General features: G+C 45.0%; 1 protein-coding gene and 1 long non-coding RNA gene across 3 annotated transcripts; one reads left to right on the forward strand and one right to left on the reverse strand.

The window, feature by feature from the left end:
* Positions 1 to 6458: 6458 nt before the first annotated feature.
* On the forward strand, positions 6459 to 45392 carry LOC109768060 (uncharacterized). Its single transcript, XM_020326796.4, has 3 exons — positions 6459 to 6763; positions 6844 to 7064; positions 44895 to 45392. Exons 1-3 carry the CDS (start codon positions 6674 to 6676, stop codon positions 45154 to 45156), a joined length of 573 nt encoding a protein of 190 aa, XP_020182385.1. The 5' UTR covers positions 6459 to 6673; the 3' UTR covers positions 45157 to 45392.
* Positions 45393 to 45843: 451 nt separating this feature from the next.
* On the reverse strand, positions 45844 to 49182 carry LOC109768059 (uncharacterized). 2 transcript variants are annotated; one of them, XR_002233987.4, is made up of 4 exons: positions 48618 to 49182; positions 46675 to 48497; positions 46396 to 46579; positions 45844 to 46318 (listed from the first exon to the last, which is right to left on the reverse strand). It is a non-coding gene; the product is annotated as an uncharacterized lncRNA (long non-coding RNA). The 2 variants fall into 2 exon arrangements; XR_002233986.4 differs by having other exon boundaries at positions 46675 to 49182.
* Positions 49183 to 72089: the final 22907 nt, after the last annotated feature.

The following is a 72089-nucleotide window of genomic DNA, read 5'->3' on the forward strand; positions in this document are numbered from 1 at the left end:
TTTCGAGAGCCGTGCCCGCGGTTATGTGGCAGGTGGGAATTTGCTAATATCCGGTTGTAGAGAACTTGACACTTGACTTAATTAAAATGCATCAACCGCGTGTGTAGCCGTGATGGTCTCTTTTCGGGGGAGTCCGGGAAGTGAACACGGTTCTTGAGTTATGTTTGAATGTAAGTAGTTTCAGGATCACTTCTTGATCACTTCTAGCTTCTCGACCGTTACGTTGCTTCTCTTCTCGCTCTTAATTGCGTATGTTAGCCACCATATTTTCTTAGTGCTTGCTGCAGCTCCACCTCATTACCCCTTTCCTACCCATAAGCTTAAATAGTCTTGATCTCGCGGGTGTGAGATTGCTGAGTCCTCGTGACTCACAGATTCTACCAAAACAGTTGCAGGTGACGTTGATACCAGTGCAGGTGACGCAACCGAGCTCAAGTGGGAGTTTGACGAGGACCTTGGTCGTTACTATGTTTCGTTTCCTGATAATCAGTAGTGGAGCCCAGTTGGGACGATCGGGGAGCTAGCATTTGGGGTTATCTTCTTTTCATTTGGATTTGACCGTAGTCGGTGTATGTGTGTATTTGAATGATGTATGATTTATTTAAGTATTGTGTGAAGTGGCGATTGTAAGCCAACCCTCTTTATCCCATTCTTGTTCATTACATGGGATTGTGTTGAAGATGACCCTTCTTGCGACAAAACCTACAATGCGGTTATGCCTCTAAGTCGTGTCGCGACACGTGAGAGATATAGCCGCATCGTGGGTGTTACATATCCATCGCGTGTAGACTTGAGTTCCTCTTCTAGCTCTGTGATCCTAGTCATCGCCTTCTTCAAATCTATCATGCTTGCGCACATCTGATTCTCCTGACGACGGATGTGCTGGTTTAGCTCCTGGATGAAAGCTGCAATGGACCTGTCCCTCCTGGTGCTGACTATCTCCCATTGCTCATCTCGGCGCCCACATATTTGGTAGATAGTATCCTTCAGCTCCTGTTTGTAGACTTCTCCAATACGTCCCATAGCAATGTGGGCTGCCATGCTCTTGCCTAGACTCCAGGTTGGTGCATCAAAGGAAAACTCTGTGGGCTCAGTGACTGGCGTGAATGTCCTTCCTGGAACTTGAACTTGGATCATCCAATGCTCCTCTTCTGGTAAAGTGGCGGTGTAGGTCCCGGTGAAGATTGGTATTCCGATGTTCAGGTACCTAGTGACTTCCTTCAAGTGTCGTCCAAAGGGTGTGTTTTCATCCGGTTGTGCAAACTTGTTCCTTGAGTCTGCCATCCTAAAGAGTAGAAAATGGAGAGGAGTCAGAAATGAGTAGAGAAGAGTGACCTATGGCTCATCTTAGTGGTCATGTCCTACATTCAGCGTGTACTCTGATACCATCTTGTAGCGACCCGACCTCAGACGGTCAAGTCTCTGTGCTTCAGTGTCATCCCTGGATCGGTAATGCTGACACACATAGTACTCGAATGGATTTATAATACAGTAGCAATCACACACTTATTACATCGAATGTCTCAAAAGAGAACCTATTACAATAAATATGGCTAAGGCCATCTAAATAAGATAACAATGGAAGGCTTGGAAGATAAAGCGAGTCCATCAACTCCAACGGCATAGCTGAGTGCATGACAAACGTCCTATGGCACCTTACTCGTCGTCTGAAAAGTCTGCAACATGATATGTTGCAGCCCGAAAATGGGTCAACACATGGAATATGCTGGCAATATAACACAGTAGAGCAATGAACAGATGAATGCTATCACTACATGCATATATGGCTGGTGGAGGCTCTAAGGTTATCTTGTTTTGCGAAAAGCCAATTTTTCCCTACATCAAAGGAATAAGTTTTATTTAACTATCATGGTGGTTGAAACATCATTGAGAAGGTTCCTCCAACTCAATCCCAATTAAAGTAATCATTAACAACCCAACAAATTAATTTAGAGTGATCAGATAGAATCAATAATTCAAGTACCAGATACTCAAAATGTCCATAACCGGGGACACGGCTAACCATGATTAGTTCATACACTCTACAGAGGTTTGCGCACTTTTCCCCACAAGACTCGATCTCCTCCGTTGGATTTCTCGCACTACATGGTGTTTGAGAAACGGATGACAGAGACACAGTCTTTCAGAAGATTAACTCTAACCCCGGATAGACAGTGCCAACCTACATCCCCTACATCTGCTAGCCTACCACTGGGAGAGGTCATGCAACATACTCGACTATGCTAGAGCCCATAATAGCTTCTGGCTGCACACGGAAGTTTCTAGGATGAATAATCTTATGATGCCTTTGAGCCTGGGTGGCGGACCGTAGGATGATCACACGGGTCCTTTGGATATCCTAGGACAACACTGGATTCTCCAGGTGCCCACAAGCAATCCACCCAGATGTGTATTAAAGTTGCCACCTTAAGTTGAACCATTAATTAACAACTCCCATCTATTATGGATTCACTCAACCCCAATCCACGTCTACGAGCATAGCATGGCGATATAAGCATAACGTATAAGTAACTCCCAGGGGTTTGATAATAAACAGGGCAATAGGTTCTACCTCATCATCTACTTCCCAAATACCCACATGTTAAGAGATCCTACTCATGCAATGTGTGAGGGTTGAACTAATGCATAAAAACTGGGTATGAAAAGGGTATGATCAAAGTGTTACTTGCCTTGCTGACGATCCGCAAAACCTAGTGACTCGTAGTAGCACGCTTCGCACTCCGGAAATTTTATCGCAAACAAACAATAACATACATAAGCAATCAAACAAAGATGCACGGGTAAACTCAAATAAGAAGATCTAACCAGAAAGTTCAACTGAAGAACTCCGGTTTGCAAAAAGAATCAAATCAAACGGAGCAACGAAACTAAAACTACGAAATAAACAAGATCCGATTAGTAATCTGGACTAGAGTCAATTTTTACAGTACCAAAATCTTGTTCAAGTTGGTTAAACAGAAAAAGAACTTCGAGACGAAGATCTAGGCGATTGTTTCACCTGATTTGGATAAACGAGCGAAAAGTTATACTAGATCGAAGATTAGGGCAGAAATCGCGATCGGAAATAATCGCGAAAAAACCCTGGGTAAAGAAAAACTGACGAATAGGCTAACGAACGAACGTTCGCTGTCTGTGGCTAACGGATGAACAGCATTCGTTAAAACGAACGTACGGGCGAACGTCCGCTATTTAACTAAACCGCAGAAAACAAAAACCGATCTAAATAAAAAATGATCTAGGGTTTCGAAAAAAAACCACACGGTTTTTCTCGCGAAAACCGCCGGCGGCGGCGGTTACTACCTCGGCGGCGGGGTCGGGTTCGGCGGGTCGGCGGCGAGGCGAGGCGGTGGACAGAGGCGGTGGCGGCGCGATGCTGCGGCGGCGGCGGGTCGGATCGGGCGGGCGGGGCTAAGGTGATGGCAGGCGGCGGCGCGACTTGGGCCTCGAGGGATCGCGGGCCTCGGCTTATAAACCCAGCCGGGCTAGGAGTCCTAGTCGGACACGGCCCGGTTAGGTCGGTTCACTTTAAAAAAAACGTGACGCAGAAAAACTAACGAAAGAAATACTAAACGGACTCCAAAAATCCTGAAATAAATTTTCACGGTCCTCTAATAATATTACGGACAAAGTGAACATTTATTTGGGCCTCTAATGCAATTTTGAAAAATGCACATTTTTCCTAATTCAAATAAAATTGCAATAAAATCCAAATAAAATTTATTTATTTGATTTTAATATTTTCCCTCCAATATTTCATTTATTTTGGAGAAGTCATATTATCTCCTCTCATATGTTTTAATATGAAATATTTTCGGAGAGAAAAATAATTAAAACCAAAGTGATCCTTGTTTCGATATTTGATAAAATTCAAATATGAAGAACGTGAAATCCCCAACTCTCTCCATGGGTCCTTGAGTTGCTTAGAATTTCAAGGATCGCAAAACGAAATGCAATAAAAATATGATATGCATGAATGACCTATGTATAACATTTCAAATTAAAAATTTGGGATGTTACAGAGTGTTAGTTTCGCCCCGGGCCCCCCAAATCCCAGGACCGACCCTGTGTTTAGTGCATCTTGGCTTTATTAATATAAAGTTAGACATATGCCTTTTATCTAAAAAAATAGAGATGCAGTATGAATATAATTATTTGCAACACTTCAAATAGTTCGCTCGACCTTCATTTTGTGCTTTAATTTATTCACTTATTTTTAAGGCTGCAGTCGGTCTTTGCGTCAGTTCGCGTGACGAGGGTAAAAAATGATTTGTAAATAGTCAAGATGGGAATGGGCCGGCCCGGACCTGGCCTCGTGGCCTCAAGGCCAATTTCATGGGCAATGGGTTGACCCATTCTGACAAAATCCTATGCCCTCGCTGGCCCATTAGGTACCCCAGGGCCGACCCAAAATTCAGCTAGAATTCCAGTATTTTAGCTATATGTATACCTTGAACAGAAATGGGGTAATTTGTTGTTGTCTACTAATTCCAGAGTCATTACCCTCGCTGGGTAATTGGAGACTAGGATCAGTCACTAATTTACTATATCAACAAAAACTGAAGCAGTCCACAACCAAGAACCAAGTACCAGGCCACAACCAAGAAGCGGAGCCTGTGGGGACATGTTTCACCTGTGCTTGGAGCGGCTTGAGGAAGGGTAAGTGGACCAGAGCAGCACAAGCAGGAGAAGCAGCTGGACGGTGAGGGGCTCAAGAGCTGGACGACAAGCGGGACGACGAGCTAGAAGGCGAGCAGGACGCCGAGCTAGATGCTGAGAGGGACGGTGAGCAGGATGCCGAGCGGGAGGAGCCAAAGACAGCGTCGCCGCCGCGGTAGAGATGGATGGGGGTAAGGGCGACGATTGCCTTGGGTCGACCCAGCCGATCCAATGGGTCAATCAGTGCCGGCTCTACTGGACCAATTCCTACACGTGGCCGACCCGTTGAAATCTGGAATAATGGAGCGCACCAGGTATCGAACACAGGTCCCCAGCGTGATAACCTGCACCACTAACCAGTCCACCCGCAAGTAGTTAGTGGCTTGAATTAGGATCGCGGCCCACTAGATGCGACTGGAGGAGGTCTTCTCTGGTTTTCTTTGTTTTTTTCTCTCCAATTTTTTCATTCTTTTCTTTTTTATTCTCCATTTTGTTTCATTTTTTGTATCATTTTTTTATTCTACACTTTCATATACATGTTCAACATTTTTGAATACCTGTTCAACATTTTTATATACATGATCAACATTTTTTAAATACTTTTTCAACATTTTCCTTTCTTTTTGTTTTTCATTCTACATTTTTCTTATATGTCAATAACATTTTCTTAATAAGTGCAACATTTTTGTATACATGTTCAACATTGTCCCAACGCTTATTCAACATTTTACAAATATTTGTTCAACATTTAATAATTATGTCAACATTTTTCAAATACATGTTCACATTTTTCAAATACTTGTGCAACATTTTTCAAATACTCGTTCAATATTTTTTAATACTTATCCAACATTTTTCAAATACTTGTCCAACATTTTCAAAAACACATTTGAAAAATGTTTAACGAGTATTTAAAAAAAGTTGAATAAGTATTAAAAATGTGAACAAGTATTTGAAAAATGTTGAATAAGTATTAAAAAATGTTGAATGAGTTATTGAAAAAATGTTGAATAAGTATATGAAAAATGTTGAATAAGTATTTAAAATGCTGAATAAGTATTTAAAAAATATTGAATAAGCGCTCAAACAATTTTAATGTGTATACAATAAATGCTGATCACTTATTAAGATTTTATTTTCACATATACAAAAATATAGAGTGAAAACAAAAACATACATAAGAAAAAAAATAAAATGGAGAAGAAAAAAGAAAACCAAACAAAAACTGAGAAGAAAAAATAAAGCCAAACAAAAAGCAAAAGAAAAGGGGAAAAATAAAAAACCCAAAGAAAATCGAGTAAAAATGAAGAAAAAGAAAGAAGAGAAAAAAAAAGTAAAAACAGGAAAAGAAAGTGAACAGGGTAAAGCTCGTCTCCCTTCTAGTAGGCCGCGCTCTACATTGTGTACAACAGGTCGAATGTGGCGTGGTGGTTGACATGGCAAACCCTATTTAGGGCTGCAGGCGCCCGTTACAGGTGCGCAGTGAGAATTCGAACCTGCAACCAGAACCATGGTAGCGACACAACAACCACTTGGGACAACACACCTTATGTGACTGGTTCCTCATTTTTACATTTCTATTCTTTCTCCAAAACGCGACTGGTTTTCTTTTTCTTTCTTATATTTTTTCTGTTTCTTTTTATTTTTCCAATGCGTGAACTTTTCTCAATTTTTGAAAAATAAATTAATGAACTCTTTTTCTAGATTTGTGAATTTTTTTTCAAAATCGATGAATTTTTTCAAATTTGATGAACTTTCCACTCGCCTACCCATCCAACAACCCACCGTTAGGCAGGCAGTCCACTTCCACTCGCCAACCCACCAGATCTGCGTCTGTATTACGTCGCACCCACCTGCCCCACGCCGGCGGCATCACCGACACGAAACAGCGGCCATTTTTAGCTTTGCCAAGAGGAGCTTCTGGCTTATAGCCCCCACCCCACTCCACTTCTCAGTTTGCACAGCAGAGCAACCGGAGAGAGAGAGAGAGAGAGCAATGTCGTCCATCATCGTGCAGGTGTCCGCCTTCGTCCTTAACCTCATCGCCTTCGGCCTCGCCGTCGCCGCCGAGCAGCGCCGCAACAAGGTAAGCCCATCACGCCCAGAAGCTCGCTCGCTCGATCTCGTAGCTGTCCTGCTAATTAATTCACGCAAAATGGTGTGCAGGCCACGGTGACGCCGGACCTGGCCAAGGAGTACGACTACTACGTCTACGACTCCGACGTCGCCACCGGCTACGGCGTCGGCGCGCTCCTCCTCACCGCCGCGCAGGTCGTCGTCATGCTCGCCACTCGATGCTTCTGTTGCGGACGCGGGCTCAAGCCGGGGGGGGGGGGGGGGGGGGGGGGCTCGCGCGCCTGCGCCCTCATGCTCTTCCTCTTCTCATGGTAAGCTATTATGTTTAATTTATGTGCCTCGTTAGCATGACATAGCTCATAATCAGCCAACAAGTTGCTCCTTCGTCTTCTCCACTCGTTTGTCTTCTGACATTCGGGGCCATTAGTTCAGTTTGCTGCTTTTACAGCAATTTGGAATTAATTAGATCTAGCCCTGTAGTCTTAATTCACTGATGGCGCTCCACCTTCACTTTAGATCTGCTTGCTGTTGAGAGGTTGAGGTTCAGATCTTAGTCCCAGATTTTATGGTTTCACCTCTTCCCGTGCAGCAGAGGTTACACTTGTGTGTGTGTGTGTGTGTGTTGGAGTACTTTACTAGAGTCGACTGCCTTCTGAACTGGGTGCCAACTGGCGGCCTAATTTAGTTGGCCTGGAAGGATGACAAGATCATAATTTACCTTGCTCGTTACTATTTGGCAAGGCTGGACAGTTGAGGGTTCTGTGTTTGTGCTGAATTTAGTAGTTCTTCACATCTCTGTTATGGAGATGCCGAATTGTGCAGGTTCCTTAGATCTGTTAAGTTGGGTTAAGAATCTCTTGATTGTACCAAATTTTGGCACACAACTGGTACTTTGTTATAGTGTCTCGGACTGAACTGGTCAGGTTGAGTTGTGGCACACTCAAAGCGGTAATTACTTATTCCAGCGGAAGGATATTAGTAGCAGGTTCCCACAATAGTGTTGCACCTTTGATGTCGCTGTTTCATAACAGATTTATTTTTAGTCTTTTTCGATAAAGGGCGATTTTATTATCTCAGAATGTAGCATCAAGGGATACAAAACATTATGAGTAACACCCGGCCTCTGCATAACTGAGATGCACACAACCAAATCCAAAAGTCTGACAAAAAACATGAAATATAAACCGACATATCGGCAACAGTAAAGTCCTATAGACCGACACTATGCCTATGTCGAAGGTGGTGGTGGATCGATCCGGAGGTTATGCTGCCACCCATGTTGGGAAAAAACCTCCGTAGCCACCTGCTTCAACCGCGTACATACCGCCTTGAACAGCGATTGGTGCTCCGATCGTTGTAGCATAGACCATGTATGAAGCGATTGCGTACAACGGAAAATAACCTGCAGAGGAGAAGCATTTTTCCATTAAAAACCAAATCGTTTCTACATAGCCAGAGCGACCAAATTAAGGCGTACGCCCCCACCCTTATAAGCGCTTTAAACATATTTGGAATACCGTCCAACCAGTGACCAAATATATTGGCAACACTTGTGGGCGGATATAAATTTGACGCTATTTGGATGATTGACCACGTAGAACGTGCAAACTTGCATTGGAAAAAGAGGTGTTTGATTGTCTCGTCATGAGTACAAAAACAACACTTCTTACTCCCTGGACAGTTGCGTCGTGTGAGGTTGTTTTTGGTCAACACAACTCCCTTACGAAGATTTATTTTTAGTCTAAGGTGTAACGATCAACTCATAAGTGATACAAGAGGTGCTGTTCACTTTTGTCATTGCCTTGTTTTGATTTTTCATCAGGTTTGTTTCGTACAAGGAACTGCCCACTTTTGTGACATTTGAAGCTATTCCTAAATAAACACCTTGATTTATTTTAGGTAGGACTCGTTCACTTTGGCACACATGATAGATATGCTAGATAACTTTTATTGGTGATTATAAATGCAAAAAAAGGGCAGTCCGGTGCACGTAGCTCCCGCTTGCGCAGGGTCTAGGGAAGGGGAGCCTTGGCGATTATAAATGTCAAACTAACACAAATGTACTTTTACTGCAAAGTGCATTTCTTTTGATGAAGGAGTTTTTATTGACTCATAATGCTGCATTAGGAGAATACAAGTATCATGAATACACACCTGGCTGTGCACGACTAGGATGCACACACACGAACAAACATGCGGCCATAAAGTTGTTGGTGCCGCCATGAACCCACATGGGGCTATCCGGCAGCTTTGCCCCGTCTTTACTGAAGTCCACCGGGGGTGGCTCAGGAGACGACGCCGTGCATCTAGGTAGGTGAACTAGCAAGGAGGCCACGTCTAGGTTTGATCACCCGTCGTCCGACGTTGTAAGGACGCGCTTGCGTCATCCAACCATTGTCGCATGCTTCATGTCCACAACATCACGCACGAAACCGATCTTCCATGTGCTACACTCATGTCGATCCACCACTGCCATACACCTTGTGTTTGCCAGCAACATTCCACGCTCGCCACCTCCCCAAATCTTTAGGCCGACGCCGCCACCATAGGGCTGGTCAGACGAGGCTGCCACCACCATCGACCTTTCAATATGGCGCACGACGCAAATGTCGCCGCTGCCCACCGCGAACGTCACGGCCATTCCCATCGCTGTCCATAGCCGGTGGATGATGCTGACCACCTACAGCTGCAAACGACATGAGAGCCGATGCGAGCCGTCCTAGAGGCGCCGCCCCGGCATCCAGGCCACAACTGCTGCCCTGCCACGCAGCCACTAGCACCGACACGCATCACCTGAACCAGCAGGGAGGGTGCCATCAGGCAGAACCCACACTACCTGCCGCCTCCACAACTCCGGTGCTAAAAGCCGGGGCACCCAACCATCGCAGCCGCGCAGCCATGGAGGACGAGCCAGATTGGGTCAGCAGCCGCGCGACTGACGGGGCAAGCTATAACCGGCCAAAGCAAGCCAGATCTGACAACCACTGGAGGGACTCATGGGCGAGCCAAAGCTGACCGTGCCAAGGCTCGTCGGAGAGAGGCTGCTCCCCATCGGAGACGTCATCAGGGAAGTCGTCGACCGTTGTGCCGTGCAACAAAGAGAGGGGCCGCCGGGCGTGAAGAAAGTGCCATCGTTGGTGGAGGCGCAGGGCGGAGCGCCCTGTCGCCACTATCCTAGGCACCTGCGCATGCTTCGCGAAGGTTTGCCTTTGGTGGCGGCGAGACGGGAGGGAGGAAGATGGGTTGGAGTTGGCGGCACAAGATTCCCCGAGTCGCCGGACATAGGCGATGTAGGGGTCAAGTATGATTTAACTTGAAAGAGTACTTAGAGCATCTCCAACACCAGCTCTATTTTAGGGCACCAAATAGCTGTTGCAATAAAATTTGAGGCACCAAAACATGATTTTAAGGGCGCCAATAGCTGCCCTAAAATAGGGCACTTCAAATATGCAAATAATTTATTTTGAACATACAGACATTGCATAGTTCACTTCAAACATTCTAATTTTGAGCATTCAAACATTGCATAGATTAAATGAACATCCAAATTACTAGATCACCCTAACATTACTACGATCGACTCCTACGGACGCCCTACAGGTTGTCCCAGCCAAGGTCGTCGGACTCGTCACTCTCGTCATCAAACTCAACCTCGTCGTTGGACTCAAGCTGACCACGCCGGAGGGGCCAGCCTCGTCCTCCGTCTTCTCCTCCGCCTTTGCGCTGGTCCCTCTCCTAGAACCACTTGGCATCTGCCTGCATGAGGTGCAGATTTTCCACAACAATCCTCACATTGTCGTCTCATCGCTCTCCCGAGTGACGATGTGGGTCTCCCTCTTCGTCGGGCGGGACTTAATGGTCACTTGAGGTCCGATGAACTCCGCGTCCGCCCGCGTCTCGATCTCCAGGAAGTTTAGCTAGTGCAGTGGCTGGCCGAGCCCCCACATGGTGGTGGTGGTGCGGTCGATTGGAAGAAGTGAACGGCTGATCCGAGCGTCGGGGTGGTTCGGCTGTGGTGGGAGTGGCCGGATTCAATGGTGTGGCGGCAGTGTGGGAGGGGAATCTGCTGCGGGCGGCTGTGGTGGGCTGCAGGAAGTTCCAGACAGGGACAGTTGGGCTGCGCACGCTGCGGCTTTGCTTTTGCATCAGCCGTGCGCGTGCCGCAAATACGTAGTTGGCGGTGCCTTCTTTTTGTATGCCCAAAAAACTTTTTGCAGAAATTTCCAACAAGGGCAGCAGTGGGGTTTTTTGGGATCCAAATGCCCAGTAAAACGGTTATGCCCTAAAACAGGGCTGCTGTTGGAGATGCTCATATGTAGCATTTGCCCTTGATATTTTGTATTATTTCCTCTGATGTTAATGAAATCTTTACGGTGCATGTTTTGTACTCCCGCCGTTCCTAAATATTTATCTTTTAGAGATTTCAAATGGACTACCATATACGGATGTATATAGACATATTTTAGAGTGTAGGTTCACTCATTTTGCTCCGTATGTAGTCACTTGTTGAAATCTCTAGAAAGACAAATATTTCGGAACGGAGGGAGTAGTATCCTCTTATTTTCATACTCCCTCCGGAAATACTTATTAAAGGAATGGATGTATCTAGATGTATTTTAGTTTTATATACATCCATTTTTGTAACAAGTAATTTCGGACGGAGGCAGTACGTCTATTGTTGTGCTAACCACTAGCAACAGCTGTATTGTTACAATAAATTAATGATAACATGTTTATATGCTCCGTACTCCCGATCCATATTACTTGTCGCTCAAACGGGTGTATCTAGCACTGAAATACGTCTAGGTACATCCATTCGAGAGACAAGTAATATGGATCGGAGGGATTATCTCTTTTGACCAGAGGTGTGTGAGTACATGCTTATGTTAAGTTTTTCAATGAACTGTCGAACTACTTTAGTTTTTTGAGCACTGTGTGACTGAATTGTTTATCTTATCTTCCTTGCAGTCATGCGTTCGGATTTTCTAAACAGTTCTAAAGTCAGCGCCAATAAATGGCTTCACTTCCCTAGTGACCTTAGCTAGCCCAACCTTGAATAATTTAGACCTGCCATAGTCTGACCATTCTCACCAGTTTGGAACCGGTTTCACTTCTACTAGGATTGTGAAGCTCGTTGAAGACGATGGCCACGTGCTGCAGGTGCTCCGCCCACGACGAGCTGTAGATAAGAATGTCATCAAAGAAAACGAGCACAAACCGTCGCAAGTAGGGGCAGAGGACGTCGTTCATCAAGGCTTGAAATGTCGTCGGGGCATTGGAGAGGCCGAAGGGCATCAACAAGAACTCGAAGTGGCCGTGATAAGTGCGAAAGGCCGTCTTCGCGACATCGTCCGGGTGCATCCGCACCTGGTGGTAGCCCGAATGGAGGTCGAGCTTGGTGAAGAAGCGAGCCCCGCGTAGCTCGTCCAGGAGTTCATCAACGACGGGGATAGGAAATTTGTCCTTGGACGTCTTGGCGTTGAGAGCACGGTAGTCGATGCAGAAACGCCACGAGTCGTCGGACTTGCAAACAAGGTGAAGGAAATATGCCCTAGAGGCAATAATAAAGTTATTATTTATTTCCTTATATCATGATAAATGTTTATTATTCATGCTAGAATTGTATTAACCGGAAACATAATACATGTGTGAATACATAGACAAACAGAGTGTCACTAGTATGCCTCTACTTGACTAGCTCGTTAATCAAAGATGGTTATGTTTCCTAGCCATAGACATGAGTTGTCATTTGATTAACGGGATCACCTCATTAGGAGAATGACGTGATTGACTTGACCCATTCCGTTAGCTTAGCACCCGATCGTTTAGTATGTTGCTATTGCTTTCTTCATGACTTATACATGTTCCTATGACTATGAGATTATGCAACTCCCGTTTACCGGAGGAACACTTTGTGTGCTACCAAACGTCACAACGTAAATGGGTGATTATAAAGGTGCTCTACAGGTGTCTCCAAAGGTACTTGTTGGGTTGGCGTATTTCGAGATTAGGATTTGTCACTCCGATTGTCGGAGAGGTATCTCTGGGCCCACTCGGTAATGCACATCACTATAAGCCTTGCAAGCATTGTGACTAATAAGTTAGTTGCGGGATGATGTGTTACGGAACGAGTAAAGAGACTTGCCGGTAACGAGATTGAACTAGGTATCGAGATACCGACGATCGAATCTCGGGCAAGTAACATACCGATGACAAAGGAAACAACGTATGTTGTTATGCGGTCTGACCGATAAAGATCTTCGTAGAATATGTGGGAGCCAATATGGGCATCCAGGTCCCGCTATTGGTTATTGACCGGAGACGTGTCTCGGTCATGTCTACATAGTTCTCGAACCCGTAGGGTCCGCACGCTTAAAGTTACGATGACAGTTTTATTATGAGTTTATGTATGTTGATGTACCGAAGGAGTTCGGAGTCCCGGATGAGATCGGGGACATGACGAGGAGTCTCGAAATGGTCGAGACGTAAAGATCGATATATTGGACGACTATATTCGGACTTCGGAAAGGTTCCGAGTGATTCGGGTATTTTTCGGAGTACCGGAGAGTTACGGGAATACGTATTGGGCCTTATTGGGCCATACGGGAAAGAAGGAAAAGGGCCTCAAGGGTGGCCGCACCCCTCCCCTTGGTCTGGTCCGAATTGGACTAGGGAAGGGGGGCGCCCCCTTCCTTCCTTCTCTTTTTCCCTTCCTCTTTTCCTATTCCATATGGGAGGTGGAATCCTACTAGGACTAGGGAGTCCTAGTAGGACTCCACACTTGGTGCGCCCCCTCCTAGGGCCGGCCTCCTCCTCCCTTGCTCCTTTATATACGGGGGCAGGGGGCACCCCATAGACACAACAATTGATCCTTGAGATCTCTTAGCCGTGTGCGGTGCCCCCCTCCACCATATTACACCTCGATAATACCGTTGCGGAGCTTAGGCGAAGCCCTGCGTCGGTGGAACATCGTCATCGTCACCACGCCGTCGTGCTGACGAAACTCTCCCTCAACACTCGGCTGGATCGGAGTTCGAGGGACGTCATCGAGCTGAACGTGTGTAGAACTCGGAGGTGCCGTGCGTTCGGTACTTGATCGGTCGGATCGTGAAGACGTACGACTACATCAACCGCGTTGTGATAACGCTTCCGCTTTCGGTCTACGAGGGTACGTGGACAACACTCTCCCCTCTCGTTGCTATGCATCACCATGATCTTGCGTGTGCGTAGGAAATTTTTTGAAATTACTACGTTCCCCAACAGTGGCATCCGAGCCTGGTTTTATGCGTTGATGCTATGCACGAGTAGAACACAAGTGAGTTGTGGGCGATATAAGTCATACTGCTTACCAGCATGTCATACTTTGGTTCAGCGGTATTGTGAGATGAAGCGGCCCGGACCGACATTACGCGTACGCTTACGCGAGACTGGTTTCACCGTTCGGAGCACTCGTTGCTTAAAGGTGACTGGCGGGTGTCTGTCTCTCTCACTTTAGTTGAACCGAGTGTGGCTACGCCCGGTCCTTGCGAAGGTTAAAACAGCACCAACTTGACAAACTATCGTTGTGGTTTTGATGCGTAGGTAAGAACGGTTCTTGCTAAGCCCGTAGCAGCCACGTAAAACTTGCAACAACAAAGTAGAGGACGTCTAACTTGTTTTTGCAGGGCATGTTGTGATGTGATATGGTCAAGACATGATGTGATATAATGTGTTGTATGAGATGATCATGTTTTGTAACCGAGTTATCGGCAACTGGCAGGAGCCATATGGTTGTCGCTTTATTGTATGAGATGCAATCGCCATGTAATAGTTTTACTTTATCACTAAGCGGTAGCGATAGTCGTAAAAGCAATAAGTTGGCGAGACGACAACGATGCTACGATGGAGATCAAGGTGTCGCGCCGGTGACGATGGTGATCATGACGATGCTTCGGAGATGGAGATCACAAGCACGGTGCTTCGGAGATGGAGATCACAAGCACAAGATGATGATGGCCATATCATATCACTTATATTGATTGCATGTGATGTTAATCCTTTATGCATCTTATCTTGGTTTGATTGACGGTAGCATTATAAGATGATCTCTCACTAAAATTTCAAGATAAAAGTGTTCTCCCTGAGTATGCACCGTTGTAAAAGTTCTTCGTGCTGAGACACCACGTGTTAATCGGGTGTGATAGGCTCTACGTTCAAATACAACGGGTGCAAAACAGTTGCACACGCGGAATACTCAGGTTAAACTTGACGAGCCTAGCATATACAGATATGGCCTCGGAACACAGAGACCGAAAGGTCGAGCGTGAATCATATAGTAGATATGATCAACATAGTGATGTTCACCATTGAAACTACTCCATCTCACGTGTTAATCGGACATGGTTTAGTTGCTTTGGATCACGTAATCACTTAGATGATTAGAGGGATGTCTATCTAAGTGGGAGTTCTTAAGTAATATGATTAATTGAACTTAAATTTATCATGAACTTAGTCCTGATAGTATTTTGCAAATTATGTTGTAGATCAATAGCTCGCGTTGTTGCTTCCCTGTGTTTATTTTTTGATATGTTCCTAGAGAAAAATTATGTTGAAAGATGTTAGTAGCAAAGATGTGGATTGGATCCGTGATCTGAGGATTATCCTCATTGCTGCACAGAAAAATTATGTCCTTGATGCACCGCTAGGTGACAGACCTATTGCAGGAGCAGATGCAGACGTTATGAACGTTTGGCTAGCTCAATATGATGACTACTTGATAGTTTAGTGCACCATGCTTAACGGCTTAGAATCGGGACTTCAAAGACGTTTTGAACGTCATGGACCATATGAGATGTTCCAGGAGTTGAAGTTAATATTTCAAGCAAATACCCGAGTTGAGAGATATGAAATCTCCAACAAGTTCTATAGCAAAAAGATGGAGGGGAATCGCTCAACTAGTGAGCATGTGCTCAGATTGTCTGGGTACTACAATCGCTTGAATCAAGTGGGAGTTTATCTTCCAGATAAAATAGTGATTGACAGAATTCTCTAGTCACCATCACCAAGTTAGTAGAACTTCGTGATGATCTATAGTATGCAAGGGATGACGAAAGTAATTCCCGAGCTCTTCGTGATGCTGAAATCGACAAAGGTAGAAATCAAGAAAAACATCAAGTGTTGATGGTTGACGAGACCACTAGTTTCAAGAAAAGGGCAAAGGGAGAAAGGGGAACTTCAAGAAGAACGGCAAGCAAGTTGCTGCTCAAGTGAAGAAGCCTAAGTCTGGTCCTAAGCCTGAGACTAAGTGCTTCTACTGCAAAGGGACTGGTCACTGGAAGCGGAACTACCCCAACTATTTGGTGGATAAGAAGGATGGCAAAGTGAACAAAGGTATATTTGATATACAGATTATTGATGTGTACTTTACTAGTGTTTATAGCAACCCCTCGGTAATTGATACTGGTTCAGTTGCTAAGAGTAGTAACTCGAAACGGGAGTTGCAGAATAAACAGAGACTAGTAAAAGTGAACAAAGGTATATTTGATATACAGATTATTGATGTGTACTTTACTAGTGTTTATAGCAACCCCTCGGTAATTGATACTGGTTCAGTTGCTAAAGAGTAGTAACTCGAAAACGGGAGTTGCAGAATAAACAGAGACTAGTAAAAGGCGAGGTGACGATGTGTGTTGGAAGTAGTTCGAAGATTGATATGATCATCATCGCACACTCCCTGTACTTCCGGGATTAGTGTTGAAACTAAATAAGTGTTATTTGGTGTTTGCGTTGAGCATGAATATGATTTGATCATGTTTATTGCAATACGGTTATTCATTTAAATTAGAGAACAATTGTTGTTCTGTTTACATGAATAAAACCTTCTATGGTCATACACACCAACGAAAATGGTTTGTTGGATCTCGATCGTAGTGATACACATATTCATAATATTGAAGCCAAAAGATGCAAAGTTAATAATGATAGTGCAACTTATTTGTGGCACTGCCGTTTAGGTCATATTGGTGTCAAGCGCATGAAGAAACTCCATACTGATGGGATTTTGGAATCACTTGATTACGAATCACTTGATGCTTGCGAACCGTGCCTCATGGGCAAGATGACTAAAACGCCGCTCTCCGGAACTATGGAGAGAGCAACAGATTTGTTGGAAATCATACATACAGATGTATGTGGTCCGATGAATATTGAGGATCGTAGCAGGTATCATTATTTTCTGACCTTCACAGATGATTTGAGCAGATATGGGTATATCTACTTAATGAAACAAGAGCCTGAAACATTTGAAAAGTTCATATAATTTCAGAGTGAAGCAGAAAATCATCGTAACAAGAAAATAAAGTTTCTACGATCTGATCGTGGAGAAGAGTATTTAAGTTACGAGTTTGGCCTTCAGATAAAACAATGTGGAATAGTTTCACAAATTCATGCCACCTGGAACACCACATCATAATGGTGTGCCCGAACGTCATAACCGTACTTTATTGGATATAGTGCAATCTATGATGTCTCTTACCAATTTACCACTAATCGTTTTGGGGGTTATGCATTAGAGACAGCTACATTCACGTTAAATAGGGCACCATCAAAATCCGTTGAGACGACGCCTTATGAACTGAGGTTTAGCAAGAAACCAAAGTTGTCGTTTCTTAAAATTTTGGGGTTGCGGTGCTTATGTGAAAAGGTTTCATCCTGATAAGCTCAAACCCAAATCGGAGAAATGTGTCTTCATAGGATACCCAAAGGAGACAGTTGGGTACACCTTCTATCATAGATCCGAAGGCAAGACATTCGTTGCTTAGTATGGATCCTTTCTAGAGAAGGAGTTTCTCTCGAAAGAAGTGAGTGGGAGGAAAGTAGAACTTGATGAGGTAACTGTACCTGCTCCCTTATTGGAAAGTAGTTCATCACAGAAATCTGTTCCTGTGACTTCTACACCAATTAGTGAGGAAGTTAATGATGATGATCATGTAACTTCAGATCAAGTTACTACCAAACCTCGTAGGTAAACCAGAGTAAGATCCGCACCAGAGTGGTACGGTAATCCTGTTCTGGAGGTTATGTTACTAGACCATAACGAACCTACGAACTATGAAGAAGCGATGGTGAGCCCAGATTCCGCAAAATGGCTTGAGGCCATGAAATCTGAGATGAGATCCATGTATGAGAACAAAGTGTGGACTTTGGTTGACTTGCCCGATGATCGGCAAGCAATAGAAAATAAATGGATCTTCAAGAGGAAGACGGACGCTGATAGTAGTGTTACTATCTACAAAGCTAGAATTGTCGCAAAAGGTTTTCGACAAGTTCAAAGTGTTGACTACGATAGAGTTTCTCACTCGTATCTATGCTTAAGTCTGTCCGAATCATGTTAGCAATTGCCGCATTTTATGAAATATGGCAAATGGATAAACAAAACTGCATTCCTTAATGGATTTATTAAAGAAGAGTTGTATATGATGCAACCAGAAGGTTTTGTCAATCCTAAAGGTGCTAACAAAATATGCAAGCTCCAGCGATCCATCTATGGACTGGTGCAAGTATCTCGGAGTTGGAATATACGCTTTGATAAGTTGATCAAAGGATATAGTTTTATACAGACTTGCGGTGAAGCCTGTATTTACAAGAAAGTGAGTGGGAGCACTACAACATTTCTGATAAGTATATGTGAATGACATATTGTTGATCGGAAATAATGTAGAAATATTCTACAAAGCATAAATGAGTGTTTGAAAGGAGTTTTCAAAGAAAGACTTCGGTGAAGCTGCTTACATATTGAGCATCAAGATCTATAGAGATAGATCAAGACGCTTGATAAAGTTTTCAATGAGTACATACCTTAACAAGATTTTGAAGTAGTTCAAAATAGAACAGTCAAAGAAAAAGTTCTTGGCTGTGTTACAAGGTGTGAAATTGAGTAAGACTCAAAACCCGACCACGGCAGAAGATAGAAAAAGAATGAAAGTCATTCCCTATGCCTCGGCCATAGGTTCTATAAAGTATGCCATGCTGTGTACCAGATCTATTGTATACCCTACACTGATTTTGGCAAGGGAGTACAATAGTGATCTAGGAGTAGATCACTAGACAGCGGTCAAAATTATCCTTACTGGAATAAGGATATGTTTCTCGATTATGGAAGTGCCAAAAGGCTCGTCGTAAAAGGTTACGTCAATGCAAGTTTTGACACTAATCTAGATAACTCTAAGTCTCGGTCTAGATACATATTGAAAGTGGGAGCAATTAGCTAGAGTAGCTCCATGCAGAGCATTGTAGACATAGAAATTTGCAAAATACTTACGGATCTGAATATGACAGACCCGTTGACTAAAATTATCTCACAAGCAAAACATGATCACACCTTAGTACTCTTTGGGTGTTAATCACATAGCAATGTGAACTAGATTACTGACTCTAGTAAACCTCTTGGGTGATGGTCACATGACGATGTGAACTATGGGTGTTAATCACATGGTGATGTGAACTATTCATGTTAAATCACATGGCGATGTGAACTAGATTATTGACTCTAGTGCAAGTGGGAGAATGAAGGAAATATGCCCTAGAGGCAATAATAAAGTTATTATTTATTTCCTTATATCATGATAAATGTTTATTATTCATGCTAGAATTGTATTAACCGGAAACATAATACATGTGTGAATACATAGACAAACAGAGTGTCACTAGTATGCCTCTACTTGACTAGCTCGTTAATCAAAGATGGTTATGTTTCCTAGCCATAGACATGAGTTGTCATTTGATTAACGGGATCACCTCATTAGGAGAATGACGTGATTGACTTGACCCATTCCGTTAGCTTAGCACCCGATCGTTTAGTATGTTGCTATTGCTTTCTTCATGACTTATACATGTTCCTATGACTATGAGATTATGCAACTCCCGTTTACCGGAGGAACACTTTGTGTGCTACCAAACGTCACAACGTAAATGGGTGATTATAAAGGTGCTCTACAGGTGTCTCCAAAGGTACTTGTTGGGTTGGCGTATTTCGAGATTAGGATTTGTCACTCCGATTGTCGGAGAGGTATCTCTGGGCCCACTCGGTAATGCACATCACTATAAGCCTTGCAAGCATTGTGACTAATAAGTTAGTTGCGGGATGATGTGTTACGGAACGAGTAAAGAGACTTGCCGGTAACGAGATTGAACTAGGTATCGAGATACCGACGATCGAATCTCGGGCAAGTAACATACCGATGACAAAGGGAACAACGTATGTTGTTATGCGGTCTGACCGATAAAGATCTTCGTAGAATATGTGGGAGCCAATATGGGCATCCAGGTCCCGCTATTGGTTATTGACCGGAGACGTGTCTCGGTCATGTCTACATAGTTCTCGAACCCGTAGGGTCCGCACGCTTAAAGTTACGATGACAGTTTTATTATGAGTTTATGTATGTTGATGTACCGAAGGAGTTCGGAGTCCCGGATGAGATCGGGGACATGACGAGGAGTCTCGAAATGGTCGAGACGTAAAGATCGATATATTGGACGACTATATTCGGACTTCGGAAAGGTTCCGAGTGATTCGGGTATTTTTCGGAGTACCGGAGAGTTACGGGAATACGTATTGGGCCTTATTGGGCCATACGGGAAAGAAGGAAAAGGGCCTCAAGGGTGGCCGCACCCCTCCCCTTGGTCTGGTCCGAATTGGACTAGGGAAGGGGGGCGCCCCCTTCCTTCCTTCTCTTTTTCCCTTCCTCTTTTCCTATTCCATATGGGAGGTGGAATCCTACTAGGACTAGGGAGTCCTAGTAGGACTCCACACTTGGTGCGCCCCCTCCTAGGGCCGGCCTCCTCCTCCCTTGCTCCTTTATATACGGGGGCAGGGGGCACCCCATAGACACAACAATTGATCCTTGAGATCTCTTAGCCGTGTGCGGTGCCCCCCTCCACCATATTACACCTCGATAATACCGTTGCGGAGCTTAGGCGAAGCCCTGCGTCGGTGGAACATCGTCATCGTCACCACGCCGTCGTGCTGACGAAACTCTCCCTCAACACTCGGCTGGATCGGAGTTCGAGGGACGTCATCGAGCTGAACGTGTGTAGAACTCGGAGGTGCCGTGCGTTCGGTACTTGATCGGTCGGATCGTGAAGACGTACGACTACATCAACCGCGTTGTGATAACGCTTCCGCTTTCGGTCTACGAGGGTACGTGGACAACACTCTCCCCTCTCGTTGCTATGCATCACCATGATCTTGCGTGTGCGTAGGAAATTTTTTGAAATTACTACGTTCCCCAACAGTGGCATCCGAGCCTGGTTTTATGCGTTGATGCTATGCACGAGTAGAACACAAGTGAGTTGTGGGCGATATAAGTCATACTGCTTACCAGCATGTCATACTTTGGTTCAGCGGTATTGTGAGATGAAGCGGCCCGGACCGACATTACGCGTACGCTTACGCGAGACTGGTTTCACCGTTCGGAGCACTCGTTGCTTAAAGGTGACTGGCGGGTGTCTGTCTCTCTCACTTTAGTTGAACCGAGTGTGGCTACGCCCGGTCCTTGCGAAGGTTAAAACAGCACCAACTTGACAAACTATCGTTGTGGTTTTGATGCGTAGGTAAGAACGGTTCTTGCTAAGCCCGTAGCAGCCACGTAAAACTTGCAACAACAAAGTAGAGGACGTCTAACTTGTTTTTGCAGGGCATGTTGTGATGTGATATGGTCAAGACATGATGTGATATAATGTGTTGTATGAGATGATCATGTTTTGTAACCGAGTTATCGGCAACTGGCAGGAGCCATATGGTTGTCGCTTTATTGTATGAGATGCAATCGCCATGTAATAGTTTTACTTTATCACTAAGCGGTAGCGATAGTCGTAAAAGCAATAAGTTGGCGAGACGACAACGATGCTACGATGGAGATCAAGGTGTCGCGCCGGTGACGATGGTGATCATGACGATGCTTCGGAGATGGAGATCACAAGCACGGTGCTTCGGAGATGGAGATCACAAGCACAAGATGATGATGGCCATATCATATCACTTATATTGATTGCATGTGATGTTAATCCTTTATGCATCTTATCTTGGTTTGATTGACGGTAGCATTATAAGATGATCTCTCACTAAAATTTCAAGATAAAAGTGTTCTCCCTGAGTATGCACCGTTGTAAAAGTTCTTCGTGCTGAGACACCACGTGTTAATCGGGTGTGATAGGCTCTACGTTCAAATACAACGGGTGCAAAACAGTTGCACACGCGGAATACTCAGGTTAAACTTGACGAGCCTAGCATATACAGATATGGCCTCGGAACACAGAGACCGAAAGGTCGAGCGTGAATCATATAGTAGATATGATCAACATAGTGATGTTCACCATTGAAACTACTCCATCTCACGTGTTAATCGGACATGGTTTAGTTGCTTTGGATCACGTAATCACTTAGATGATTAGAGGGATGTCTATCTAAGTGGGAGTTCTTAAGTAATATGATTAATTGAACTTAAATTTATCATGAACTTAGTCCTGATAGTATTTTGCAAATTATGTTGTAGATCAATAGCTCGCGTTGTTGCTTCCCTGTGTTTATTTTTTGATATGTTCCTAGAGAAAAATTATGTTGAAAGATGTTAGTAGCAAAGATGCGGATTGGATCCGTGATCTGAGGATTATCCTCATTGCTGCACAGAAAAATTATGTCCTTGATGCACCGCTAGGTGACAGACCTATTGCAGGAGCAGATGCAGACGTTATGAACGTTTGGCTAGCTCAATATGATGACTACTTGATAGTTTAGTGCACCATGCTTAACGGCTTAGAATCGGGACTTCAAAGACGTTTTGAACGTCATGGACCATATGAGATGTTCCAGGAGTTGAAGTTAATATTTCAAGCAAATACCCGAGTTGAGAGATATGAAATCTCCAACAAGTTCTATAGCAAAAAGATGGAGGGGAATCGCTCAACTAGTGAGCATGTGCTCAGATTGTCTGGGTACTACAATCGCTTGAATCAAGTGGGAGTTTATCTTCCAGATAAAATAGTGATTGACAGAATTCTCTAGTCACCATCACCAAGTTAGTAGAACTTCGTGATGATCTATAGTATGCAAGGGATGACGAAAGTAATTCCCGAGCTCTTCGTGATGCTGAAATCGACAAAGGTAGAAATCAAGAAAAACATCAAGTGTTGATGGTTGACGAGACCACTAGTTTCAAGAAAAGGGCAAAGGGAGAAAGGGGAACTTCAAGAAGAACGGCAAGCAAGTTGCTGCTCAAGTGAAGAAGCCTAAGTCTGGTCCTAAGCCTGAGACTAAGTGCTTCTACTGCAAAGGGACTGGTCACTGGAAGCGGAACTACCTCAACTATTTGGTGGATAAGAAGGATGGCAAAGTGAACAAAGGTATATTTGATATACAGATTATTGATGTGTACTTTACTAGTGTTTATAGCAACCCCTCGGTAATTGATACTGGTTCAGTTGCTAAGAGTAGTAACTCGAAACGGGAGTTGCAGAATAAACAGAGACTAGTAAAAGTGAACAAAGGTATATTTGATATACAGATTATTGATGTGTACTTTACTAGTGTTTATAGCAACCCCTCGGTAATTGATACTGGTTCAGTTGCTAAAGAGTAGTAACTCGAAAACGGGAGTTGCAGAATAAACAGAGACTAGTAAAAGGCGAGGTGACGATGTGTGTTGGAAGTAGTTCGAAGATTGATATGATCATCATCGCACACTCCCTGTACTTCCGGGATTAGTGTTGAAACTAAATAAGTGTTATTTGGTGTTTGCGTTGAGCATGAATATGATTTGATCATGTTTATTGCAATACGGTTATTCATTTAAATTAGAGAACAATTGTTGTTCTGTTTACATGAATAAAACCTTCTATGGTCATACACACCAACGAAAATGGTTTGTTGGATCTCGATCGTAGTGATACACATATTCATAATATTGAAGCCAAAAGATGCAAAGTTAATAATGATAGTGCAACTTATTTGTGGCACTGCCGTTTAGGTCATATTGGTGTCAAGCGCATGAAGAAACTCCATACTGATGGGATTTTGGAATCACTTGATTACGAATCACTTGATGCTTGCGAACCGTGCCTCATGGGCAAGATGACTAAAACGCCGCTCTCCGGAACTATGGAGAGAGCAACAGATTTGTTGGAAATCATACATACAGATGTATGTGGTCCGATGAATATTGAGGCTCGTAGCAGGTATCATTATTTTCTGACCTTCACAGATGATTTGAGCAGATATGGGTATATCTACTTAATGAAACAAGAGCCTGAAACATTTGAAAAGTTCATATAATTTCAGAGTGAAGCAGAAAATCATCGTAACAAGAAAATAAAGTTTCTATGATCTGATCGTGGAGAAGAGTATTTAAGTTACGAGTTTGGCCTTCAGATAAAACAATGTGGAATAGTTTCACAAATTCATGCCACCTGGAACACCACATCATAATGGTGTGCCCGAACGTCATAACCGTACTTTATTGGATATAGTGCAATCTATGATGTCTCTTACCAATTTACCACTAATCGTTTTGGGGGTTATGCATTAGAGACAGCTACATTCACGTTAAATAGGGCACCATCAAAATCCGTTGAGACGACGCCTTATGAACTGAGGTTTAGCAAGAAACCAAAGTTGTCGTTTCTTAAAATTTTGGGGTTGCGGTGCTTATGTGAAAAGGTTTCATCCTGATAAGCTCAAACCCAAATCGGAGAAATGTGTCTTCATAGGATACCCAAAGGAGACAGTTGGGTACACCTTCTATCATAGATCCGAAGGCAAGACATTCGTTGCTTAGTATGGATCCTTTCTAGAGAAGGAGTTTCTCTCGAAAGAAGTGAGTGGGAGGAAAGTAGAACTTGATGAGGTAACTGTACCTGCTCCCTTATTGGAAAGTAGTTCATCACAGAAATCTGTTCCTGTGACTTCTACACCAATTAGTGAGGAAGTTAATGATGATGATCATGTAACTTCAGATCAAGTTACTACCAAACCTCTTAGGTAAACCAGAGTAAGATCCGCACCAGAGTGGTACGGTAATCCTGTTCTGGAGGTTATGTTACTAGACCATAACGAACCTACGAACTATGAAGAAGCGATGGTGAGCCCAGATTCCGCAAAATGGCTTGAGGCCATGAAATCTGAGATGAGATCCATGTATGAGAAGAAAGTGTGGACTTTGGTTGACTTGCCCGATGATCGGCAAGCAATAGAAAATAAATGGATCTTCAAGAGGAAGACGGACGCTGATAGTAGTGTTACTATCTACAAAGCTAGAATTGTCGCAAAAGGTTTTCGACAAGTTCAAAGTGTTGACTACGATGAGAGTTTCTCACTCGTATCTATGCTTAAGTCTGTCCGAATCATGTTAGCAATTGCCGCATTTTATGAAATATGGCAAATGGATAAACAAAACTGCATTCCTTAATGGATTTATTAAAGAAGAGTTGTATATGATGCAACCAGAAGGTTTTGTCAATCCTAAAGGTGCTAACAAAATATGCAAGCTCCAGCGATCCATCTATGGACTGGTGCAAGTATCTCGGAGTTGGAATATACGCTTTGATAAGTTGATCAAAGGATATAGTTTTATACAGACTTGCGGTGAAGCCTGTATTTACAAGAAAGTGAGTGGGAGCACTACAACATTTCTGATAAGTATATGTGAATGACATATTGTTGATCGGAAATAATGTAGAAATATTCTACAAAGCATAAATGAGTGTTTGAAAGGAGTTTTCAAAGAAAGACTTCGGTGAAGCTGCTTACATATTGAGCATCAAGATCTATAGAGATAGATCAAGACGCTTGATAAAGTTTTCAATGAGTACATACCTTAACAAGATTTTGAAGTAGTTCAAAATAGAACAGTCAAAGAAAAAGTTCTTGGCTGTGTTACAAGGTGTGAAATTGAGTAAGACTCAAAACCCGACCACGGCAGAAGATAGAAAAAGAATGAAAGTCATTCCCTATGCCTCGGCCATAGGTTCTATAAAGTATGCCATGCTGTGTACCAGATCTATTGTATACCCTACACTGATTTTGGCAAGGGAGTACAATAGTGATCTAGGAGTAGATCACTAGACAGCGGTCAAAATTATCCTTACTGGAATAAGGATATGTTTCTCGATTATGGAAGTGCCAAAAGGCTCGTCGTAAAAGGTTACGTCAATGCAAGTTTTGACACTAATCTAGATAACTCTAAGTCTCGGTCTAGATACATATTGAAAGTGGGAGCAATTAGCTAGAGTAGCTCCATGCAGAGCATTGTAGACATAGAAATTTGCAAAATACTTACGGATCTGAATATGACAGACCCGTTGACTAAAATTATCTCACAAGCAAAACATGATCACACCTTAGTACTCTTTGGGTGTTAATCACATAGCAATGTGAACTAGATTACTGACTCTAGTAAACCTCTTGGGTGATGGTCACATGACGATGTGAACTATGGGTGTTAATCACATGGTGATGTGAACTATTCATGTTAAATCACATGGCGATGTGAACTAGATTATTGACTCTAGTGCAAGTGGGAGAATGAAGGAAATATGCCCTAGAGGCAATAATAAAGTTATTATTTATTTCCTTATATCATGATAAATGTTTATTATTCATGCTAGAATTGTATTAACCGGAAACATAATACATGTGTGAATACATAGACAAACAGAGTGTCACTAGTATGCCTCTACTTGACTAGCTCGTTAATCAAAGATGGTTATGTTTCCTAGCCATAGACATGAGTTGTCATTTGATTAACGGGATCACCTCATTAGGAGAATGACGTGATTGACTTGACCCATTCCGTTAGCTTAGCACCCGATCGTTTAGTATGTTGCTATTGCTTTCTTCATGACTTATACATGTTCCTATGACTATGAGATTATGCAACTCCCGTTTACCGGAGGAACACTTTGTGTGCTACCAAACGTCACAACGTAAATGGGTGATTATAAAGGTGCTCTACAGGTGTCTCCAAAGGTACTTGTTGGGTTGGCGTATTTCGAGATTAGGATTTGTCACTCCGATTGTCGGAGAGGTATCTCTGGGCCCACTCGGTAATGCACATCACTATAAGCCTTGCAAGCATTGTGACTAATAAGTTAGTTGCGGGATGATGTGTTACGGAACGAGTAAAGAGACTTGCCGGTAACGAGATTGAACTAGGTATCGAGATACCGACGATCGAATCTCGGGCAAGTAACATACCGATGACAAAGGGAACAACGTATGTTGTTATGCGGTCTGACCGATAAAGATCTTCGTAGAATATGTGGGAGCCAATATGGGCATCCAGGTCCCGCTATTGGTTATTGACCGGAGACGTGTCTCGGTCATGTCTACATAGTTCTCGAACCCGTAGGGTCCGCACGCTTAAAGTTACGATGACAGTTTTATTATGAGTTTATGTATGTTGATGTACCGAAGGAGTTCGGAGTCCCGGATGAGATCTGGGACATGACGAGGAGTCTCGAAATGGTCGAGACGTAAAGATCGATATATTGGACGACTATATTCGGACTTCGGAAAGGTTCCGAGTGATTCGGGTATTTTTCGGAGTACCGGAGAGTTACGGGAATACGTATTGGGCCTTATTGGGCCATACGGGAAAGAAGGAAAAGGGCCTCAAGGGTGGCCGCACCCCTCCCCTTGGTCTGGTCCGAATTGGACTAGGGAAGGGGGCGCCCCCTTCCTTCCTTCTCTTTTTCCCTTCCTCTTTTCCTATTCCATATGGGAGGTGGAATCCTACTAGGACTAGGGAGTCCTAGTAGGACTCCACACTTGGTGCGCCCCCTCCTAGGGCCGGCCTCCTCCTCCCTTGCTCCTTTATATACGGGGGCAGGGGGCACCCCATAGACACAACAATTGATCCTTGAGATCTCTTAGCCGTGTGCGGTGCCCCCCTCCACCATATTACACCTCGATAATACCGTTGCGGAGCTTAGGCGAAGCCCTGCGTCGGTGGAACATCGTCATCGTCACCACGCCGTCGTGCTGACGAAACTCTCCCTCAACACTCGGCTGGATCGGAGTTCGAGGGGCGTCATCGAGCTGAACGTGTGTAGAACTCGGAGGTGCCGTGCGTTCGGTACTTGATCGGTCGGATCGTGAAGACGTACGACTACATCAACCGCGTTGTGATAACGCTTCCGCTTTCGGTCTACGAGGGTACGTGGACAACACTCTCCCCTCTCGTTGCTATGCATCACCATGATCTTGCGTGTGCGTAGGAAATTTTTTGAAATTACTACGTTCCCCAACAGTGGCATCCGAGCCTGGTTTTATGCGTTGATGCTATGCACGAGTAGAACACAAGTGAGTTGTGGGCGATATAAGTCATACTGCTTACCAGCATGTCATACTTTGGTTCAGCGGTATTGTGAGATGAAGCGGCCCGGACCGACATTACGCGTACGCTTACGCGAGACTGGTTTCACCGTTCGGAGCACTCGTTGCTTAAAGGTGACTGGCGGGTGTCTGTCTCTCTCACTTTAGTTGAACCGAGTGTGGCTACGCCCGGTCCTTGCGAAGGTTAAAACAGCACCAACTTGACAAACTATCGTTGTGGTTTTGATGCGTAGGTAATAACGGTTCTTGCTAAGCCCGTAGCAGCCACGTAAAACTTGCAACAACAAAGTAGAGGACGTCTAACTTGTTTTTGCAGGGCATGTTGTGATGTGATATGGTCAAGACATGATGTGATATAATGTGTTGTATGAGATGATCATGTTTTGTAACCGAGTTATCGGCAACTGGCAGGAGCCATATGGTTGTCGCTTTATTGTATGAGATGCAATCGCCATGTAATAGTTTTACTTTATCACTAAGCGGTAGCGATAGTCGTAAAAGCAATAAGTTGGCGAGACGACAACGATGCTACGATGGAGATCAAGGTGTCGCGCCGGTGACGATGGTGATCATGACGATGCTTCGGAGATGGAGATCACAAGCACGGTGCTTCGGAGATGGAGATCACAAGCACAAGATGATGATGGCCATATCATATCACTTATATTGATTGCATGTGATGTTAATCCTTTATGCATCTTATCTTGGTTTGATTGACGGTAGCATTATAAGATGATCTCTCACTAAAATTTCAAGATAAAAGTGTTCTCCCTGAGTATGCACCGTTGTAAAAGTTCTTCGTGCTAAGACACCACGTGTTAATCGGGTGTGATAGGCTCTACGTTCAAATACAACGGGTGCAAAACAGTTGCACACGCGGAATACTCAGGTTAAACTTGACGAGCCTAGCATATACAGATATGGCCTCGGAACACAGAGACCGAAAGGTCGAGCGTGAATCATATAGTAGATATGATCAACATAGTGATGTTCACCATTGAAACTACTCCATCTCACGTGTTAATCGGACATGGTTTAGTTGCTTTGGATCACGTAATCACTTAGATGATTAGAGGGATGTCTATCTAAGTGGGAGTTCTTAAGTAATATGATTAATTGAACTTAAATTTATCATGAACTTAGTCCTGATAGTATTTTGCAAATTATGTTGTAGATCAATAGCTCGCGTTGTTGCTTCCCTGTGTTTATTTTTTGATATGTTCCTAGAGAAAAATTATGTTGAAAGATGTTAGTAGCAAAGATGCGGATTGGATCCGTGATCTGAGGATTATCCTCATTGCTGCACAGAAAAATTATGTCCTTGATGCACCGCTAGGTGACAGACCTATTGCAGGAGCAGATGCAGACGTTATGAACGTTTGGCTAGCTCAATATGATGACTACTTGATAGTTTAGTGCACCATGCTTAACGGCTTAGAATCGGGACTTCAAAGACGTTTTGAACGTCATGGACCATATGAGATGTTCCAGGAGTTGAAGTTAATATTTCAAGCAAATACCCGAGTTGAGAGATATGAAATCTCCAACAAGTTCTATAGCAAAAAGATGGAGGGGAATCGCTCAACTAGTGAGCATGTGCTCAGATTGTCTGGGTACTACAATCGCTTGAATCAAGTGGGAGTTTATCTTCCAGATAAAATAGTGATTGACAGAATTCTCTAGTCACCATCACCAAGTTAGTAGAACTTCGTGATGATCTATAGTATGCAAGGGATGACGAAAGTAATTCCCGAGCTCTTCGTGATGCTGAAATCGACAAAGGTAGAAATCAAGAAAAACATCAAGTGTTGATGGTTGACGAGACCACTAGTTTCAAGAAAAGGGCAAAGGGAGAAAGGGGAACTTCAAGAAGAACGGCAAGCAAGTTGCTGCTCAAGTGAAGAAGCCTAAGTCTGGTCCTAAGCCTGAGACTAAGTGCTTCTACTACAAAGGGACTGGTCACTGGAAGCGGAACTACCCCAACTATTTGGTGGATAAGAAGGATGGCAAAGTGAACAAAGGTATATTTGATATACAGATTATTGATGTGTACTTTACTAGTGTTTATAGCAACCCCTCGGTAATTGATACTGGTTCAGTTGCTAAGAGTAGTAACTCGAAACGGGAGTTGCAGAATAAACAGAGACTAGTAAAAGTGAACAAAGGTATATTTGATATACAGATTATTGATGTGTACTTTACTAGTGTTTATAGCAACCCCTCGGTAATTGATACTGGTTCAGTTGCTAAAGAGTAGTAACTCGAAAACGGGAGTTGCAGAATAAACAGAGACTAGTAAAAGGCGAGGTGACGATGTGTGTTGGAAGTAGTTCGAAGATTGATATGATCATCATCGCACACTCCCTGTACTTCCGGGATTAGTGTTGAAACTAAATAAGTGTTATTTGGTGTTTGCGTTGAGCATGAATATGATTTGATCATGTTTATTGCAATACGGTTATTCATTTAAATTAGAGAACAATTGTTGTTCTGTTTACATGAATAAAACCTTCTATGGTCATACACACCAACGAAAATGGTTTGTTGGATCTCGATCGTAGTGATACACATATTCATAATATTGAAGCCAAAAGATGCAAAGTTAATAATGATAGTGCAACTTATTTGTGGCACTGCCGTTTAGGTCATATTGGTGTCAAGCGCATGAAGAAACTCCATACTGATGGGATTTTGGAATCACTTGATTACGAATCACTTGATGCTTGCGAACCGTGCCTCATGGGCAAGATGACTAAAACGCCGCTCTCCGGAACTATGGAGAGAGCAACAGATTTGTTGGAAATCATACATACAGATGTATGTGGTCCGATGAATATTGAGGCTCGTAGCAGGTATCATTATTTTCTGACCTTCACAGATGATTTGAGCAGATATGGGTATATCTACTTAATGAAACAAGAGCCTGAAACATTTGAAAAGTTCATATAATTTCAGAGTGAAGCAGAAAATCATCGTAACAAGAAAATAAAGTTTCTACGATCTGATCGTGGAGAAGAGTATTTAAGTTACGAGTTTGGCCTTCAGATAAAACAATGTGGAATAGTTTCACAAATTCATGCCACCTGGAACACCACATCATAATGGTGTGCCCGAACGTCATAACCGTACTTTATTGGATATAGTGCAATCTATGATGTCTCTTACCAATTTACCACTAATCGTTTTGGGGGTTATGCATTAGAGACAGCTACATTCACGTTAAATAGGGCACCATCAAAATCCGTTGAGACGACGCCTTATGAACTGAGGTTTAGCAAGAAACCAAAGTTGTCGTTTCTTAAAATTTTGGGGTTGCGGTGCTTATGTGAAAAGGTTTCATCCTGATAAGCTCAAACCCAAATCGGAGAAATGTGTCTTCATAGGATACCCAAAGGAGACAGTTGGGTACACCTTCTATCATAGATCCGAAGGCAAGACATTCGTTGCTTAGTATGGATCCTTTCTAGAGAAGGAGTTTCTCTCGAAAGAAGTGAGTGGGAGGAAAGTAGAACTTGATGAGGTAACTGTACCTGCTCCCTTATTGGAAAGTAGTTCATCACAGAAATCTGTTCCTGTGACTTCTACACCAATTAGTGAGGAAGTTAATGATGATGATCATGTAACTTCAGATCAAGTTACTACCAAACCTCGTAGGTAAACCAGAGTAAGATCCGCACCAGAGTGGTACGGTAATCCTGTTCTGGAGGTTATGTTACTAGACCATAACGAACCTACGAACTATGAAGAAGCGATGGTGAGCCCAGATTCCGCAAAATGGCTTGAGGCCATGAAATCTGAGATGAGATCCATGTATGAGAACAAAGTGTGGACTTTGGTTGACTTGCCCGATGATCGGCAAGCAATAGAAAATAAATGGATCTTCAAGAGGAAGACGGACGCTGATAGTAGTGTTACTATCTACAAAGCTAGAATTGTCGCAAAAGGTTTTCGACAAGTTCAAAGTGTTGACTACGATGAGAGTTTCTCACTCGTATCTATGCTTAAGTCTGTCCGAATCATGTTAGCAATTGCCGCATTTTATGAAATATGGCAAATGGATAAACAAAACTGCATTCTTTAATGGATTTATTAAAGAAGAGTTGTATATGATGCAACCAGAAGGTTTTGTCAATCCTAAAGGTGCTAACAAAATATGCAAGCTCCAGCGATCCATCTATGGACTGGTGCAAGTATCTCGGAGTTGGAATATACGCTTTGATAAGTTTGATCAAAGGATATAGTTTTATACAAACTTGCGGTGAAGCCTGTATTTACAAGAAAGTGAGTGGGAGCACTACAACATTTCTGATAAGTATATGTGAATGACATATTGTTGATCGGAAATAATGTAGAAATATTCTACAAAGCATAAATGAGTGTTTGAAAGGAGTTTTCAAAGAAAGACTTCGGTGAAGCTGCTTACATATTGAGCATCAAGATCTATAGAGATAGATCAAGACGCTTGATAAAGTTTTCAATGAGTACATACCTTAACAAGATTTTGAAGTAGTTCAAAATAGAACAGTCAAAGAAAAAGTTCTTGGCTGTGTTACAAGGTGTGAAATTGAGTAAGACTCAAAACCCGACCACGACAGAAGATAGAAAAAGAATGAAAGTCATTCCCTATGCCTCGGCCATAGGTTCTATAAAGTATGCCATGCTGTGTACCAGATCTATTATATACCCTACACTGATTTTGGCAAGGGAGTACAATAGTGATCTAGGAGTAGATCACTAGACAGCGGTCAAAATTATCCTTACTGGAATAAGGATATGTTTCTCGATTATGGAAGTGCCAAAAGGCTCGTCGTAAAAGGTTACGTCAATGCAAGTTTTGACACTAATCTAGATAACTCTAAGTCTCGGTCTAGATACATATTGAAAGTGGGAGCAATTAGCTAGAGTAGCTCCATGCAGAGCATTGTAGACATAGAAATTTGCAAAATACTTACGGATCTGAATATGACAGACCCGTTGACTAAAATTATCTCACAAGCAAAACATGATCACACCTTAGTACTCTTTGGGTGTTAATCACATAGCAATGTGAACTAGATTACTGACTCTAGTAAACCTCTTGGGTGATGGTCACATGACGATGTGAACTATGGGTGTTAATCACATGGTGATGTGAACTATTCATGTTAAATCACATGGCGATGTGAACTAGATTATTGACTCTAGTGCAAGTGGGAGAATGAAGGAAATATGCCCTAGAGGCAATAATAAAGTTATTATTTATTTCCTTATATCATGATAAATGTTTATTATTCATGCTAGAATTGTATTAACCGGAAACATAATACATGTGTGAATACATAGACAAACAGAGTGTCACTAGTATGCCTCTACTTGACTAGCTCGTTAATCAAAGATGGTTATGTTTCCTAGCCATAGACATGAGTTGTCATTTGATTAACGGGATCACCTCATTAGGAGAATGACGTGATTGACTTGACCCATTCCGTTAGCTTAGCACCCGATCGTTTAGTATGTTGCTATTGCTTTCTTCATGACTTATACATGTTCCTATGACTATGAGATTATGCAACTCCCGTTTACCGGAGGAACACTTTGTGTGCTACCAAACGTCACAACGTAAATGGGTGATTATAAAGGTGCTCTACAGGTGTCTCCAAAGGTACTTGTTGGGTTGGCGTATTTCGAGATTAGGATTTGTCACTCCGATTGTCGGAGAGGTATCTCTGGGCCCACTCGGTAATGCACATCACTATAAGCCTTGCAAGCATTGTGACTAATAAGTTAGTTGCGGGATGATGTGTTACGGAACGAGTAAAGAGACTTGCCGGTAACGAGATTGAACTAGGTATCGAGATACCGACGATCGAATCTCGGGCAAGTAACATACCGATGACAAAGGGAACAACGTATGTTGTTATGCGGTCTGACCGATAAAGATCTTCGTAGAATATGTGGGAGCCAATATGGGCATCCAGGTCCCGCTATTGGTTATTGACCGGAGACGTGTCTCGGTCATGTCTACATAGTTCTCGAACCCGTAGGGTCCGCACGCTTAAAGTTACGATGACAGTTTTATTATGAGTTTATGTATGTTGATGTACCGAAGGAGTTCGGAGTCCCGGATGAGATCTGGGACATGACGAGGAGTCTCGAAATGGTCGAGACGTAAAGATCGATATATTGGACGACTATATTCGGACTTCGGAAAGGTTCCGAGTGATTCGGGTATTTTTCGGAGTACCGGAGAGTTACGGGAATACGTATTGGGCCTTATTGGGCCATACGGGAAAGAAGGAAAAGGGCCTCAAGGGTGGCCGCACCCCTCCCCTTGGTCTGGTCCGAATTGGACTAGGGAAGGGGGCGCCCCCTTCCTTCCTTCTCTTTTTCCCTTCCTCTTTTCCTATTCCATATGGGAGGTGGAATCCTACTAGGACTAGGGAGTCCTAGTAGGACTCCACACTTGGTGCGCCCCCTCCTAGGGCCGGCCTCCTCCTCCCTTGCTCCTTTATATACGGGGGCAGGGGGCACCCCATAGACACAACAATTGATCCTTGAGATCTCTTAGCCGTGTGCGGTGCCCCCCTCCACCATATTACACCTCGATAATACCGTTGCGGAGCTTAGGCGAAGCCCTGCGTCGGTGGAACATCGTCATCGTCACCACGCCGTCGTGCTGACGAAACTCTCCCTCAACACTCGGCTGGATCGGAGTTCGAGGGGCGTCATCGAGCTGAACGTGTGTAGAACTCGGAGGTGCCGTGCGTTCGGTACTTGATCGGTCGGATCGTGAAGACGTACGACTACATCAACCGCGTTGTGATAACGCTTCCGCTTTCGGTCTACGAGGGTACGTGGACAACACTCTCCCCTCTCGTTGCTATGCATCACCATGATCTTGCGTGTGCGTAGGAAATTTTTTGAAATTACTACGTTCCCCAACAGTGGCATCCGAGCCTGGTTTTATGCGTTGATGCTATGCACGAGTAGAACACAAGTGAGTTGTGGGCGATATAAGTCATACTGCTTACCAGCATGTCATACTTTGGTTCAGCGGTATTGTGAGATGAAGCGGCCCGGACCGACATTACGCGTACGCTTACGCGAGACTGGTTTCACCGTTCGGAGCACTCGTTGCTTAAAGGTGACTGGCGGGTGTCTGTCTCTCTCACTTTAGTTGAACCGAGTGTGGCTACGCCCGGTCCTTGCGAAGGTTAAAACAGCACCAACTTGACAAACTATCGTTGTGGTTTTGATGCGTAGGTAATAACGGTTCTTGCTAAGCCCGTAGCAGCCACGTAAAACTTGCAACAACAAAGTAGAGGACGTCTAACTTGTTTTTGCAGGGCATGTTGTGATGTGATATGGTCAAGACATGATGTGATATAATGTGTTGTATGAGATGATCATGTTTTGTAACCGAGTTATCGGCAACTGGCAGGAGCCATATGGTTGTCGCTTTATTGTATGAGATGCAATCGCCATGTAATAGTTTTACTTTATCACTAAGCGGTAGCGATAGTCGTAAAAGCAATAAGTTGGCGAGACGACAACGATGCTACGATGGAGATCAAGGTGTCGCGCCGGTGACGATGGTGATCATGACGATGCTTCGGAGATGGAGATCACAAGCACGTGCTTCGGAGATGGAGATCACAAGCACAAGATGATGATGGCCATATCATATCACTTATATTGATTGCATGTGATGTTAATCCTTTATGCATCTTATCTTGGTTTGATTGACGGTAGCATTATAAGATGATCTCTCACTAAAATTTCAAGATAAAAGTGTTCTCCCTGAGTATGCACCGTTGTAAAAGTTCTTCGTGCTAAGACACCACGTGTTAATCGGGTGTGATAGGCTCTACGTTCAAATACAACGGGTGCAAAACAGTTGCACACGCGGAATACTCAGGTTAAACTTGACGAGCCTAGCATATACAGATATGGCCTCGGAACACAGAGACCGAAAGGTCGAGCGTGAATCATATAGTAGATATGATCAACATAGTGATGTTCACCATTGAAACTACTCCATCTCACGTGTTAATCGGACATGGTTTAGTTGCTTTGGATCACGTAATCACTTAGATGATTAGAGGGATGTCTATCTAAGTGGGAGTTCTTAAGTAATATGATTAATTGAACTTAAATTTATCATGAACTTAGTCCTGATAGTATTTTGCAAATTATGTTGTAGATCAATAGCTCGCGTTGTTGCTTCCCTGTGTTTATTTTTTGATATGTTCCTAGAGAAAAATTATGTTGAAAGATGTTAGTAGCAAAGATGCGGATTGGATCCGTGATCTGAGGATTATCCTCATTGCTGCACAGAAAAATTATGTCCTTGATGCACCGCTAGGTGACAGACCTATTGCAGGAGCAGATGCAGACGTTATGAACGTTTGGCTAGCTCAATATGATGACTACTTGATAGTTTAGTGCACCATGCTTAACGGCTTAGAATCGGGACTTCAAAGACGTTTTGAACGTCATGGACCATATGAGATGTTCCAGGAGTTGAAGTTAATATTTCAAGCAAATACCCGAGTTGAGAGATATGAAATCTCCAACAAGTTCTATAGCAAAAAGATGGAGGGGAATCGCTCAACTAGTGAGCATGTGCTCAGATTGTCTGGGTACTACAATCGCTTGAATCAAGTGGGAGTTTATCTTCCAGATAAAATAGTGATTGACAGAATTCTCTAGTCACCATCACCAAGTTAGTAGAACTTCGTGATGATCTATAGTATGCAAGGGATGACGAAAGTAATTCCCGAGCTCTTCGTGATGCTGAAATCGACAAAGGTAGAAATCAAGAAAAACATCAAGTGTTGATGGTTGACGAGACCACTAGTTTCAAGAAAAGGGCAAAGGGAGAAAGGGGAACTTCAAGAAGAACGGCAAGCAAGTTGCTGCTCAAGTGAAGAAGCCTAAGTCTGGTCCTAAGCCTGAGACTAAGTGCTTCTACTGCAAAGGGACTGGTCACTGGAAGCGGAACTACCCCAACTATTTGGTGGATAAGAAGGATGGCAAAGTGAACAAAGGTATATTTGATATACAGATTATTGATGTGTACTTTACTAGTGTTTATAGCAACCCCTCGGTAATTGATACTGGTTCAGTTGCTAAGAGTAGTAACTCGAAACGGGAGTTGCAGAATAAACAGAGACTAGTAAAAGTGAACAAAGGTATATTTGATATACAGATTATTGATGTGTACTTTACTAGTGTTTATAGCAACCCCTCGGTAATTGATACTGGTTCAGTTGCTAAAGAGTAGTAACTCGAAAACGGGAGTTGCAGAATAAACAGAGACTAGTAAAAGGCGAGGTGACGATGTGTGTTGGAAGTAGTTCGAAGATTGATATGATCATCATCGCACACTCCCTGTACTTCCGGGATTAGTGTTGAAACTAAATAAGTGTTATTTGGTGTTTGCGTTGAGCATGAATATGATTTGATCATGTTTATTGCAATACGGTTATTCATTTAAATTAGAGAACAATTGTTGTTCTGTTTACATGAATAAAACCTTCTATGGTCATACACACCAACGAAAATGGTTTGTTGGATCTCGATCGTAGTGATACACATATTCATAATATTGAAGCCAAAAGATGCAAAGTTAATAATGATAGTGCAACTTATTTGTGGCACTGCCGTTTAGGTCATATTGGTGTCAAGCGCATGAAGAAACTCCATACTGATGGGATTTTGGAATCACTTGATTACGAATCACTTGATGCTTGCGAACCGTGCCTCATGGGCAAGATGACTAAAACGCCGCTCTCCGGAACTATGGAGAGAGCAACAGATTTGTTGGAAATCATACATACAGATGTATGTGGTCCGATGAATATTGAGGCTCGTAGCAGGTATCATTATTTTCTGACCTTCACAGATGATTTGAGCAGATATGGGTATATCTACTTAATGAAACAAGAGCCTGAAACATTTGAAAAGTTCATATAATTTCAGAGTGAAGCAGAAAATCATCGTAACAAGAAAATAAAGTTTCTACGATCTGATCGTGGAGAAGAGTATTTAAGTTACGAGTTTGGCCTTCAGATAAAACAATGTGGAATAGTTTCACAAATTCATGCCACCTGGAACACCACATCATAATGGTGTGCCCGAACGTCATAACCGTACTTTATTGGATATAGTGCAATCTATGATGTCTCTTACCAATTTACCACTAATCGTTTTGGGGGTTATGCATTAGAGACAGCTACATTCACGTTAAATAGGGCACCATCAAAATCCGTTGAGACGACGCCTTATGAACTGAGGTTTAGCAAGAAACCAAAGTTGTCGTTTCTTAAAATTTTGGGGTTGCGGTGCTTATGTGAAAAGGTTTCATCCTGATAAGCTCAAACCCAAATCGGAGAAATGTGTCTTCATAGGATACCCAAAGGAGACAGTTGGGTACACCTTCTATCATAGATCCGAAGGCAAGACATTCGTTGCTTAGTATGGATCCTTTCTAGAGAAGGAGTTTCTCTCGAAAGAAGTGAGTGGGAGGAAAGTAGAACTTGATGAGGTAACTGTACCTGCTCCCTTATTGGAAAGTAGTTCATCACAGAAATCTGTTCCTGTGACTTCTACACCAATTAGTGAGGAAGTTAATGATGATGATCATGTAACTTCAGATCAAGTTACTACCAAACCTCGTAGGTAAACCAGAGTAAGATCCGCACCAGAGTGGTACGGTAATCCTGTTCTGGAGGTTATGTTACTAGACCATAACGAACCTACGAACTATGAAGAAGCGATGGTGAGCCCAGATTCCGCAAAATGGCTTGAGGCCATGAAATCTGAGATGAGATCCATGTATGAGAACAAAGTGTGGACTTTGGTTGACTTGCCCGATGATCGGCAAGCAATAGAAAATAAATGGATCTTCAAGAGGAAGACGGACGCTGATAGTAGTGTTACTATCTACAAAGCTAGAATTGTCGCAAAAGGTTTTCGACAAGTTCAAAGTGTTGACTACGATAGAGTTTCTCACTCGTATCTATGCTTAAGTCTGTCCGAATCATGTTAGCAATTGCCGCATTTTATGAAATATGGCAAATGGATAAACAAAACTGCATTCCTTAATGGATTTATTAAAGAAGAGTTGTATATGATGCAACCAGAAGGTTTTGTCAATCCTAAAGGTGCTAACAAAATATGCAAGCTCCAGCGATCCATCTATGGACTGGTGCAAGTATCTCGGAGTTGGAATATACGCTTTGATAAGTTGATCAAAGGATATAGTTTTATACAGACTTGCGGTGAAGCCTGTATTTACAAGAAAGTGAGTGGGAGCACTACAACATTTCTGATAAGTATATGTGAATGACATATTGTTGATCGGAAATAATGTAGAAATATTCTACAAAGCATAAATGAGTGTTTGAAAGGAGTTTTCAAAGAAAGACTTCGGTGAAGCTGCTTACATATTGAGCATCAAGATCTATAGAGATAGATCAAGACGCTTGATAAAGTTTTCAATGAGTACATACCTTAACAAGATTTTGAAGTAGTTCAAAATAGAACAGTCAAAGAAAAAGTTCTTGGCTGTGTTACAAGGTGTGAAATTGAGTAAGACTCAAAACCCGACCACGGCAGAAGATAGAAAAAGAATGAAAGTCATTCCCTATGCCTCGGCCATAGGTTCTATAAAGTATGCCATGCTGTGTACCAGATCTATTGTATACCCTACATTGATTTTGGCAAGGGAGTACAATAGTGATCTAGGAGTAGATCACTAGACAGCGGTCAAAATTATCCTTACTGGAATAAGGATATGTTTCTCGATTATGGAAGTGCCAAAAGGCTCGTCGTAAAAGGTTACGTCAATGCAAGTTTTGACACTAATCTAGATAACTCTAAGTCTCGGTCTAGATACATATTGAAAGTGGGAGCAATTAGCTAGAGTAGCTCCATGCAGAGCATTGTAGACATAGAAATTTGCAAAATACTTACGGATCTGAATATGACAGACCCGTTGACTAAAATTATCTCACAAGCAAAACATGATCACACCTTAGTACTCTTTGGGTGTTAATCACATAGCAATGTGAACTAGATTACTGACTCTAGTAAACCTCTTGGGTGATGGTCACATGACGATGTGAACTATGGGTGTTAATCACATGGTGATGTGAACTATTCATGTTAAATCACATGGCGATGTGAACTAGATTATTGACTCTAGTGCAAGTGGGAGAATGAAGGAAATATGCCCTAGAGGCAATAATAAAGTTATTATTTATTTCCTTATATCATGATAAATGTTTATTATTCATGCTAGAATTGTATTAACCGGAAACATAATACATGTGTGAATACATAGACAAACAGAGTGTCACTAGTATGCCTCTACTTGACTAGCTCGTTAATCAAAGATGGTTATGTTTCCTAGCCATAGACATGAGTTGTCATTTGATTAACGGGATCACCTCATTAGGAGAATGACGTGATTGACTTGACCCATTCCGTTAGCTTAGCACCCGATCGTTTAGTATGTTGCTATTGCTTTCTTCATGACTTATACATGTTCCTATGACTATGAGATTATGCAACTCCCGTTTACCGGAGGAACACTTTGTGTGCTACCAAACATCACAACGTAAATGGGTGATTATAAAGGTGCTCTACAGGTGTCTCCAAAGGTACTTGTTTGGTTGGCGTATTTCGAGATTAGGATTTGTCACTCCGATTGTCGGAGAGGTATCTCTGGGCCCACTCGGTAATGCACATCACTATAAGCCGTGCAAGCATTGTGACTAATAAGTTAGTTGCGGGATGATGTGTTACGGAACGAGTAAAGAGACTTGCCGGTAACGAGATTGAACTAGGTATCGAGATACCGACGATCGAATCTCGGGCAAGTAACATACCGATGACAAAGGGAACAACGTATGTTGTTATGCGGTCTGACCGATAAAGATCTTCGTAGAATATGTGGGAGCCAATATGGGCATCCAGGTCCCGCTATTGGTTATTGACCGGAGACGTGTCTCGGTCATGTCTACATAGTTCTCGAACCCGTAGGGTCCGCACGCTTAAAGTTACGATGACAGTTTTATTATGAGTTTATGTATGTTGATGTACCGAAGGAGTTCGGAGTCCCGGATGAGATCTGGGACATGACGAGGAGTCTCGAAATGGTCGAGACGTAAAGATCGATATATTGGACGACTATATTCGGACTTCGGAAAGGTTCCGAGTGATTCGGGTATTTTTCGGAGTACCGGAGAGTTACGGGAATACGTATTGGGCCTTATTGGGCCATACGGGAAAGAAGGAAAAGGGCCTCAAGGGTGGCCGCACCCCTCCCCTTGGTCTGGTCCGAATTGGACTAGGGAAGGGGGGCGCCCCCTTCCTTCCTTCTCTTTTTCCCTTCCTCTTTTCCTATTCCATATGGGAGGTGGAATCCTACTAGGACTAGGGAGTCCTAGTAGGACTCCACACTTGGTGCGCCCCCTCCTAGGGCCGGCCTCCTCCTCCCTTGCTCCTTTATATACGGGGGCAGGGGGCACCCCATAGACACAACAATTGATCCTTGAGATCTCTTAGCCGTGTGCGGTGCCCCCCTCCACCATATTACACCTCGATAATACCGTTGCGGAGCTTAGGCGAAGCCCTGCGTCGGTGGAACATCGTCATCGTCACCACGCCGTCGTGCTGACGAAACTCTCCCTCAACACTCGGCTGGATCGGAGTTCGAGGGACGTCATCGAGCTGAACGTGTGTAGAACTCGGAGGTGCCGTGCGTTCGGTACTTGATCGGTCGGATCGTGAAGACGTACGACTACATCAACCGCGTTGTGATAACGCTTCCGCTTTCGGTCTACGAGGGTACGTGGACAACGCTCTCCCATCTCGTTGCTATGCATCACCATGATCTTGCGTGTGCGTAGGAATTTTTTTGAAATTACCACGTTCCCCAACACAAGGAGCACCGGCACAGAGAACTATGATGTCGAAATCCGGATGATGCCCTGGGTGAGCATGACCGCACACTGCCACTCCAGCTCATGCTTCTGCAGCTGGGGTTAGCGGTACGGCCGCACGGCGACAGGAGCCGTGTCCAGCAGTAGGTGGATGCGGTGGTCGTAGGGCCGGACTGGCGGGAGGCCCTGTGGCTCGTCGAAGAGGTCGCTGTGCTGCTGGAACAGGCTAGCCAACAGGGGGTGCTCTGCGTCGACGGCGGCCGCCGTCAACCGGGGCTGGGGCACCGCCGGGGCGGCGCCACCCACGCCCTCCCATCGGACGCGGCGCCCCAGGTGCCAGAAGATCATCGTCATGGCGTCTAAATCCCAGAGGATGGGACCCAGGGTCCGCAAAATGTCGACGCCGAGGATGAAGTCGAAGCAGCCCAAGTCAATGCCGACGCAGGTGATGGTGAAGTGCTCGTCGCCGATGGTGATGGGGACATGCCGAGCAATACCCTTGCAGTGTAGATGGTCACCATTGTCCACGGTAACTTAGCTGCTCCCCGCCAATCGGTTGCGGTGCTAGGCGTCGCATGGTGGCCCCGGGCAAGAAGTTGTGGGTGGAGCCCGTATGCAGCAGCGCGAGGAACCGCTCCCCGTTGATCGTCACCGGCAGCAGCATAGTCTTCTCCGTCCGGATGCCCGCGAGGGCATGGAGGGAGACCACGAGGGCGTTCGCCTGGTCGGGGCCCGGGGGAACCTCGGCATCAAATGGAGCGGTCGGGTCATCGAGCCTGGTGGCGGCGGCGTCCTCCTCGATGCAGTCTGCAGCCTCCAAGTAGAAGAGGCGCGGGAAAACATGGCCCGGAACGTAGGGCTCGTCGCAGTTGTAGCACAACCCCTGACGACGGCGCTCGAGCTGCTCGGCCGGGGTTAGCCAACGGAATGGGCGTGCCGCGGCCGGGGCGTTGGGTGTTGCGAGGGTCTGGGCAGGACGCCCCGGCGCTGGTGGTGTCGGCCGAGGGGGGGGGGGGTTGTCGGGCGGCCCGGGACGGTGGCGCCTGCTGCATGGCCACCGCACGACGCTCGAAGGCGCGGGCATAGTACATGGCCGTCTGGAGGTCCTGTGGCGCGCGCATCTCCACGTCCACGCGGATGTGGTCCGGCAGACCGCCAATGAAGAGCTCGGCCCGCTGGCGAGCCGTGACGCTGGGAGCGTGGCAAGCTAGGGCTTGGAAGCGGTCGGCGAAGTCTTGCACCGTGGAGAGAAAAGGCAGGCGCCCAAGCTCCGCCAGCCGACTCCCGCGTATCGGCGGTCCAAAGCGCAATAGGCAGAGCTCGCGAAAATGCTCCCATGGGGGCATGCCACCCTCGTCTCGTTCGAGAGCGTAGTACCACGTTTGAGCTGCTCCCCAGAGGTGGTATGAGGCGATCCAGGTGCGGTCGGACGCGAGCGTGCGCTGCCCTCTAAAAAATTGGTCGCACTGGTTGAGCCAATTCGCGGGGTCCACGGTGCCGTCGTAGGGTGGCGAACTCGAGCTTGGAGAATCGCAGCGGTGGCTTAGGCGTGGACGAGGGGCGGGTGTGCCTCGTCTGCGCGGAAGAGCGAGGGCGGTGGAGCCGAGTAGGCAGGCATCAGGGTGCCGCCGTGGAACAGGGGCCCGTCGACGCCGTCGTAGCAGCCGGCGGAACCCGAGGGCCCGCCGTACTGCATGGCAGGGTGCGGCAAGGATGGTTGGCCCGAGGCCGTCGTATAGACTGGCTCGAGGGATCCGGCGAGCCAGGCCGGCAGTGGTGACGGCGATGGGGGAATCGGACCTGGTGGATGGGCACACCCTGGGCCGTCGTCGGGACGCCCTGGAACGAGGACGCTGGGGGTGGCGGCTGCAGCGGCGGCACCATGGTGGTGGCGAAGGAGGTCGCCGGGGGTGGCGGCGGCCACTGGTGCGGCTGTGGCGCCAGGGTGGTGGCGAAGGGGGCTGGCGGCGGCCCATAGGGACCTGGTGGAACGAGCGGATGCCCGCGACCACCTGCCCGAGCTCCTGTAGCGCCGCCGTCATCTCCTCGGGGGTGAAGACGATGGGGGCGGTAACCGGTGGCGTCCAGGCGGCGGAGGAGATCGGTCCCGACAAGGGCGGCGCGGTCGTCGCGGTGGTCATCGGCGGCGTGGTGGTGACCAGCAGCGGGAGGGTGGCGGTGGGCAGAGGGGTGGACATGATCGAACTGGAGACAGCTGATACCAGATTGATAGGAGCTGGGTTCCTACCAGGCCGTGCCCTCAGGTTATAGGAGTGGAAGGGAGGCTGCCGAGGTGAGGGGTGCGAGCGGCGGTGCTGGGGCGCCGTGATCGCGCGGAAGAGAGGAAGGCGCAAGGGCGGCTAGGGTTTAGGTTTCTCGGTTCAAGAGCCGAGCAATAGAGATGACTTATTGCTTAATGCCAAAACGAGTCCTTACAAATGTTTATATAATCCTCCTATGTGCTAATAAAAATAGTGATAAGTTGGGCCAAGCCCGTAGCTAGCCGCGTGATTGGGCCTCCTCCGGCTATAGTAAACGCGGGTCATAACAGATTGTTTCTGAGTGCATCTTGTGTCCCTCAATACATAGTATATTGAAACTTGAACTGGATGCTCTGCCAGCACATTGCTGTTGTCTGGCGTGACCAAATGTTTTTCAGTACCTAGAGGTTGCGTTGAGATTCTCTAACTTAAGTCAGGTCAGGTGAGTTAGCAGTCCGGATCTACGCCCAACATGTAGTAATGTGGAAAAAGTAGATAATGACATAATTTACTATCAACCAAAACATTCCAATCACAATTCCCTAAGAATTTTCCATCAGCAAGATGATTGTTTCCCATTTGCAGGTTGACCTTCCTCGTTGCAGCGGCGTGTTTGCTGGCAGGATCAGTCCGTAATGCATACCACACCCGGTACAGGGGGATCTTCAACGGTGACCCACTCTCTTGCGAGACGCTGCGCAAGGGTGTATTTGCTGCTGGTGCAGCCTTCACCTTCTTCACGGCCATCCTGAGCGAGTTCTATTACATCAGCTACTCCCAATCCCGGGATGCCGCTGGTGACACTCCATACGGCGGCTCCAGTATCGGCATGGGCCCTTACAATTAAGGAGCTCGGTGCAGGAGGTTTAAGGAGCTCCAGTATCGGTGCAGGAGGTAGTTACGGTGTGGATCATGTAGCTCGTGGAGTGCGGTGTTCTTGTTAACATTAATTACGGTGGTAGTTACGGTGTAATTTGGCTTGCTGTTTTCAGTAGGCTACGTATGAGATTACTTGGTCGGGCTTTGTACTATTCGGATTATTGGATTGGATTCTGGATTGGAATTGCTTATCCAGTTATCCTAGTCTGCTGATGTGATTTTAACGGGTCGCACTATTCGTCACAGGTGAGGAATTGCTATTCTTCGCCGGATATTCTATTCTGAGCTCAGGCTCAGCTGAACCTGAAATCAGCACCATTCGCTACCATCTGGATCTGTGCATGTGACCTGTATTTGCGTCAGGTATAGCCAATTATTGCACTCAAATATGGCCTGTTCCTGCGTGCATTAATTGCGACGGCCACCGTCACCTTCAGTTGGAACAGATGATCCGTGCACGGCTCAGTTGATTTCCTGTACCCGGGTGAGCCGTCTTGGTTGGTTAGCTGCTGCAAGGGACATACATCCGGCTCGTCTGTATTACACATCGCAACGAGGCATGATTTGTCATTAACGAAATAATATGAATGCCATTTTCTATTTCCTGGGGCATGATTTGCATCTTTTACACGAACGCACCTCCTCACACCAGCCATGACCAAAAAACTACGACTAGAAATGTACTAACAGATGCACTCCGGCAACAACGTCGTACATTACAACACCAATGGTTTCGACAATCAAAAAAGCTAGCTCACGCATACCAGACTATTGCCTTCAACAAGTGCTCCCAAAATGCACACCACAGTAACTACGCCAGAGCTCTACATGCGAGACCGAAAAAATACAGCGACACAGACAATCAACAAAACCAACTCTTTGTCTGCCTACGCTTACATGAGATGCTACCAACCTCCTCTTCGTGTGAGCAAGTGTCACTAAGGTCAATCAACACATACACGGTCAGGGATCGTTTTTTTACATCAGTTATAGCAACACTTTATTCGACCTGCATGCCGGAGGTTGGGAAATCGCCGAAACCTTCTTCCAAAAGAACCGCAACTTGAGTCCACGCCCATTTCCTGCTTGCAGCTCGTTCCGCCTTTGCGATCCATGAGGACAACTTCACCCTGGAACACTTATCACCGTGAAGCAATCGCATAAAACCAAAGGCAAACGTTGCCTGCTCTGAGTTTGCAGTGCTCACCTCGCCATTATCCTGCGCCGCTTCATCTGGCTGTATTAGATCATTCGTGTACACATCTGTGTGCTTGGCTGTGATTCTCATGATGCTCTATTATATACCAACTATTGTCAGCCGCCCACAGTAGCCGTATCAATGCAGGTCAATTGCATCTACACGACCTTCTATTCTCTGCATCTGGCTTACCCTGCTTTGCAAAACCAAGAGTCATTGTCAATTACATTTCCAACTATTTTATATTCTCTAACAAACAAAAAAAACAAAACAGATTTAAGTACACACCGGACAGCCACAAACGATCTCCTGCATTGACTTTGTCCTCTCGGCATTCAATCTGCTTCCACACCAACAGTCCATGGGAACAACTAGAATCATGCATTGATGTCTCAAAACATTTTTTGCATTTGAAAGTAGTATTGGAGCATGTAACCAGTCCCTTCAGTTAAAAGATTCACTGACTTTGTTGGCATTTAACAAATCAAAGAAGATATACACCAGGTCCTCCAGGTTAATTTTCTGTGGTCATAAATATCAAGCTGTTCCATTCGAAAAGCAAATCTTTTTCTGAAAGGATGGCATGTTGTGAACAATAACCTTTTGTATCTACAACAAAAAATTGCTGCCTGCAATCACTTTGCAACAGCTGGATTATTTTCTCTCATTCTCCTTGCGGTGGATCTAATTTTTTTTGTCAATGCGCAGCAGCAGCGACTACCGCTTCGGCGATGACTGTCATTTCCTCCATCACTTTACAAGCAGCCACAATGGACATGATCAGGATATTACGAAAAAAGATGAACAGCTGGATCTAGGCGGTGATGGGAAGCTCGGGAAGCCAATGAGTCCTGCGAGCAGCTTCAAGACCAGACTATGCCTAAGCTTTGTCGCCAGCGGATGCCAGTTGGCCTATGGCAAAGTTGAGCTGCGCAGGCCAGACGCATCTTCAGAAGTCCAAGATCAAGTGGTTCTCATGCTGTTTGTGATGATCGTGTGTCTGCTGTTTTGCAGAAATGCCTAAATATAAACTTTTCTATTCTTGTCATAGTCCATTTTTTCGGTTCAATGAAGGCATGATAGGCAACAAAAATGGATTGAACAGGAACTCACCGTATCTCTTATTCTCTTCCTTAAATTTTAACTGAACAATACAATTCTTCATGTAGCTGGACAACACCTCTTCCACTCCTATTTTACATGTAATACATGCATTATCAGCTTCTGTTGTTACCTTCTCTTGGATAATGAGCAGGGTAAGTGTCAGTTGGAGAGAGATAGTGCTGACAGACAGCAAGGTCCTCAAGTTCTGGGCTGAGGATGTATACAAGGTTTTTGGGATCCCTTGCGGTCATCGCAAAATCAAAGGCACGGATGCCAACATAAACCCTGAAGCAATTTAGTTCTTATAGGTATTACTTGAAATGAACAAGATAGGGGTTCACAGCTTGCGCGCAGCAGAAGAGTTCCTTTTGGGCGACATCAACGAGAATTCCAGCAAGCTAGAAAAATATTGTTTCCAGATAGCCTTTGTTATATTTGTCGTGGGCCATGTCCTTGGTCTATTATGTACCAACTGTTGTCGGTCGTGCGCTGCAGCCTTATAAATGCAGGACACTCACAGTGGCATGAACTACTATTCTCTGCCTCTGGTTTCCCCAGTATAATTTCATAAAAACACAAATGCCATCATTTAAACACACTTGCAGCACCGAAACCCATGGCTGCCACTTATTTTCCAAAATGATAATTACATGAATCAGTGTTTACCGAGCAGCCGCAGACAATTTCTTGCATTGACTTTGTCCTTTCGGCGTTTAGCCGGCTCTTATAGAAGTCGCCTCGCACAATGAATTGAAACTTAGGCCTAGTGTGGGATGTACTAAACTTTTCATAGGTTCCGCATACTTCCGAATAGATTGTTCCAATGCACTCATCCGTGATGGGCATGGAGTCCTGTCTGGTGGTGCACTACCGAGTCATAACCTAAATTTACAAACCGGCCTTCAATAGTAAAATACTTCCAGAATTTGCATAAAAGTAGTTACAGCAGCTATACTGTTACGATCGCCTACCATGGTTTACATTTCCACTGCTACATAGATCAGTTCCTGCATTTTTTATTCGTACTACTGTGAGCTCAGATATTATTATTTTGTTTGGATATATGAACGTGGGGCAAACACTCTGAACAAATGCAATTCTACAATGACAGTGTTTGGGGTTCAGACCTTTTCGTCCAGCGGGGGCTTGCCGGTTGATTCTGTCAGTTGACTGCGCCAACCAAGCAGGAGAAGCATCCGGACGACGGCGCACCACCCCGTGTGCTCTCTCCGGGACAGCGCTGCCGATCTGCTGCCCGTAACCAGACCCATTGTTTGAGTCCGCCGGGACTCCACCGTTGGCCAAGCTCTCCAGCAGAAAGGCCAGAGGCGCTGGATCTGTGTGATCCAAGCTATCGGCGAACTCCTCCCGGAGCGGGAACCTGATCTCAAGTGGCAACCAGCGCCGGTCATGGCCAGCGTTAGCTTATTTCTCCCGGCGTGCCTGCTGACACTGCTTACCCCAAAAAACATATTAGATCCCCCGGGAACTAACTGTCCACGGCATCAAGCAAGAACTCATGCACACAATCTTCCATCTTCTAGTTTCTGGTACAGATCAAGCGCCGCCGCCTGTCCTCCCGTAATCCATGAAGGCGGAACAGAGGTGATTTCTGCGGGTAGAGGGGTGGAGACGACTCCAGATGTCGCCGTTTTATCCAAACGGGCTGCACACTTTTCTGATCCATGGCTCGGTACAAAACCAAACGTCCTGGTCCACGGACCATAACTGGCAAGCGAAACGGGCCTTTCCCCGCGTACGATCTGGCCCACAAAAGCTCCATTGTTTCCTACTGTATATCGAATACAACCCTTTTTCCCCGTTCCGCAGCAGACGCGCCAGCAGGATTTGTTCGCATCCCGAGTAACGAGCGGACGACGAAGATTTCGGGAGCATCTGGGCTCGAGCACCGAATCGCCGCCTTCATCAATTTTGTCCTACGTTGGAAGTGAAAAGAGTAGGCAAATAAATGTATGTAGGCCAAAAAGGATATTCTACGTGATGTAAAATGACGAGCACAAAATGTACACATAAATGTAAATTTTGTGTTTTTGTGACTCATACTTAATTTTTCTTGTACTGGTTTTGGCGTAGTGAATCGATATAAACCTAATTATTCGTGTAAGTCGCGCTAACTGGTGCAGAGACCAACTACAACCGAGAAGTTAAGCAAACTATTTTTTGACCAACTACAACGGAGAAGTTAAGCAAACTATTTTTTGACCAACTGACCAGTTACAACTTAGAAGTTAGATAAACTATTTAAAAAGTGAAGTGAACAGTCTAAGAGTATCTTCAATAGAGGGTCCAAATTTTGGCGGTCCAAAACCGGAGATGTAAAATTTGGACCACCAAAAAGTGCATTTTGAAGCTCCGAAAAACGCTCAACTCCAACCGATGGTCCAAATTGATGGTCCAAAAAAGCAACTCCAATAGATGGTCCGAACCAAAGATATAAAAATCTGAAAACGGTCGCGCGGCTGCTGCCAGCCACTGCTCAGTCGTGGTTTTGCATTGAAATAGCATCAAAAATTTGAAACTAAAGTGCATCATCATCATAGTTTCAATCAGAAGTGCATCACCATCATAGTATCAAATCCCTCTACCAAAAGAGCATCGTCTCAATCAAAGTTTTTCGCCCTAGAAATTGAAATGCACATGAATATTACTCATGCGGGTCATCAACACCACCGGCGTTGTGAACCGTGGTACGATCATCATCTTCACTTGTGTGGACCAACGTTGGCGTAGAGAGTCGCTCGAACGGAAGTGACCACTTGTGTTGCACTCATCGAAGTACTCCTTGATGTGTTGCCAATAGGTGTTCACCGTTTGGTCGCTTCCAACGCTTGCATCTTGAGAGGTTTTCTTCCAAGCGGTGCATATCAACACATCCTCCGCGGTGGTATAATTTCCACTTCTTCCCTTGACAACAAAGCCCTCATCGTCCACATCAAGATTGTCATCATCATATTGGGTTTCATATTCTTGTGACGCATACATGTAATCATCATTTGCCACATTTGTCGCGTGCATGAAAGCTTCATCATCAAAACTACAATTGGACGCACAAACAATCAAGAACACATACAATTTGAAACAACAAACGAGAGCAGAACCGGAAAATACCTTTGCGACATTTCGTCGAACATGTTGGAGGTGGTGGCCGTCGGCGTGGCCACATCTTCCTCGACGGCCCACGGTGGCGGCGGGGGAGGTTGAGGAATGGATGTGTGGCTGCTGGAGGAGGCCGCCGGCCGCACAGGCTACGAGTCGTCGCCCCGAGTCGCCGCGGCCGCCTTGGAGACCTTCACCGGCCGCGTAGAACTGTCGGTCGGGTTGCGGCTGCGGTTGGCCGACCGTTTTCCGCCGCCTCATCCCTTCGCCGGCTTCGCCGCCGGCGCAGTGGCCACCGGCCGGGGCGGTGCAAATCCGGACCGACGGACGGGGACGACGGCATGGCAGCGGTTGCGGGCGAGATGGCAGCGGCGGCCACGTGGGTCAGCCCACCGGCTGCGGCGGCGGAGGAGAAGGCGGCGGGGTCATCGCCGGAAGGCGGGGGGCGGTGGCGGCCGGGCGGGTTGCGGGCGGGCGGACGGGCGCGGGCGGGCGGGAAAGGAAAGGAACTGGCGGTTTGGCGTTCGCGGACAGCGGCTGGTTTTGGACCAGATGCACCTCGTGATGTAAATTTGCAACGCGAGGTGTTGTATTTTAGATCACGAGGAGGCCGTGGTCCAATTTTTTTACATATGGACCGTCTGTTGGAGCAGCGTTTTTTGCCCCAGACGGTCCAAAAGTTAGGTATTTTTACATTTGGACCGTCTATTGGAGACGCTCTAAAGAGGCCAATTACAATGATCGACGCAAAGTCCAATTGCAACCAAGAAGATAAGCGACCAACTGCAACCTACTCCTTCCGCCCCATAATATAAGATGTTTTTCTGACACAACACTATTGTCAGAAAACATCTTACATTATGGAAAAGAGGGAGTATAAGTTAAGCGAATTATTTGAAAGTTTTTTCTCAACTGTTTGCAAATGATTATATTTATATTGTGTTGGTATTTGCCTTGACGATGATCATTCCATAGCTTTATTTATTGATAAACAAGCCGTTTGTTGAGCAACTGAATGTACTCTGAGATATTTTCTTAATACTCAGGCCTTTCCTCATCTCATAATTGCGACGAAAAACTAATAACAGAGAAATTAAGTAAACAATTTGAATGTTGTTTTCGGAGAATTTCCTGTAAATGATTATGTTCTTATTGCATTTGTAGTTACCTTGTATATTTACCAACGACGGATTATCATTGCCCATGGGCTTCGTTGGCCGGCCAGGACAAGCAGACGACATCATCGATAGAAACACTAACCACACCCTGATGCGGAGTATCCTACATACATCTTTATGTCGAGAGTCCATTCGGCAAGTGACACGTTCGACATCTGCTTCACATACATAAAGGTGAATCATCTCCTTTACACGTGTTCACTTGATCCCTTTGAGGATGGTATTCCACTTGACACTCCTCTCGTGTGCACGCATAGGTATTGTCGGGACTTCACGGTTGACAAGGAGTGCAAGCATCAAGGAACGACTACACCATCCGCAAGGAAAGCATGGAAGAGCAGACGGAAGAAAGAAAGACGACGGAGCGGCTGCTGAGCTGAACCCTGACATCCGGATGACCATCCGAATCATTCGGGCATTGATACGTCTCCAACGTATCTATAATTTTTTATTGTTCCATGTTGTTTTATTATCAATCTTGGATGTTTTATAATCATTTTATAGTCATTTTATATCATTTTTTGGTACTAACCTATTGACATAGTGCCAAGTGCCACTTGCTGTTTTTCCATGTTTTTTACATCGCAGGAAATCAATATCAGATGAAGTCCAAATGCCACGAAACTCCACGATAATTTTTTATGGGCCAGAAGGAAGGCAATGGGCCCTAGTTGCACCTGGGGGGTGCCCCGAGGGGGGCACAACCCACCAGAGCGCGCCAGGAGGCCCAGGCGCGCCCTGGTGGGCTGTACCCACCTCGGGTGCCCCCCGGACCGCCTCTTTGCTCCAGAAACCCTAGAAGCGTCGACGAAATATTCATCCAGCCGCCGTAGAGTCCAGAACCACCAGATCCAATCTAGACACCATCACGGAGGGGTTCACCACTTCCATTGGTGCCTCTCCGATGATGTGTGAGTAGTTCTTTGTAGACCTTCGGGTCCGTAGTTAGTAGCTAGATGGCTTTCTCTCTCTCGTTGGATTCTCAATACAATGGTCTCTTGGAGATCCATATGATGTAACTCTTTTGCGGTTTGTTTGTTGGGATCCGATGAACTTTGAGTTTATGATCAGTCATATCTTTTTATATCCATGAAAGTTATTTGAGTTTCTTTGATCTCTTATATGCATGATCTCTTATAGCCTCGTATTTCTTCTCCGATATTTGGGTTTTGTTTGGCCAACTTGATCTATTTATCTTGCAATGGGAAGAGGTGCCCGGTAGTGGGTTCGATGTTACGGTGCTCGATCCCAGTGACAGAAGGGGAAATGACACGTATGTATCGTTGCTACTAAGGATAAAAAGACGAGATCTATATCTACCACCATATAGATAAACGGATCTTGTCTACATCACACTACTAGGGAAAAGCCTATACACAGAGGTATAGCAGTAGCGCTGGTTAAAATAGGGCACTACTGCTACTTTGTAGCAGCGCGTTCCAGAAAAGCGCGCTATAGCTACAACTATAGCAGCAGCGCGTGTGCAGCAAAAAGCGCTACAACTATAAATCCCACCGTGTTGGCGGTAGGCTAGGAATAGTAGCAGCGGTTCCGCGCAAAGTGCTCTACCACTATGGTCGTTGTTGCGCGTTTCCTGCATAGAGCGCTACTGCTAAGAAAGAAAAAAAAATGAAAAAAATAGAAAAGTAAATGAAAATGAAAGAAGTAGGAAACAGAGAAATAAAAAAAAGAAAATATAAGGATAAACAAAAGAAATAACTGCTTCCTATAGCAGTAGCGTGTTCTGCTAAAACGTGCTATATCTAAGTTAGCTATAGCGCGTTTCCGAAACAGCGCTACTGCTAGTTCGACTTAACCACCCGCGGGCTCAAAATTTTGCTAAGTCCTCCTTCCCCCCTCCCCCTGTTCCCCTAACTCCTCTGTCGCCGCCGCCCGAGCCCGAGCCTGCCCTCACCGCCGCCGCCCCGAGGCCGCCCTCAACCTCACCGCGGCCGCCCGCCGCCGCTCTCGACCTCATCGTCGCCGCCCTCGACCTTGCCGCCGCCGCCCTCGACCTCACCGCCGCCGCCCGAGCCCGCCCAGGACCGCTGCCTCCCGATCCCGAGCCCGTCCTCGCCGCCCCTACCTCCGTCGCCGAGCACCTCCCCGCCACCGTCTCTCCCCTCTCTGTAAGCCCCCCACCCCCTCTCTCTCTGCTTTTCCTTCCTCTGCCATGTTAATTAGCAGTAGTTGTAGATGTTAATTAATACTAGGGTTCATAGATAATGATTTTTAGTAGTAGTAGTGGATGTTAATTAGTAGTAGTGATGGTACTAGTTAACTAGGGCAGTATGGTTAATAGTAGATGTTTTTTAGTTAGGGTAATAATAGATGTTAAGTAGTAGATAATGTAGATGTTAATTAGTTCAGTAGGGTTTAGTTTTTGAATTGAGTTTGTTTAACTAGATGTTAATTAGGGCAGTAGGGTTTAGTTTAGAGTAAAGTTTAGTTCAGTAGTTAACTAAATATAATCTATATTTGGTTTTTGAATTTAGTTTGAGAGAGCATGAGATTTGTGTAGATTTTCTTGAAGTGTCAAATGCTAGGAGATGCAAATTTGAAGTGGTCAGGATATATGCAAATTCCTCAATTGTGTTTGCACATGTTTCGATTGTGCCGAAGTGGATTTGTTGTTTCCAAGGAATGAAGCCGAGTGGCCTATGTTTTGCCGGAATGTTGATTCATTTCCGTTTCGGCAAATTTCAGGTTCTCGATTTATCCACTGTTTAGCAAAAGTCGTGCCGAAATTTTCTGTGAATTTTGGCATGACTTGTGCTACAAACTAGGACATATCGAGTGCCCGGGATTTGTCGCACCGGGAAGGAGTCAACATTCCTGCAAAGCATAGGCCTTTTTATGTCATTATTCATTTTATTAGGTCTAGAATTAATTGACTAGATTTAATCGTAGGAAACATGGCTAGCAACAATGAAGGACAAGGTTCTGGTGACTGCGACAACGTGTACCTGGCGGCAGAGGAATTTTTTAGGGAAGCCGACAATAAACAGTTGATGTTGCTGGGTCCACCTGTCACATCGGAGACTCAGACCGACATCGAGACCGACACTGAGAGTGAGACCGGCGCTGAGACTGAGATCGGCATCGAGACCGGCGCTGAGACTGAGACCGGCATCGAGACCGGCGCTGAGACTGAGACCGGCGCCGAGACTAGCGGAGCCGATATAGAACCGACAGCAAAGAGGCAACGGCTTCCTAACAAGCTCAGGACTACTAGACTGGTGGTCACGGAGGTGGACGACGACAATTTTGACCCAAACGCGCCCGAGGAAGCGCGCGCGTGCTACGACAATCAAATAGGCTGCGTCATACGGGCAACCGCCACCATCAACGATGAGAAACTAAACAAGATAGATAATATGAGGCCCTCCCTCCTAAAGAAGCTGCACCAGATATTCTTGTTCCTGGGCCGGAATGAAAAGGATTATAAAGATCCAGATAAGGACCCGACAATGAAGAAGATAAACAAACACGCCATGACCAAGTTTAGCGACGCGTTGGCCGCCTGGAAATCAAGGGTGAAATATCGGATCATCAACAAAAAGGAACCCTACTCCGAGATTGTAAAGGATAATCCGACAATCACGGCAGAGCACTTTCAAATATTCAAGGCGGCTTGCGAGGCCGAAGCTGCCAAAAAAAGTCGAAGTACATGAAGGGGCTTCAACAGAGGAACATTGGGTGCCACCACCTCGGAAGCCGTGGTTACGGTGGGAAGAGGTCCATATGGGCCAAGGAGGACGCAGAAGCCGCGAGTCTGGGCATCTCTGATGAGGACATGACTACCTTGGATACGACCAAAAATATTGCATACATGCATATTTGTCAGGTGATTTCTAGTGCAAACTATTCAATAATCTATTTATGTTATCCAGAACAAAAATACTTCACACACTTTTGTGTTTTGTCTAATTACAGGTGTATGGGACATTTGTACAATCCACATATGAAGATAAGGCAAAAGGAGAAGTTTAGGTTCTGTTCAAAAAGTCCTCTCACGTCATTTTTGGGCCAAGAGAAGATAGAGTCCAAGTCTTTCACGTTCTGGATTCAGATTCGGACTACACACACATACCTGACTCAAAACACCAACAACTTTTTCATACGGACTCCGAATTGGGTGATTCTTTTTTTGTTGGAAAGTAGATTTCGTCGTCTTTCCAACCCAATTGGATTCAACTTTAAATTCATCCGGATCGTTGAGATATGGACGAAACAATCTGACGCTGCAGCAGAATCCGAGTCAAACAACAAGTCCAAAGGTGTTGCATCACCTCCACTTGGGCCCATGAGCCTTGTACGACCTAGGGTTGGTTTTAGGCTGCCTTGAGACGTCCTCCCACCTCCTTGGCCGCCACCCCTTGCTCCTATAGAAGTAGATCCATCTAGTAGATTTTTCCTTGGGATTTGCTTAGTTAAAAGTTAGCCATTGCAACATCGTGTACTTCGTTTGTGTCCAACGACCAGACCAAGACCGCTTACGGATCCCCACCTTTATCAATACTTCATCTATGTTCACAATATTCAGATTGCATTATCATATTCTTGCTTGTTCTTCGATTGCTTGCAGGAATAGACCTTCGTGGTCAGGTTGATTGTGCTGCGGCGTGGTCAATAACCTCTCGGAGTTGGTTTAGCGATTGCTAAGGCGCAACGTCGTGCACGTTTGTAGTAGGATCGTCAAAGTCGTCTCCACCAAATCGATAGTTATCATCTCATGGAAAGATCGGGACACCCTCGCCTCTATCAAGTGGTATCAGTTTTCAGGTTGCTCGGTGAGAATTTCCAGTTTTTACTAGATTAGATTTATTTTCTTACCTATTGTCCAAGAAAAGGGCACACAAAAAAAGTTAGATCTATTCATCCTTTGTCCAAGTTAGTCTGAGCCTTTGCAATTTTTTTTTCATTGCTTGCATAGTTGAATTATCGGTTGCATCATCGTGTCGAGTTGCTGGTCTTAGTGTCTAGTTCGTTTAGAGTTTCGAGTTCTGTTCACATTAGTCACATCGCCGCTGCATCGTTATCCTTTCCGCTGACCACCACCCCATCCATCAATTTCCACCACGTGTTACCCATTGTTCATTGTCACAATCATAGTTGAGGTCGTTCACATCTTCGCTTGATCCAATCTGCATCTTATCTAGTTTGTTTTGGAAAGAGGGAGAGAGAAAAAAAAAGACAGAGAAAAAAAGTAAAAAAAGTCAGAGAAAAAAAAGAGAAAGAAAAAGAAAAAAAGTGTGAGGAAAAAAAAGAGAGAAGAAAAAAATAAAATTCGGATCTATCTAGACTCAATCTCGTAGTTGAATTCCGATTGGAATCAGTTTTGTGCACTGTTTAGTAAAACAGGCATAACTTCCTCATACGAAGTCAGTTTTGGGTCCACGAGTACTCAAATGAAAGCTAGCGACGATCCACATCTAAATAGTTGCAGAGGCTAGTTCACTTTTTGACACCTCAAAATCGGCTTCTAAATAGGTTTTTTTGCCCTTTGAAGTTCGCAGACACAGCTTATTCCAGTTTTTCTGGCCAGTTTTAGAATTCTTTGACTCCTCATATCAATTCGGAATTGAGTGATTCTTTTTGCATTGGAAAGCTTGAGTTAGTAGCATTCTTTGAAAAAGTTATCAGATAATTGGCTCAAACTTTTCCAGAGGAAAGTTGGAGAGAGAGTTGTTGTATATCCTGCTTGGCAGTTGTTTTTCATCATTATCTTTACTGCTGTTGTGATCTTCACTTATATCTTGCTGTCCAGAGCTACTTAGTATCCTTCATTGATGCTAGTTGTGCTACGCCATGACCTGGTTAGTGTTCTAGGCTCGCATCTCTAGTCCGGTCTAGCCTAGGACCAGCACAGTACCGTCGTTGAGTGTTTATTCAACATTGCATCTCTGAATTGATTATTGCTAATATTTTGCTACCATATATAGCCAACCCAGCTCCACATATTTCTGCACCGTGTATACGTACGTTCCCTTGTCAATCACTTTACACAATCTTCAGAGTTATTTGACACCGTTGGTTGCCTGTCACCGCCTGCTGCTTGGTAAGAACTTGTAAGATATTGATATTTGCTTTACTATGAGCGCTTTACCACCACATCCTATTAATTCATAGGAACATTATTCTTGAATTTTGTTTCTTGTTTCTACTAATCATGACAGGATCTAGAGTCAATTCATGGGGTTTGTCGATCGTGGGAGACGTGCCATCACCTATGCAAATACCACAACCATTACGAGAGGTGCAGAAACATCCAAATGGACATGATCAGGTTAACGTTTCTATACCACCATTTAATGGCTGTTTTAGACCTGCTTTATATATTGAATGGGAGTTTGACATAAACAATATATTTGCTTCCAATAATTTTGATGTACGTAAAAAAGTTAAGGTTGCGGTTGGTTCTTTCACTGGTTATGCTGTAGTTTGGTGGAGTGAATATTGTCGGTTACACCCTAATGATATACCTACTTCTTGGGATGATTTGAAACTTGCCATGCGACATACATTCGTTCCCGCCTATTATACTCGTGACATGATTACAAAGTTGCAACATTTAAAACAAGGTAGTGACACCGTAACGGAATATTATGATACTTTACAAACTACCTTGCTGCATCCTCTTTAGAAGAAAGTGAAGAAGATTTTATGAATAGATTTTGGGGAGGATTAAATCGTGACATTCATGAGATACTAATTCATGAAGAGTGTTATCCTATGGACCATTTGTTTCATCTTGCTTGCAAAGCTGAACAGGAAATAAAACGACGTGTTGCCCACAAGGAGAACAAGCGCGAGATGCACATTCCAAGAGTTGATACAGTTGTCCCTTCAACTACTAGGCATACTATTGCAACCACATCCGTTGTTGTGAGGACTACATCACCTCCACCATGTGACACATCATCACCGAGAGTGCCTACATCATCTGAGTTGATCATAAGAGGTAATGACAAAGGTACTAATCTTCCACCTCCACATGAGTATGATGAATGTCTTGTCAATTTAAGTGCACCATGCGGTGAGCTACCCACTACTTTGATCACACCAGCTACTTTAGAGGACTACGTTGATGATTTGACTTTGCCATGTGATCAAACAATTTTGAGTGAACCCATTGAATTAACTATTGATGCAAAAGAATCAAGTGAATTAGGGAATAAATCAGATTTGGATCAAATATGTTCGAAAATAATTGTGCCAATGTTTAATCATTTTGATATGACCTCTAATCTTGGTGATGGTTCATCAATGTTGGGATGGTTTAATGATAATCATTGTCAATCTTTTGATATGAATAAGAGCTTCACTTATATGTACAAACTGAGTTGCAATATTTTCATGCCTTTGACTTCTTGTGATAATATATTGGCTTTACATTTCACGACTTTTGAAGGGTGCTCTTGTATAACTGTGTCACATGTGCACCAAATGAGATCAGTAAAAACAGATGACATATACATATACAACGTGTACACCTTGTCTCTTTTGTTAGCTAGATTTCAGATTAAGCAATGCCGAGGACGGCTTTGTTTTCAAGAAGGGGAGGATGATGAGGACATGACTACCTTGGATACGACCAAAAATATTGCATACATGCATATTTGTCAGGTGATTTCTAGTGCAAACTATTCAATAATCTATTTATGTTATCCAAAACAAAAATACTTCACACACTTTTGTGTTTTGTCTAATTGCAGGTGTATGGGACATTTGTACAATCCACATATGAAGATAAGGCAAAAGGAGAAGTTTAGGTTCTGTTCAAAAAGTCCTCTCACGTCACTTTTGGGCCAAGAGAAGATAGAGTCCAAGTCTCTCACATTCTGGATTCAGATTCGGACTGCAGAGACATACCTGACTCAAAACACCAACAACTTTTTCATGCGGACTCCGAATTGGGTGATTGTTTTTTTGTTGGAAAGTAGATTTCGTCTTCTTTGCAACCCAATTGATTCACCCTTAAATTCGTCCGGATTGTTGAGATATGGACAAAACAATCTGACGCTGCAGCAGAATCCGAGTCAAACAACAAGTCCAAAGGTGTTGCATCACCTCCACTTGGGCCCATGAGCCTTGTACGACCTAGGGTTGGTTTTAGGCTGCCTTGGGACGTCCTCCCACCTCCTTGGCCGCCACCCCTTGCTCCTATATAAGTAGATCCATCTAGTAGCTTTTTCCTTGGGATTTGTTTAGTTAAAAGTTAGCCATTGCAACTTCGTGTACTTCGTTTGTGTCCAACGACCAGACCAAGACCACTTACGGATCCCCACCTTTATCAATACTTCATCTATATTCGCAATATTCAGATTGCATTATCATATTCTTGCTTGTTCTTCGATTGCTCGCAGGAATAGACCTTCGTGGTCAGGTTGATTGTGCTGCGGCGTGGTCAATAACCTCTCGGAGTTGGTTTAGCAATTGCTAAGGCGCAACATCGTGCACATTTGTAGTCGGATCGTCAAAGTCGTCTCCACCAAATCGATAGTTATCATCATATGGAAAGATCGGGACACCCTCGCCTCTATCAATCCCAGACCCCTTGGCGGAGTTCACCGTCTTGCAGGAGTGTGACTTCCTCAGGGCCCGGCACCGTTGGGACCCAGTGAAGAAGGTTTTCGAGGCGAACGCGGTCACAACGGAGTTCATGAGACTGCCGGTAATTTTAGTTTCTGATCAATTCGACTGCACATTAGTCATATTTGTAAACGATCCTTGTGCCTTTTGCAGAGAGAGCAGCACATGATTGCGGCCGAAAGCGACTCGCCGTCTGAGGCGGTGGCGAGGCCCAAGTGGGACACTCCATTCAACCGGGCGTTGAACATATTGAAAGGACTCCCGGTGGAGACTCGACCATCGTATGGACGCGTGCACGGTGTCGGAGGCGGAGCCACATGGAAGAAGTACTACCGTGAGACCACGGAGGAGAGAAAGGAAAGACGGAGGTTAACTAAAGAAAACATCGACAAGAAGGTTGAGATTGCGGTTGAGAAGAAATCATCTGAGACAGTCGCAACAGCGGTAGCTGCAGCAAAACGGGTGCTTGTAGATATGTCTACTACCTTGGTTCCGGCCGTTTTCAATTGGAGCAGGCAAAATCCAGAAAAAATGCAGCAGACTTTCCCCTTGCTGACTTCTTGGGGAGCAGCTCGACTATCATTGCACCAGCACCTGCAGCTGCACCTGCTCCCGCACCGGCTCCCGCACCGGCTCCTGCACCTGCTCCCGCACCTGCTCCGGCACCGGCTCCAGCACCGGACCTGCTCGACGGTGCTTCATCTTTGGCTGAGCTCGACGCCCTCACGGTATCTGTCACATCGCCCCCCTTCAATAAATGTATAATCTCCCGTTTTCGTTGCCTTCCGGATGTCTCACGTCACAGACTTTTCTTTGCAGGCCGACGAAATCCCGTGCACCATATTGTACACCATCGGCGACCAGAAGGTGGACGTGGGGAAGGCGACGATAATGGAGCCGAAGGAACCATTGTTCCAGAGCTGGCTGATACCCCCAGATGTCTTCAAGGTTTCCGTGGCCAGTGTCAAACCGGGCCACGAGAATTTGGCTCCTCTGGTACTAGTGGGGGATGACGACGAGACCCCGCGGCGGCTTGGTGATTGTTGCAATGGGTGGGTCCTGTTGTGGCCAAAGAGTCTGCTTCGTCTGGAGGCGGCCGGGAGCACACCCATGAGCACGCAGTTAGGTATGAACATCAACACCTCACCTACCCAATTAGCGTCGGCTGTCGTGCTGGGTGATAGCGGAGGGGTGAGGAAAAGGCTCCATTAGTCGCTGGTGACGTCGCCATAGATGAGGATGACGATGACGATGACGATGACACTCAACAGTATGTCAATACTGGCGCCTACTTAGGGTTTGAGCGTCATGAGTCGGTGCCTGAATTGCCGTCTTCGGAGGCGTATTGTGGATGACCTTCCGGTAGTAAAGAAGTCTAGGAAGAGACCGAGGAAAGGCAAAAAAGCTGCTTCTATGATCCAGCCGCCTCAGCAGCCTCGGGTTCAAGACCGTATAAATATCCCCGGTGCGGAAAAATGGCATATCCCCGGTCAACCAATCCTACCCGAAGCAGCGCTAGGGGCCAGATTCGGCGATCTAATGAGACTTCATGACGATGTGCTGCGGATAGAGAAAGGCCTCATCGCCTCGAAAGATCCGGGATACCCACTCTACGTGGTTAACGTTCCGCGGCAATTGTCGTACGTCGACACATTCCCCGCGGAGAAGTTCTTCCTTCGATTCGATTACATATTCGACATGTTTCACGTGAAGAAGCTGGATTTTACGTTTGTTCGCCTTTATGCCTTGCACATGAACTACCTCATCGGGGTTGAGCTGATACCTCATATCTGTGTCGCTGACCCGTACTTCATGCACGAGGGATTTTTGGGAGTCTGCGCAAAGCACCGCGAATACGCGAGGGAATACATCGTCAATTTCATGCTCGCCAATAAGGACAAGGAGGTGATTCTCGTGCCTTATCATCCCCTGTAAGTCATCCGCGCGGATATCCTTCCTTCGATTTCAATCATTCATTTGCATGGTGGAGGCTAATTAATTTGAGGTGTACTTATTTTGCGCTGCGGCGGGCGCGCCGTCCTCATCATCCTCTACCCCTGATACTCCCACGCTCTTTACTTGGACTCGTCGGAGAACATTAACAAAAAGGATTACACCCACATCAAGTCTGTTCTCGACAGTGCTATGTTTTACTATGATGCACGGGGTGGAGAGGTCAAGGACAAGAAGAGAAGGGACGGCAGGCCCGCCTTCGGCCATAAGACCGACTTCTGCTGCATCCAGCAACTGAGTGATTCTCTTAGTGATGGATTCTATGTCCTACACCACATGCTGGAGTACAGACGGGATCACCAGAACCTTCGCATGTCACCTACATCCGGCGATGCCCATATTATCCAATGGGCAAAGAACGTAGGAGATATCGAGGATCATCGACTTCGAGCCGAGTTCTATCACATCCAGCGCGAACTTTCCCAAATCATCATGAAGGAGGTCATCGGAAAAACAGGGATGTTCTACGAAGAAGGACAAATGTCACGGGAAGACGTCCGAACACGGGTAGCCGCTCAGCGTCTCGACCTGAAGCCTTTCACTAGGCTTGGGGACTATCTCCCTGACTTGGATGGACGGCAGTACATGTTGGAGTGATTGTCGATATATGACAATGTGTCTGTTTAGTCCATACTTTCTGTATGACGAAACTTTGAGTTATGCACGATGAAACTTTATTTGTGATGTAATTAAACCGTCCTCCTCGACTAGCGACGATCACTCTAGTTAGGGCATTTTGGGTACGATCAACTTTGTTATTTATGCTTATGATATGTTGCTTCTATTTTTGCCAAGTCTGTCTCTTTCTGTTGCTCAACTATATATGTTGCATATCATCGACTCATGTGACGATGCAGGTGCATAGATCATCGATGGCGAAGAAGTGCTACGCCAGGAGTATATATACGACGAGTGGCCGGAGTGTCAGGCCCAGGTGTACCGATTTCCGGTTTCCGAACGACAGGCAGTAGTTAGTTTAGGTTCACGCTAATGCGAGAGAGGGATACGAACTCATGTACTGCATAGTTCTGCTCTCACTCAAAGTGATAGCTCTTCTCGTGTATATCATTGTTTAGATGGATGATGATGTAGTTGCAAGTAATCAAGACTTGTATCGCTATTTTCGAGATGATGATGAGAGACCACTTTGTGTTGGATGATGATTATGATGATGACATGATTTGATGAGACTATTTGTATGTATATGCTATGATTACATTTGTATGTGTATGATATGCTAAAGATTATTGTATAAAGCCTATTCAAATACAAAACAAATATGCAGAAAAAAACAGAAACTAATAAAATTAGCAGTAGCGAGGGGAACAAAGTTAGTAGTAGCGCTCCCTTACCAGTAGCGCTTCCTGCTAAAAAGCGCTGCGCGCTACTGCTAGCCATGTATAGCAGTAGCGTGGGTCGACAGGCGCTACTGCTACACGTTAGCTGTAGCGCCTTATCAGTAGCGCGTCGTCCCGCGCTACTGATAGGCAAAATACCCGCGCTACTGCTAGGGTTTTCCCTAGTAGTGTCATGTCATCGTTCTTATTGCATTACTCCATTTTTCCATGAACTTAGTACACTAGATGCATGCTGGATAGCGGTCGATGTGTGGAGTAATAGCAGTAGATGTAGGCAGGAGTCGGTCTACTAATCTTGGACGTGATGCCTATGTAATGATCATTGCCTGGATATCGTCATAATTATTTGAAGTTCTATCAATTGCCCAACAGTAATTTGTTTACCCACCATTTGCTATTTTTCTCGAGAGAAGCCACTAGTGAAACCTACGGCCCCCGGGTCTTCTTTCTCATATATTTGCTTGCGATCTAATTTTCCTTTGCATTTTTATTCAGATCTATTAAACCAAAAATTACAAAAATACATTGCTGCACTTTATTTATTTGCGATCTACTATTTCAATCTACTACAATTTACCTCACGTCCGCTTGCCAATTTCTGGCGCCGTTACTCGAAAGGGATTGACAATCCCTTTAACACGTCGGGTTGTGAGGTGTTGTTATTTGTGTGCAGGTGCTGTTTACGTTGTGTTGCTTGGTTCTCCTACTGGTTCGATACCTTGGTTTCATAACTAAGGGAAATACTCTACCATCGCTGTGCTACATCATCCCTCCCTCTCCGGGGAAATACCGACGTAGTTCTAGCTACCATCAGGCATCAACCGTATCATTTGGCTATGGCGACCGAAGGCTTGCCCTGAAGCCGGATTGTATGGAACCCCACCCAAGTCATCTGAAAGATGCGTGGATCGTACGGGACATGGTCCGGATCATCCGGCTGCCTGCGCACAGAGTTGGCCTTTAGGCTATGTAACTTGCCCACTTTGCCCCCTCACTTACCCCTTTCATGGCTAGTGTCGGGGTTACGATCCTAACAATGAGTACTAGGGGTACGAATAAGAGGGGCAGAGCCTAGCTACGGCGCAGGTGAAACACTCGGTGTTTAACGAGTTCAGGCCCCTCTCGCCGGAGGTAAAAGCCCTACGTCTCGTGCCCCGAGGCTTGCTTTGCTTTGATGGGTATAGTTAAAAAGATTTCTTGTGCCCGACTATGAAGTGGGGTGCGACTTATATAGAGTGCGCTGCAACCCGTGTCTCCCACACCGCCGAGCCATTAAATGACACGGAAGGCTTCAGTTACAGGTGTGATGAGCCTCTACTACAGTAGTTACTGGTAACGGTAGCCCTGACTCTTGTTAAAAGATTACTAGGATTCTTCGACCGTTGCAGCTCCCATGACGCCCTCCTGTCTTCTTGGTCCGAGTGGTGGTCCATCAGCTGAGTGGCGTGTGGTCGTACGAGTGCCGTCGAGCTGTCCGAGTGGACCTCCTGATGTAAGCATCCGAATGCTGGCATGGCAATGACCTACCCATGGTGGTGATGGGCCCCATGTGGGTCCCAAATGATGGGTCCTTGACCCTACCTGTAATAGGTGACCACATCATTAGCCACCGAATCGGTTGGGATTTCGTAGGACAAACAGGCCGATCCTTCGGTTGAGTCCGGGTGCCGCGTGAGCATTCGGAATATATTTCCGAGTCGTGGATTGCCGTTCCTTAGACAGAAACAGAACAGATTCTGGACTACAGTTTTACACAGGTCACTGGGTGTTGTTGATCGCCGAGAAAACCCTAGTGGCATTCATTTGTCTCTCGGAGGAGATAGACTAGGGGCCCGAGTGAGGGCATGCCATTACAACTCGATGGCGACGCCGGCGCGTGGTCTGACTCTATGGAGAGACGCCACTCCTTATCCCAGGGGGATGCCAGTGCGGGCCTTCTATGAGTCCAGGTTTACGAGTCATGCGCCTTGGAGCCTACTAAGAGGGCCAAGTGAACACGCGGAGGGGCGTCAAGCTCGTCACATAACAATCCTAAAGAAGACTTCAGTCAGGTGTTTACCATGATAGAATGCACGGGTCGCCGCGGAGAGTGGTCAGTCAGATGACATGCGTCCTTTAGGAAAGGGATTGTGGGTAATCAATCGGATTGATTCGGCCCGGAAATCCCGGGATTTGAATTTGTGCGTGCGCGCGCAGAAGCCGTAACGTTGTGCGTTAGTGGGGAAAGTGGGGGCGTGGCCCCTCGATTTTTGCGCACGATATCCACCACGTGCGGCGCTTGCTCTGCGCGAAGCTTTGTCTCGCGGGGCATTGATCCATATATCTGCGGCGTGAGATCCGGCTCGCGATTCGCCCTGCGATATAAAAGGTTTGGAGATTGCGGACGAGACCTCAAATCCCCTTCTTTTCTGCTCCGGCTCCTCCGCTTGTCTTCTCTACTCGAGTGCGCAGAACCTCCCGAGTGATGGCGAGAGACTCCATGACCAAGGCGGAAAAGGCAAAGAAGGCCGGGAAGTCCTCCTCTTCCGGCTCCGGTGCGGCGGCCGGAGGTGCAACGGGGGATTGGATCCCATCGCCCGTCTCGGCTCGGCGGCTGGAGGAGCTTGCAGAGGAGGGGCTCATCCCGCGCGACGGATGGCGTCGCCTGATACGTCTCCGTCGTATCTATAATTTTTTATTGTTCCATGCCAATATTCTACAACTTTTACATACTTTTGGCAACTTTTTATACTATTTTTGGGACTAACATATTGATCCAGTGCCCAGTGCCAGTTCCTGTTTGTTGCATGTTTTTTGTTTTGCAGAAAATCCATATCAAACAGAGTCCAAACGGGATAAAAACTTATGGAGATTATCTTTGGAATATATGTGATTTTCGGGAAAAAGAATCAACGCGACGATGCCCGAGGGGCCCACAATGTCGGAGGGCGCGCCCCAGGGTGTAGGGCGCGCCCCTGGACCTTGTGGCCACTCCATAAGGCGGTTGGTTCCCTTCTTCGGCCGCAAGAAAGCTGTAACATCCCAAATTTTCAATTTGTAATGTTATACATTAGATCATCATGCATATCATATTTTATTGCTTTCTCGTTCGAAATCCTCGAAATCCTAAGCAACTCCAGGACCCTAGGAGAGAGTTGGGGATTTTCCCGGTTTTCATATTTGATTTTTTATCAAATAATGAAATGAGGATTTTGGTTTTAATTATTTTTCTCTCCGGAAAATATTTCATATTAAAATAAATGAGAGGAGAAAATATGACTTCTCCAAAATAATTGAAATATTGGAGGAAAAATATTAAAATCAAATAATTGATTTTATTCGGATTTTATTTGCAATTTTATTTGCATTAGAAAAATTGCACGTTTTAAAAACTGCATTTTAAGGCCAAGAAAATGTTCATCTTGTTCTAATTATTTTAATTAGACGGTGAAAATTTGTTTTGGCATTTTTTAGATATTTATTTATTTTTCTAGGATTTGTTTTAGTTTTGGCGGAATTATTAAAAAAAAAAGATCCCGCGCCCGACTGGGCCGAGGCCCAGCCGAGCCAGGCCGGCCCATCCCGCCGTCGTCTCCGACCTGGAGACCGCGCCGCCGCCTGAGTCCGGGACGAGCACGCCGTTCGTCGCCGCTTTACCCCTCCCCCACGGTAGCCACCTCCCCTTCTATAAGTACCCGCCGACCCCGCCGCCTCCCTCACCCCGTCCCGCACCCCGCCGCCGAAGGAGCCCCGCCGGAGCTGCCCGACGCCGACGCCCGAAGGAGCCGAGACCGGAGCCGCCGAACGCCGCCGCCCGAAGCCCCCTCATCGCCTCCCGTCGACGCCCGCAGCCCCGCCGCACCCCCGACTCCACCGGAGCCCGTCCCGCCCCGCTGGAGTAACCTCGCCGGAGGTAACCGAAGACGCCGCCGCCGTACCGGTTTTAAAAAAAACCGATTCAGTTTATTTTATTTTGAAACCCTAGTTTTTTTATAGATCGGTTTATTTTTTTCGTCGGTTTAGTTAGTTAGTGAATGTTCGCCGGACCATTCATTTTCATGAACGTGTTCATCGGTTAGTCGCAGTTAACGAACGTCCGTTCGATTAGCTGTTCGTCAGTTTTCTTTTTCGTCGGATTATCCGCGATTTTTCCAGATCGTGATTTCCGATCTATTTTTCGTTTTAGTTTAACTTTTCGCTCGTTTATCGGAATCAGGCGATTCAAGCGCCTAGAGTTTCTTCTCGAAATTCTCTTTCCGTCTAAACAACTAAAACAAGTTTTGCTACTGTAAAATTTGACTTAGATCCAGATTAGTAAACGAAGCCTGTTTCTTTCGCCGTTTGACTTTCGTTGCTTCGTTTGATTTGATTCTTTTTGCAAACCGGAGTTCTTGAGTTGAACTTTCTGGTTAGATATTTTATTTGAGTTTTACCTATGCATTAGTGAGTGCTTACTGTATGCTTGTTTGTCTGCGATTGAGTACCCGGAGTGTGCCGCTTGCTACTTCGAATCTCTAGGTTTCACGGATCATCAGCAAGGCAAGTAACACTTTGATCATACCTCTTTTACTACCCAGTTTTATTGCATTAGATCAACCTTCAAACATTGCATGATTAGGATCTAATTAAATTGTGGGTTCTGGGAAGTAGATGAGGTAGTACCTATTGCCCTGTTTATTATCAAACCCTTGGGAGTTACTTCTACGTTTGCTTATATTGTTATGCTATGCTAGTAGACGTGGATTGGGTTTGAGTGTTACCATGAAAGATGTGAGATTGTTAATTAATGGTTAAACTTAAGGTGGCAACTAAAACACACATCTGGGTGGATTGAGGTACCTGGGTATTCCAGGATTGCCTGTTTTTCTTTTGGACCGCCACCCAGGCTCAAAGGGATCATGAGATTATTCATGCTAGAAATTTCCGTGTGCAGCCACAAGCTATTATGGGCTCTAGCATAGTTGAGTAGGTTGTGTGAGCTCTTGAAGAGGTAGGCTAGCAGATGTAGGGGATGTAGGTGGTACTGTCTACCCGGAGTAGAGAGTTAACGCTTTTGAAAGACTGTGTCTCGGTCATCCGTTTCTCAAACACCATGAAGTGCGAGAATCCCAACGGAGGAGATTGAGTCTTGTGGGGAAAAGTGCACAAACCTCTGCAGAGTGTATAAACTAATCATGGTTAGCCGTGTCCCTGGTTATGGACAACTTGAGTATCTAGTATCTGGATTTTCATGTGAAACTCATCATGTTACTTTAATTAATTTTGTTGGGTTTTGATGATGATACTTAATTGGGATTGAGAATGCTGTCAACCATTCTCAATGTTTAACAACCACCATGATAGTTAAATAAAATTTATTCCTTTGCAGTAGGGAAAAATTGGTTTTTCGCAAAACTGTAACCATAGAGCCTTCTACCAGCCATATATGCATGTAGTATAGCTTTGTTCTGTTCATTACTCTCTATGTGTTATTTTGCCAGCATATTCCATGTGCTGACCCGTTTCGGGCTGCAACTTTTCATGTTGCAGACTTTTCAAATGATGAGTAAGGTGCCTTAGGTCGTGGTCTTATACTCAGTGATGCCGTTGGAGTTGATGGACTCACTTATCTTCCAAGTCTTCCGCTGTTATCGTTTTAGATGGCCTTAAGCCATATTTGTCATACTTATTTCTCTCTTGAGATACTCAATGTAATAAGTGTGTGATTGCTACTTTGTTATAAATCCTCCAAGTACTGTGCGTGTCAACATTACTGATCCAGGAATGACACTGGTGCACGGTAGATCAGACTGTTTGAGGTCTGGTCACTACAAGGTGGTATCAGAGCACACGCTGACTGTAGGACACGACCACTAAGCTTAAACCCTAGAACACTACACTCTTCTCATTTCTGACTACTCTCCATTTTCTACTCTTTTAGGAATGGCGGATGCAAGGAACAAGTTCGTGCAACCGGATGAAGATACACCTTTTGGACGACACTTGAAGGAAGTCACTAAGTACCTGAACATCGGAATACCAAGCTTCACCGGGACCTACAACGCCACACTACCAGAAGAGGAGCGCTGGAAGATTCAAGTTCAAGTTCTAGGAAGGACGTTTACGCCAGTCACTGAGCCTATAGAGTTTTCCTTTGATGCACCAACCTGGAGTTTAGGGAAGAGCATGGCAGCCCACATCACTATGGGAAGCATTGGAGAAGTCTACCACAGGGAGCTTAAGGATACTATTTATCAGATTTGTGGACGCCGAGATGAGCAATGGGAGATGATCAGCACCAATAAGGATGGATCAATTGCAGCTTTCATCCAGGAGCAAAACCAACACATTCGTCGCCAGGAGAACCAGATGTGCGCAGACATGATAGATCTAAAGAAGGCATTGACCAAGATCATGGAGTTGGAGGAAGAACTCAAGGCTACACGCGAGGATTATATGGAGGAAATCGTCGCACTGGTGGAGAAGAATGACGACCTGATAAAGAAGATCGGAGTATTCATGGGAGACCCAGCACCAGGAGGAGAAGATGATGATTGCGCTTGCCCGGATAACTACATCATCATCGACGACACCGACTCAGACCCCAGTGAAGATGATTTTGTTGATGAAGCTGGAGCAGATATCATGGAGTCTTCGACCGATCAAAATTTCTAGTAGACCACCATAATCAGTAGTAGTATTTCCCCATGTATATAGTATAGTCCGAGCACTTTGTAACGATAGTTAGATTGATTGTATGCCTTGTTTGAATTGGTTGAGTGATATTGATTGGGTTTGTCTCATGAGCATATGGGTAGTGTTTTCTCTCTAGACCTCATTCTATTCTAAATTCTCATCTTTTCTAACCTATCAGATGCCTCCGAGATGCGACACTGGATTTGTTTTCCCACCGGAGATCACTCAGTTGATTCAGCAGCAGAATGCCCTGATGCAGGTGTTAGTACAGAACCAAGGCAACAACAACAACAACAACCCACCACCACCACCTATTGATCACTTAACCCGTTTCCTGAGGCTGAATCCGCCGGTGTTTTCCCCTCAGACTTGATAATCTTGGAGTCGCAAGGTTTGGACGTAATTTTGGGTATGGATTGGCTATCGATGTATGGAGGAAACATCGATTGCGCCAGTAAAACGATTTCGCTTACCACCCCAGAAGGAAGAAGGATTAAGTATGTATCTCGGCATGTGCCGAAGAGGACTCAAGTAAATTCCTTATCAGCAGTTGTATAGGAGGAAGTACCAGTGGTGAAGGATTACCCGGATGTATTTCCAGAGGAGTTGCCAGGCATGCCACTAGATAGAGACATTGAGTTTTTGATTGAGCTTTTGCCAGGCACTGGGCCAATATCTAAGAGACCATACAGGATGCCCGCTAAGGATTTGGAAGAAATTAAGAAGCAGATTAAGGAGTTACTGGATAAAGGCTATATTCGCCCAAGTTCTTCACCTTGGGGATCACCCGTACTTCTAGTGGAGAAGAAAGATGGATCGTTGAGGATGGTTGTTGATTATCGAGGATTGAATGAAGTGACCATCAAGAATAAGTACCCACTGCCGATGATCAATGATCTGTTTGACCGATTACAAGGAGCTAAGGTATTTTCCAAGATCAATCTACGATCAGGATACCATCAGTTGAAGATTCGAGAGCAGGATATACCTAAGACGGCCTTTACCACCAGGTATGGGCTGTACGAGTATACCGTTATGTCATTTGGTCTGACTAACGCACCTGCCTATTTCATGAACCTGATGAACAAAGTGTTTATGGAGTTTCTGGATAAGTTCGTCGTAGTATTCATTGATGATATTTTGGTTTACTCCAAAAATGAAGAGGAGCATAAGGAACATTTGCGTTTGGTACTTGAGAAGCTCAGAGAACATCAGTTATACGCCAAATTCAGCAAATGTGAGTTTTGGTTGAAGGAATTTGGATTCCTCGGACATGTTATATCTGGAGAAGGAATAGCAGTAGACCCCACCAAAGTCGACACCGTGACAAACTGGGAATCACCCCCATCAGTTGGAGAGATCCGGAGTTTTCTTGGACTTGCAGGATACTACCGGAGGTTCATTGAGAATTTCTCGAGGATTGCTAAGCCCATGACAGAGCTGTTAAAGAAGGACACCAAGTTCAATTGGACTGAGGAATGTGAAGCTAGTTTCCAAGAGTAGAAGAAACGTTTGGTTACATCAGCAGTGTTGATTTTGCCAGATCAACGCAAGGATTATGAAATATATTGCGACGCTTCACGTCGAGGACTTGGAGTAGTGCTAATGCAGGAGGGAAGAGTTGTTTCATATGCTTCACGATAACTTAAACCCCATGAGAAGAATTATGCCACGCATGATTTGG

Source organism: Aegilops tauschii, chromosome 2, assembly GCF_002575655.3.
Source record: "Aegilops tauschii subsp. strangulata cultivar AL8/78 chromosome 2, Aet v6.0, whole genome shotgun sequence".
Classification (NCBI taxonomy): Eukaryota; Viridiplantae; Streptophyta; class Magnoliopsida; order Poales; family Poaceae; genus Aegilops; species Aegilops tauschii.

Excerpts from the sequence above, each read along its gene's own strand:
- LOC109768060 (XM_020326796.4), top strand. The coding sequence starts at position 6,674 with ATGTCGTCCATCATCGTGCAGGTGTCCGCCTTCGTCCTTAACCTCATC. Across the intron at positions 6,764-6,843 it reads CCGAGCAGCGCCGCAACAAG|GCCACGGTGACGCCGGACCT; the intron begins GTAAGCCCATCA and ends AATGGTGTGCAG. Across the intron at positions 7,065-44,894 it reads ATGCTCTTCCTCTTCTCATG|GTTGACCTTCCTCGTTGCAG; the intron begins GTAAGCTATTAT and ends TCCCATTTGCAG.